Below are 60,948 nucleotides of genomic sequence, written 5' to 3' on the forward strand. Positions count from 1 at the left end.
TTTTTTCTTCAATTCTTTTCTTATGATGCAATCTTTTTAGTTAGCTAGATATATATTTCAACAGTTAGTTACATTTTCTATCTTTTACCCAGATAACAATTAATTAAGAAGTATGATCCTATATATTTAACGCATACTAGTCTATTGCAATAATTTTTTTATATTTCTATGATATCTGGCACATTTATATCTTTCATATATTACATATACATTTATATCTATTTAGTTATATCTTTATTTATTTTCAACTTTTAGCAATATCTTAAATTTTCTTATTATTGTATAACTTTTTCGAATTCTATTAAATAATTAAATATTGGTAACAGAATTGAAGTTCTATTTTTAGTAAAAGATGTTAATTTTTAAGGATGTTGCTTATTTTATGTCTTTTTTCTTGAAGATCGAATTTAATATATTCTATATTCAATTTGGTAATCCGAAATTTTAATACTATTTTAAGTTTCTTTGATTTTGGTTCTTATAATATAGTAGTTCATGTTTTAAAATAGTAATCTTTTCTAAGAGTTTTTATAACTATTCTATATGCACCTGAAGAAAATGTTTGTAATTTAGCCTGTTTATTTTTTTTTTTTTTTTTTTAATAGAAATTCTTTGGGATCTATTATTTGTTTAAATGTTTCTAATAATTTATATTTCCAGTTTTAATAAAAATAGAAGAAAGTTTAAATGTAAATTTGATTAAATGATTAAATTGATTTCAATTTCCATTTCGGTTTTTAATCCAATTTTAATCTATCTTTTAATCTAATTTCTGTAATAGTAGAAATTTGGTGATTTTTATCATCCAATTATCTCACCTTTTCTTGTTATTTTATAATTTTAATTTTTATTCTTGTTGTTTTTGAATTGAACATCTTTTTTTCATTTAGGTTTTTCCTTTATTTCTATTTGCTTTTTCCGTTTTTGTTTCCTCATATGAATTAGAAATGTATTCTGATCGATTTCCATATGTTGTTTCAATGTGTTATCAAATAATTATTTTTTTTTTTTATACACGAGAGCCCAATGGTCTTTACTTTTACTTGTATTTTTAATACACTGAATTCAGATACCAAGATATTAAAAGATTTTAATGCCAGTGTTATTTGAAATTATCACTTATTACCACATAACTTTACACGTTTACAACTTTAAACGTTATGGTTTTCGTTGTTTATTTTCTATAGAGTTAGCTCTGGTTGATCTTTAGAACGATTCTTAAATTTGAATTCGCAAATCAAGCTATTGTTGCATGATTTATATTATTGCAATATTTATTATTGCATGAGTATCCTCCAATTGCTTATAGTGTGACAAGTGCAGTTTACTTATTTCATTTTTAGCTTATTATATCTTCCTAATATTCTTATTGATTGTAACAATGATCCAATTTTTTTTTACGCAATTCATCTGGAAAAGAATAATATATATTTTTTGTCAAAATGTTCTTCCATGTATTATTATTCAAAATCATAGTATATTGAGCAACTATCGCTCTTACTAAATCTAAATAAAATTCATTTTTTTTTTTAACTTGTTGTTTATTTTAATTTTCAGATTATCTGCTTCATCACTTTTCTTTAACAGTTATTTCCATAATGAATTAATTGTGATTTTCGATCATATTTTATACTTTTATTGATTTAATAATAAACTTTCTTCATCAATGATGAAATTAAAGCTTTTCATTGATGAATGAAATTCTACTTTTCGAAACTTTCAGCATTTTAGAAATGTTAAAACACACTCTCACAAATTTCACTTTGTCACTTCAATAATAAAACTAAACTGTTCGAATTGAAAATATTAAGAGCAACATTTAATATACTATTATCAACTTAACTTATCAACTTAACTGTTTTGAAAACATAGTTTATTATGATGTATATAATATATTATTGCATTTTTAATCGTAAAAATGCAAAAACATGTGCAATAATAAAAAATAAACCAATAAAAAATATAAGATATAAATTTTAAAGATAATATTTTTAGAATTCTCTAATGACAAAATAAATTTACATATTCCATAGTTTTAACTATTTTCTATAAAAATATGCATTTGCATAAATATCTATCTTTAATTTTTAAAATTATATTTAAAAAAAATATGCGATTCTAAAATATTTTTGAATGTATAATGATAATTATTTTTATTATATTATTTTTATAATTTATTTTTTGTCTATTTTTATTTTAATATTAGTTTTTCGTTATACTTAAAATTTAAATATAATTTCTTAATTTATTTAAAAAAATATGCAATTCTCAGAATTTAAAAAAAAGATAGAGCTTTAATTTTTATTTCTCTTATACTAAGATTATTGTTAATAAAATATTATTATCTTTTTATATTATTTTAAACAACATCTTAATTTTATTTTAATTTTTATTTTGTACAATTTTTAAAATTTAAAGTTTCAAAATAAAAGAGTAATATATTACTTATCATTATGTAAAAAAAAATGATGTCATTTTGTTTTCAATTAATTTTATTTTTATTTAAATCTGAATATAATATATTATTTTTCTAAAATATATGTATCTGAATTTATTTTAACTTATATTATCTCGAAAAAAAATATCAAGAACGAGCAAGGGATTAGAAATTATATTATAATTAAAAAAAAAAATCAACAATGTTATTTTTTAGAAAAGAATAATGACATGTCATTTCACTTTATTATTCCAATATTATTCCAAAATGATTCCAAACAATTTAAAGATTTATCTTTGAAAAATCTTTCATTTGTTTTCAATCTTTTATTTTACGTGTGAAAAGATAAGGATAATGTTTTATTTATTTTAAAAAAACTTATTTTGAAACAATGAAACTTATGATATTCTTTATAAATATATCTAAAATATTATATAATGAAATAAAATATATGAAATATAATATTTTTTAAATAATTTTTTGATAAATAAAGCAATATTTTAAAGATAAAATTTTATATCTATTCAAAGTAGTCAACTTTAAGATGAAATAAAATAAAATATTTAAAAAATTGAACACTATATTAATGTATTAGAAAATGTCACTAATCGTTTTGAAAACAGCATTTGGCTATAACAACGATTTTTGTTCTAAAATCTATATTTTTTATCAAAATCGATTTTTCAGGACAGAATTCGACATAACTCGGCGAATATGTGCTAGAGAACACAATTATGATTGCGATCTTTTTTGTAGCTTAGCTATAATAGTAAGTTCAAATTCTGACCTAAAAATTTTATTTTAATAAATAATATACCTTTTAGACACAAAAATCTCTGTAACAGCTTTACTAGAAAACAATCAGAATGACATTTTTTAATATAATTTCTGTTCAAATACTATCGAACTTTATTTTGAATCAATTTTGTCAAAATGACAATGATCTTAATCCTCGAAAAACTCTATCAAATGTTACTTCGAAAATGATCAGCGTGCTGTTTTCTGGAGCAAACTTGATTTTTAGAGATAATATCAATTAGATAATATCATACAACAATTTACTTATGGATAAAATAGTCTATAGTGTCTAAATTTACTAAAACTTATTCTTTATATATATTATTATATATATTTATTAAACATAATATATGAGTTTTTCTATATATATATATATATATAGAGTATGCCAAAAATATTAGAGACTCCTGGATAATTTCAAGTAACATTTTTTTTTCAAAGCAAAAAGATTTATTAATTTTATTAATAAATTATTAACAAAAAATATTGGCCAATTATTCATGTGAATCGTGACAGTAGCTTTGGCTATATGCTATCGAACGAATAAGCAACTCAAAGAAAATGTGTTGAATAACAAATATTTTTTATCGATAAAAAATTATATCGAATTATATGAGACAAACAATAAATTAATTCATTGTTACTATAATAAAATTGTAATAAAATAAAAAATACAAAATAAAAAAATCAATGTAAAATTTTTTTAACAAATCAATACTACAAACAATCAATAGTACATATTTGGAATAAGAAAAAATTAATCGTGCAATCTATTATTATAGCTTATATTAAAAAACAATTCATCAATAAATAAATAAAATCAATCTTTCTAAAATTCAATTCAAGCTTTGAAATGTTGATCATCGTCTTCTGAACATCCTTCTTTAACATTGAAGTACTTAATTTTTGACAAATTAACACATAATATTAAATATATTATAAATAAAACATTATTAAAAAATAACGCATCCATTATACATTTATTCTTCGTTACATAAATGCTAATCAGTTGATCATGATTCAATAATTTCAAAATAAAATCTTAAATTATGCCTATGTTAAAAGTATTGATGGCTATGAAAAAAGACTTTCTTATGATAAATAAGATTTCATTATCCATTTTTTGTTGTAATTTTACTGCTTTTGTATTTTTTTTTTAGAATAAGATACATTATCATACTAAAACAAAATAACATTTATTATTAAACAAATATTTTTTTAATTAATTAATAATTAATTATATTATCTTATAATGAAATTTTTTTCAAACTAATTATGAATGCTAATATACTTTTAATATACTTTTATCGTCTTAATATCATTAATTGCCTACAATGATCGCACATCGCATGGATAATCCATTTTCGTTAAGCATTCGTGTTATAATAGTAGCTAATATTCAAAATTCTTTATTGTTAATGTGATTATGATATTCATAATTTGATTTTGTTGCAATTATCGCATTTGCATAACATGAGCTAATATCCAAAATGCGTAATATTTATTATAATTATTGCATAATATTATTATAATTATCCGCATATTAAACGCACATTACAAAATAAAGTTTTTGACTAACTAAATTCTATCTGATTTCTAACTATATTTATCTGGACTGAATTGTATTTATTGATCTGTTTCGATTTTATGATTTTAGAAACTTATCGTTTGATTCTGCTTTCAATAATTATCAGTGAAAAAATGCAAACTAAGAAAGAATTCTAAAAAGAATCAATAATCGCATTAAAAAAGAGTTTCCAAGTCTCACGAGAAGTTGCATTGTAGCACATGAGAGTCACTTTTGCAAGCACTTCTATAGTGATCCATCATAAGACATTTAGGCACATATATGATTTAAAATGGCCATTATTGTTATATATTTCAAATTCGATTGCTATTATTTAAAAAATATAAAAGAACTATCCATTCGTAGTTATTATTAAAACTCTTGAAAATGCTGGAGATATTAAAAATGAAATTCAAATTATCTAGTTGCTTCATAAGTTAATTTAACAATTTCAGAAGTTACAAAACTTACTAAATTTATTAAATATTCGATCAAATTTTTTTTCGAAATAATTCTACATACAGTATTTTTTTCCAATCTAATTCTAAGAATTTTCTTTAATTGAAATGTCGAAAACAACCAGGAGATTAATCCACGACCAGTTTTTGTATATCCCATCAAGAAACTTGATAATCTGCTAAGATGAACGTAAAGAAGAACATAAATTAAAATTCTTCCAAATCTAAAAATTTTAAAATTTCTTAATTTTCGAGTTATTTAAATTAATAAAATTCTTAAAAACTGAAAATTCAATGAATTTTATATATGAATTTCTATTTACATAGAATTTTAAATGTTTTAATATTAAAACTTCATAATAAATTAATTTTATTATTACATAAGATGAATTTTATCATAGTCCGCATGTATTGTACGGATAAATATGGAATATTTTAATATGTTTATAATTTGGATTAATAAATATTATTAATCCAATATGATAGAAATACAATAACTGCAACCCAACGATATCATAGTTTAGAATAAGGAATGAAGAATGTGCTATAGTTGAAAGTTCAACAAAGTTCTCTTTGGATGGAAATTAAAATATTTTTTTTATTGATATTTCAATGAATAAAAAAATATAATTCAAAATCATTTAAATTTGTTGTTTTAATCCATCATACTAAATTAATTTTAATATTTATCTGATCAAATATCAATTATAGCGAATTAGTGAATGATTATAGGATTTTAAAGATTTAATATTAAATTGTAATTTAATTTTATTGTACAAAAATGAAATGTAATACATTGTCATAGAATTATCATAGAATTATCATTCTTATATTTAATAATATTTTTTATTAAAGTTTTTATTTAAAAAAAATTAATTACATCAATATAAATATTAAAATAAAATTTTATGTGCGATTGTTTTTGCAAAAAAAAGAAAGAAAGAAAGTATTCATTTTTTTTTTTTTTTTTGCTTGAAATCATTTTCAAGTTTCTTTCATAATCTTGATTTACTTTATTTGAAATATCAAATTCGTTTCTCTGCATAATCTAAAATTTAATATAAAAAATAGATAAAATTAATAAGATATTACAAGTATTAAAGCCAATGCTATTACATTAATATTTAACTTAAATTGACATTGGATATTGATGACTATTAAAAAACAGTTGTATTACTATAGTTTTCAATTAGTAATATTGTATCTATATAGAAATAATATAATCTGATCTAATCTAACTCATTTTTTAATTAAATTTAAGATATTAAAATTTAATCTATCTTAGAGATAAACAATATTAAATTATATTATTTCAACATGAAATCTCAATATGAAAATAGTATGAAGCTTTAAAAATCTGAATTATAAATTGTATTTTGATTGATCTACTTTTATATCTAATTTACGATTTCTTTATGTGACAAAAAAACATCGATATCAAAAAGCTTATGTATCATATATATATATATGAAAATAATCGAATGTAAATATAATCTTTAGATCTTCTAATAAGAAAATCACTTCATCAAATATTTTTTTAAGTAAAATTAAATTTTTTCTTAAAATAGAAATATTATACAATATATATTTTAAAAAATTATTCTAGAATATATTTTGACAAGTACGTCTTTTTAGAAATTTTAAATCTTTATTTCTTTAAACTCTCTTATAAGAATACAATCTTCATTATAAAATATACAAATTAAAATATACAATTACAATAAAATCTAACTTAACTTAATCTACAACCCATTAATTTTGTTCTTTATTGTTTAAATTAAATTATAATTAAGGAATGGTCATTAAGAATATATTATCTATATGAGAATAATTACGTTATCTATAATCATCATAATTAATATTCATTAATATATATACAATATCATGTTGAATATATTCATAAGATAAATAGATTCATGAAAAGTTTTTTGCAGATATTTTGAGAATTAAAACTGAGTGATGATAATATTAATAAAGAAAAGTTATAAGTTAAATTAAAGTTATAATTTTGAATTTAATAATATATTTCAAGCTCAAAATTAAGAATAAAATTAAAAAAATGACATTTTTATAAATAATCTTTTTTATTATAATTATAATATATAATTAAACAAATATAATTTTTAATAATAATAATATAATAAAAATATAATATTTAAACAAATTTTTTAAAATAAATTTGAAATATCGATAATATTTTCATTATACCAATCAAAAAGAATGTATCAAAAAGAACATAAGTTTAATTTTTTTTTTAATTAGTAAATAAAATTTATATTCAAAAATTTGATTATTAATAAGAAGTAAAAATTCGTCAAATCTTCTAATAATGAAATATAGATAGCTGTCATACAGATAGCTCTCGTAGCATTTTAAAACACGGTTTCATTCTAACACGATAAGATAAATTGCGAGAACACTTGTACAATACAACACTGTACTTCTACAGCATTAGATAACATAATTTTTGTTTAATATATTTAAAAACTAAATTATTCTAAAATAATGACGGGAAAGAATAATGAATTATAATAGTTTTTCATGAAAATGTATAAACAAATTATAATTTATTCATTTATACTTTATTCCGATCTCATAATGGAATGCAATTTACACATCATCTATAAGATTCAGAGATACAGTGCAGAAAGTGTTGTCGTATCTAAAAGAACAAAGTGCATGCAGTATCGTCGTATCGTATCGATCTGTTATAAAATACAATCGCTATCGAGCGCTTGTGGATGGAAGGCCCTTTTTTATTTTTTATCTCTAAAGACAAAAGTGTTTTAAACGGCTAGTCGGCAGTCTGCGTCGAGTCACGATATATTAAAGAATAATTTTTTCGTCTTTAAAATTAATTTTTGGAAAATTAATTTTCAATCTCAGACCATATCTGTTAAAGATAAAAAAACAAAGTTTAACAAGAAATTTATTTCTTTAAAAAAAAAATCTAAAGATACAAATCTTGCATCGTCTTTTAAAAAAAGAAAAAGCATCTCACATTGGAAAAAATCTTAATTAATGAATCAACAGCTTAGACTTGATTAAAAAAAATGAAAAAAAATAAGAAGATTTTCGACATCCGTAAAATATGCAATTCGTCTCGCCGGACGCCAATAATTGAGAAAATGAAACAAATACTCAGCATTTGAATTGATAGCTATTAATAGCTAAGCTTAAAGAATATAGAGAATCTTCTGTCAACAGATTTTATGACACGAGATCGAAAAATTCAAAAAGCGTTTTATAATTTTTAGCATAAGAATTCAAGAAAAATCTGCATTGATTGATCATAAAGCTGCCTATCCAAAAAAAATTCAAAACATTATAGAAGAGTAAGGATATACAGCAGATCAAGTTTTCAATGCCGACGAAACTGAGCTTCGATGGAAAAAAATAGAACCTTTATATCGAAAAAAGAAAAAATTGCACTCGGATTTAAGATATCTAAAAATTGTATAATGCTATTTTTGTGCAATAATGCGTCGGCGGACTTTATAACAAAACCCTTATTAGTTCATAGATCTTTAAATCTATGTGCACTTAAAAGTATAAATAAAAGTATAAAAATATAAATAAAAACACTTTATCGGTATATTGGAAAACAAACCCAAGAGCTTGGATAACTGAAAATTTATTTAAAAATTGGTTTTTAAATTGTTTTATTGATGTTGAAAGTTATTTAAAGCAAAAAAATTTAAACTTCAAGGCGCTATTATTATACTATACTATACTATACTATACTATATAATGCTCTATATCAGACAAGATTTGAATCATTCCAACGTCCCAAAATAATGTTCCTATCAGTTAACAATACTTCATTCTTTCAACTATTGGATCAAGATATTATTTATATCTTTAAAACTTATTACATATGAAAAGCATTACATATGGATTTTAGATGTAACCGATTCGAAATCAATTAATGTAATGAAAGCTTGGAAATAATTTTCAATTAAGCATTGCATCGACATCATATGTTTGTCATTAGTTTGAAAAAAGACATCAACGTTAAATGCATGTTAAAAGAAGATATGGCTATTTTCAGTTGAAATAAAATATTTTCTATTTAAGCACATTTGCTTAAATCGTCACAAAATGAAATTAAATTTATTATTAAAATATATCATATTAAAAATACTAAATCATTCGGAGGCGAAGGTTTTGTGGATATAGCTATTGTTGAAAATGTTCAAAATTTATTAGTGGAATTAGGAAGAAAAAGTTGATGAAACGAATTTGATAGAAATGAAATCCAAAGCTGTAAATCAAATCGATTCTGAGGACAATAGCACTGAAGATTGCGAAGTTAATAATTTAACATTAAAAAAATTATAAGAAGATTTAAGCTTAGTTGAAAATCTTGAATCATTTTTCTTGAATTCAGATCTTCTGCTGAAAAAAAGAGTTGCAAAATTGTCTATCTCCATACCGTGAAATCTATAATGATCTTATAAGAACTAGCAAACAAATCAAAATTATAGATTTTTTAAAGAGAATAGAAGATACAAAAAATCTAAATGAAGAAAAAAATTCCGAAAGTAAAGGTAATATCATTCAACCGAAAAAACATTTTCGTTTAATTGTACTGAGCAGTAATAAGAAAGAAATTACATTAAAATTACATTAAATGAAAATAATATTTTTTGTTTTTTTTTGTTTTGTGTACATACATTTATATTTTTAATATTTTTAATAAATAATTTTTAATAAAATTGTTTATATAGAATTAAAAAAAAAATGTTTTTAATAAGTTTTCGAAACGTACCCCTCTTTTTGTATTGGCTCTGGGTCTTATATAATATGTTTCACACAACACAGTATTTTCTAGGAACCTATCTACCATGTTATAAAAGGGTTACTTGTAGTTATATGTATTAATATATCTAAATAGAATTAATATTTGTCATCTTTAAAAAATCGATTCTACAGATTAAAATGAACAAAAATATAAAATTGAAATTATATAAAATTTTATATAAAATAGATTTATTTATTAATTATTTATTATATTATAAACAATTTAAATTCATATTAAATAAAGCAAGTGATATAACAAAGATAATCTCTCTATTTGTATCTTATTTCGTCTTACTTTTTAAATTCTAATAATGTAAAATTTCAATTGCTTATAATGAATCTTAATAAATAAATTTATTAATAAATAAATTTCAACCATGTATTTGTTTTTAGATTTTTTAAAGATATTTCATGAATATAATAATTCTATACATATATAATAATTTAAAACAAAATGAATTCCGAATAATTTAAAACAAAATGAAAGTTTTTGCAAAAGAAAATTTTATTTAAAATTATCTCAAAAATTTTCTGAAATAATCGATGTTCTCACATTTTTGGGATATTTTGTATATATATTTTGTATATATATATTGATATATATATATATATATATATATATATATATATATATATATAAATATCCCAAAATATTCCAATCACAAAATACATAGTTTATTGTATATTGAATATATTGAATTACAATGAAGTATATTGAATATTATAGTTTATTCATTGTTGTAATATAATTTTTTATTTATAAAAAAATATTTGTTATATTTATATTTAACACATTTTTTTTATGTATGCTTGAATTTATTATAATATATATTACATATATTATAATTGTACTCGATCGGTAACACGCTATCATCTAGCGGTTTGATTAAGCTGCATTCCATGATTGGTCAATGCTTTTTGTTAATAACTCCTTGATAAAACGATAACAAGTTTTTGCAAAAGAAAATGTTATTTTTCTAATTAATTTTCTAATTAATGTTTTCATATTTTTGAAACATCCTATGTATAAGAATTACATATATGATAAAAATTATATGTATGATTATATTTTTATTTGTTTTATTTATTAATTAATTTAGTCGATAATTAGTTAGCAATTTTGATATTTCGAATTTAAAATTTCTGTATTTATTGTTTTAAATTTTAAAAAATAAATATGACTTTTATGATTTTTAGATATTTTTACATAATATTTTAGAACGTATATGTTTTCATGTATATGTTTAGAACGTAGGACAGAAAGTCTTATTCAATAAAAAATCTATTTTATACTTCGTTTGTGGTTATATTCTTCAAATTCCTGACACAAAAAAAAAGTTTATATCATTCTTAACGATTGGTAGATGTCATTACAATACAAAATTGTAATAAAATTTTGAATGGCAACGTGAAACATTTTATACATATTCTGAATTCTATTTGTAAAAAATAAAAATAATTCTATAACACTTCTTTATCATACTTCATGGGTAAGAAATATATAATTTATCATATATAATATATAAAGTACATAAAATTTATAAATATTTTTTTTAAGGTTTACCACGAAATCGTGGAAAAAATCAACAAAAGAACTTATCACAATCAATCGTTAAAAAAAAGAATAATGTTACCACTCTCTCTCAACCTATTCCAAGTACAAGTACAAATATATCATATATTAATGAAAAATCGCAAAACTTTTCAACTGATTCTATGATTTTTGAAGAAGATAATCGCTTTATTAATAATCTGATACGATACTTTTTTGCATTAGATAGAGAAAAACAAATTGTCAATAAAACTCGTATAATTAAAAATGTTTTTGACAATCAAGGAAAACATTTTTCTAGAATAATGAAAAAAGCAAAAGATCTTTTGTCAAAGGTATAAACAAAATTAAAATTTATTTAATATTTTAATTAATATCGTGCATATGCTTATATGTTCATAGATTTTTGGATATCAATTGATAGAACTTGAAGGTAATAAATATATGCTAGTAAACGAAATAAAAAATGAATTACCACATATTTATCCATGTGCAACAGAAAGTAGCCAACAAGTATTATTATTTATAGTACTCACTCATATCTTTATGCAAGAAGAATCCTGTACTGAAGGTAATAATGCTGTATATAACAATGAAATATATAGAATTATTTAAAAATGATCTTATCTTCAATGTAATGTAAAATTATTTCAGAATCATTATGGGATTTTCTTACTAATTTGGATATTTCCTGTTTAGACAATCATTATCATCCTTACTTTGGTAATGTTAAGTACTTAATAAATGAGGTAAAAAGAAAAAAATATAAGAAAATTATTTAAATAAATCAAATATAAAATTAATATTGAATTAAAATTTGTTATATAGCTCTTTGTTGCACAAAAATATCTTGATAAAACTATACTGGAACAAAATGATTCAATTAAAATAGAATTTAAATGGGGTCCCCGTGCTGAATATGAATTTTCTCGACGTGAGGCTTTAAATTTTGTATCAGAGGTAATTTTAAAATTTAAGTTAATTTTAAACATATGTAATCTTTTTAATAATAAAATAAGTATGATTCTATAATAGATATACAATAGACGTCCATTAAACAGTTGGCCATTACAATTTAAAATTTTACTTGCACGAGAAAAGTTAAACAAATCTCATTAATATGTATTTATTATTATGAATGCAATAAACAAAAATTAAAATATAAATTTCCTTCTTTCTAAATATAAAAATAATAATGAATTCCTTTTGTAATAATATTTTGATAATTGATTATGTTTCAATAATTTGAAATTGATATTATTAATTATTATTAAATCATATGCATAAAGAAATATTTTTATTAATTTAATATAATATTATACAACTATACAATTTTCATAAATATTTCATTTAAATTATTTTAAAAAATTATTTGTATTTTAGAAATTATGATTATGACAATGTGGTAACTACCAATAAGATATAAATAAAAAAAATATAGTAATATTTAATATAATATATAATATAACTAATAATAATATTAATAATATTAAGAATATAATTATTATAATATTATATTTTTTCATATAAATAAGTAGATAATAAAAAATATTTATAAATGGGAAACATAATTATTATTTATGTTGTTTATTTATTTATACATCAATACTTAATTTGCTTCAATAACTTAATTAATTACTTTTTAATTTAAAAATAAATAAAAAAATACAAAAATTATTTTCTAAGTAAATATAGAAAAATTAACAATTATTATGTGAATATATGATAATATGTTGATATTAGATGAATTTATTCAGATGAAATTTGTTCATTTCAATTTTCATTTTATATTATTTAAAAGAAGATAAACTTCTTTTTAAAAGAAGTTTAAATTTTTTTTTCTCTTTTTTTTTTTATTCATATTCTCTTGAATTTGATTTTAAAAAATATTACTCCATTTTTCTTTTCTATATTTTCTTTAATTTCATTTGATATAAGTTATATAAATTATAAAGTAAATCTACTATTATTAATTAAATTAAACTAAATAATAATAATAAAAAAAGTTATTTATTTATTCAGCTATTAATTATTCTTTGCAATTAATTTTTTTTTCATTTTTTTAAATTACATTATAAATTAAAATACATTATCAACTTTTTAAATATTTTTTTATATAATAATATTTTGTTACTAAAAATCATTTTTAATAAATCTAGATGCTAGAGAAGTATACTGGAATATTAAAATTCAAACATTGAGACAATCATTTTTTGTTAATTATTTATTGATATTATCTATTAATGCTTATATTAATTTTCATATAATAACTGCAAATATAATATATTAAAAATTTCTTTTAATGAAAAATTTAAAGTAAAATAATATATTTATTGTAAAAATTTAAAATAATACCAATTTTATGTTTATTATTAATATATTATCCTGATATTCTAAATTGATTTATTAGTATTTATTATTAAAAATTTTTTTAATGAAAAATAATAATAAAATCTATTTATTATAAAAATTATAAAATTATAAAAATAATATCAATTTTGTTTATTAATAATTTAGTGTAATTTTTAATATTATCCTGATATTCTGAATTGATTTGTTATTATAAGTATATTTATTTATTATTATACTTATTAATTTATAAATATTATTAATATTTATTAATAATAAATAATAATATTATAAAATAATAATATTATTATTAATTTCTAAAACTGAAATATTTTTAAATAGAATTGACAAAATTAAATTTTTTTTGGTTTTATCAAGCAATTATTTTTTGAATAATCAAACAATAATTAACAATTATTTTTTTAAATGTCCCTGAGAGCAGCCATAAAACTGCGATGTTTAAAACTCACGCATATATATATATATATATATATATATATATATATATATATAGTCTTTAAGTCAGTAGAAGAATCAAAAGAGATCTAAAAGTGCCTACTTTTAATTAAATTTAATCGGATTCATATTTACATTTCTAACTTTATTATTATGTCATAATAATACTATGAGAAATGCTTGTAAATTAAAAGTGTATATAAAAACAAAATAGAAGAATATAAAACTTTGAATCATTTTTATAAACTTTTTTTTATATATTTTATAGATAAAGAAGTTTCTCCCTCTTTTCAAGTTTCATTGTAAATATTATGCTTCATCATATTATCTTGGTATTTTAATAATAATAAAGAAAAAAATATAAAAAAATCCTATCGTAATAATCATAATTTAATAATTGTAACAATATCATGATACTAAATGTTTTAAGATAATATAAATTATTAATAAATGATAAATTGCAATAATTACATTATTTAAATATTAAAAAATAAAAAATGATTTAATTTACAATTTATCTATTAGTGTAGAAATGCAAACGCGCAGTTACAATCGAAGTAAAAATCAGCTGGGCGAGCGAATCTATGTCAAACTGGGGGATCTAAACTAGCACGAGGCTTTATAATATACTCGGTATTCAGTATTCGATCGTCTTTCTTAGTAGGTGATAGTGCGGTATATTCGGTTTATATTATCACGTATTATCGTATTATTGTTTTGTTTATTTTTATGAATCATTTACTTCATATTTTCATACAAATTATTCTTAATTAACCTAATTTTTATCAGTGATTTTGCAATCATTAAACATATATGAATTATAAATATACATACATATATATATACATACATATATATATACATACATATATATATATATATACATATACGTACACAATATATACCAAATAGAAATACAAATATGTTTTCATTTTTTAAGTTAATCAAGAAATAAATTCCACAATAATGAAATAGTTAATTGCCAAATATAAAAGTGGTAAAATTGTCAATATCTATTAATATCTATTAAACTGTAAATGCTTAATGAAATTATAAAACAGCAAAAAAATAATAATCAAATTATACTATATAACTATATTTATTATAACATTACTTACATAATCAATAAGATGTGGAGAAATTGCGAATATGATCGTTCGCTAATTATTCATACACAAAAACAAAAAAGTTTCATAGGAAGTCAATTTTTTTTTACTTCATGACATTTAAATTTTTTTATGCGCAAATAACTAAAAAGATTGTTTCGAATGTTATATATATTGTCACACAGAAATACGATTTTTTAATATACATTATTACATATAAAATAACATTTAGTGGATTATTTTGTGTACATAAATATGCTATAAATATATTCAATGCTTTTGTGATAAAAAAAAACAATGCAATAATATTATTACTAAATTATTACTAAAAAAGAAAGAAAGAGAAATTAAAAATTATTTAAAGTAACACATAATTCATGTTATTCATTTAAAAATATAAATACATAGAATTCAACAAAATGTTCAATTTATATCAGAATTTAAATAAAAGAGATGATGATCATAAAGAATCAGATGTCACAGGACATGATAGATTTTGGCAGGAACGTCCGAAAACGCGTCGAAAACGTCGTGCTATCAATCGAAGAACTCAAAGTGCCATTGAACTCGATTCTGAAGCTATAATCTCTGCTCGAAGTACTCTTAGGCGTAGAAGAAGCGCAAGCATCGAAGACGAAGATAGTGACGAAGAAAAGAGTTATCAATTGACCAATAAAATTGACAATCTAGCCAAAATATTATTTAATCGTGTATCTGCTGCTCGAAGTTATAAAGATTCTGATGTTAGGTATGTCCATTTTATAACTATTTTATCTCTTTTATGTATTATTTTTTATATATCATATATTATTGAAAAGATAAATAATTATAGCAATAATACAATTATCATACATAATATACATAATATAATAACCGCTTCTATGCATAGTTACACTATATTTCCAGTAATATTAGCTTCCTGCAAATTTCTTTGTTCTTATTTTTTGTTCTAAAATACTGATTTTTATCCATATATAGAATAATATTTATTTTGATTATGTTAACGTTTATGTATCGATCTCTATTTGGAAAATTAATGAATTATTTAATCAATAATTAACAAATGTTTATTTATCGAATGCAGGATCTCAAAATGTTTTTGTTATTGGACTCTTGAATTGGTCATTGTCTATCTATATTACAAAATAATATATCATTTAATCAACATGTAGAAATATTTACAATACCATAGAAATGATATCCCTGATATATATGATTTTTGGAAAGAATATAAAAAAATTTAATAATGTATAGAAATTTTCCGATTTTGTTGTATTATATAATTATAATCTACATGCACGAAATAATATTATTAAATTACAGTTTCTCATTCATAATCAACTTTTGTCACTAAGATATTACAATGTATTTGCTACTTACACATGATATAAAAAATGTTAATAAAAATATATATTAATAAAAAATTAATTTATTTTGAAAATCTATAAAATTCGCTTTTTCACAACAAGATTTCGTATAATCGTCTCATTTTATATATAGCAATCATACAGTTATACACTATTACAATTATATGTAAATAATGTAATAAGTTTTTATGTTTACAATATTTTTCTGAAAAATTTCGTTTCATGAAAAGTACTTCATAATATTATTCACTTGTTGTTACTTATACATTATATTATATATTTATACATATATTGTATATTTTCACTATTCACTTACGTTTTATTAAATCTAGTTATTATCTGATATAATAAAATCGTTATTATCTGATAGAAGAAAATAAAGAAGTTTGACAATTATATTAAAAATAAAAAAATCTTATAAAATAGTTATATATATATTTGTTTCTTTTTTGTTTCTATTCTCATCTGATATGTTCATCCAATGTTTAATAATAGAAAAAAATATATAATATAAATTTTTTTACTTTTGGAAATTCAACACAAAAAACTGTATTTATTAAAAAAAATATATATATTTATTTTTTTTTATATCATCGCATTATTTAAACTGTTAATTAAAATTTTATATTGTAAAATTTAAAAAAAATTATTAATTTTTTTATTTATAATTTTTTTTAATTGTATAAGTAATTAATATAGTAATTAATATTTTATCAAATGATAATCTTTACAAAAATTATAAATATCAAATATAACACTGATATTGTTATCATTATATTATTCTGGTATTGCAATTTCGGTTGTCTAAAGATTGTTTTATATTATATTTGCATAATATATTAGATTTTTATTTTTCTTAGAATCTGCCTAAAGATTTAGATTTAAAATATTTTAAATCCATCTATGAGAATTATTATATTTTATATATATATATATATATATATATATATATATATTATTATACATATATTATATATGTATATAAATTAATCTATGAGAAAATATTAAATCCATGATATATATTTTGAATGCCATTTGTTGCGATGTATTTATAAAAACAAGTATAAATAATTCATATGTCACGCAACAAATATATGCTTATAGGGAAAATTTTATATAATAGTAACAATCTTTTTTATAAATATTTCAAAAACTAAGGCCAATGATTAGATGTATATTAAAAAATTCAAAATGATAATTTCTAATATATTTAAAAATCATCAAAATTGATAAGAAATTTTTTTATTTCAAATAGTTATCAAATGTTAAAAATTATAAATGATTTTAATTTTGGATAAATGCAATATGTATTCCTTCCAAATAAACTAAAATTTTGAGAGATGGGAGAAAAAATTTTTGATATAACATCGAATTCTGTCTATGTGTCAATGTCTAACAATAACTAACGCATCGCATTAACTCGTCTAACGCATCGCATTAACTTGCGATCACTATCAATAATTATTATCACTCAATATCTATTATTTTTATAAATATTGCAGCATGTGACATCCAAACTGATTAAAAACCTATTTTATGAATAGATTTAAAATCTAGTCTCAAATCTAATATCGAGTTTTCATAAAATTCTAGGGAATATAAAAATAAAATATAAAATCTTTACGCGACCGAAATTATAATAACTGAAGTTACAATGAATATTACAATTATTCTTGATCTATTATTGTAATTATAATCTATAAAAAATTTTCATTTTAATAAATTCTAATAAATCTGTCTATCTGTCTAACTGTCCTATCTGTTAAATATTTCGAATATCGCTTGTTGCGATGTGTTTATAGAAATAATAAACGCATTATGCTGATACATATATTGCTTATGCATATATATATAAACAGAATTAAATATATTGTACCAAAAATTTTTTATTAATATCTCGAAAACTGATAATATACAATTAATTAATATTAATATTTGATTTATTAATATTCGAAACTAAAATTTTATATTTAAGATTCTTTTTCTTTTCATTATAACTCAAAATTTTAACACGTTTGGCTAAGAAATGTATACAATAGCGTTTTTTCTAATTTTTTAATCAGGGACATGAATGTATATAAATGTCGTATATATGAATATATGAATATATTACTAATATATTGAATTCTATCCAAATGTTATTAAATAATAATTGTTTATCATCATCAATTATTGAATATCTACTTATAATCAGCTATATATATATATATATATATATATATATATATATATGGAATGGAATATCCCATGTACAATCATTTTGTTAAGATAAAATCTGAGTTAGTTCTTCAAAAATTAAACATATTTGATTTATTAAATAATAATACGATATCAAGTACAAGTGAGAGTACAAAAAAACTAATTTACAGATAAAAATATTTGACATTAACATAATATTAACATATATCGATTGCTAGTATTTTGAACACATATTTTAAATAGAAACAATCTATTAGATCTGCAAAATATTAAAATAAAATAAAATAATTTTTAAACAATTTAAATTACAAAAATCATCAAAATTACAATGATAAACGAAGAATAATGTTAATATTCATTGTAATTTCGATAGCTCAAGAATTATTTTATATTTTATTTTTGCAATTTATGATTAGATATCAATAACAATTTTTAACAAAAATGATTATATAATAATCGCGAATTTAATATATAGTATTGAAAAATTTTCATTAATGTTTTAGAAACTAATAAATATTTAAATTAAAATTTTACTTGAAGTTTGTTTCTTTTCTGCTTATCCAAATTTATCGGTCAGCCACTTTTTCTAATTATATTTTTCAAATTATTACTATTAATATTAAAATTTATTTCAATATTAGAACTTTATAATTATTAAAAATGTATATTGATGAATTTCGATGTTATTCTTATCAATAGATATCTATTGATTAAATATTTCTGATACTTGTATATAAACTGATTATTTTTGATCATAATACATGTATGATACATAAATATATAAACACTTGATATAATAGTCAATAGATCAATAGTCAATCATATTTCGAGCGACAAACATAACAAAAGTGAAATTTTAAACTTTTCTTCAATGACAACAGAAATAAATGATCACAATTCACGATATATAATTGATCGTCATCACGACTATTTAAAGAATTTGCAATCTTCAAAAAAACGAATACCAATTGTACAACAACGCAGGTGACATTTTTTTTTATTTTTCTAGATTTTTTAAAATTCAGAAATAATTTAAAAATGAAATAAATAAGAGAAGTTAAAATGAAAAAAAACAATAAATAAATACATGAAAAATATAAAAAAAAGATGAATTAAAAATAGAAAGAATGAATTAATTAATTTATTCTTGAAATATCAACATAATTATATATTAATAATTATTATCTTATAAGATCAAATCTTTGTATTCGTAGAGAACGATGGTTGCTCGCTAAAAATGCTAATGCGACTAATACAATTTGTAATCGTTGGTGTGTGCATTTAGTTTGTTATTGCTATCATTTGAGGAATCGTTCATCAACGCAAGAAATAATTCATAAGCGCAATTATAATTTTTCAAACAAAGCTGAAAACAATATTGTTGATTGGTAATACCATTTAAATTCTTTTTCTTTTTTACTTTTTTTTTTTTTTTTTAATTAAGTATCATAATCTTAGTATTGTTAATTCTATTTATTTTGTATAAAAAAAATGGTTAAATACAATTAATTAAAATTCTAACAAAAACAATCTATCAATTAATGAAAATAATGTTTTCATTAACATAAAAAAAATAATATTTCATTTCATTTAATTCATTATTTATAATTTATTCCATAATTATTTTACGGAATATATTATAATATATTCCGTAAAATAAACAGAAAATTACATTGAAATTAAATGAATTTATTATGTTTGAAAATAGGAATGGAAAGCATAATTATACAGAATTGGGTCACGGATCATCTATTTGTGAAGTTGTTGGTGAATGTATGGAAATGGAGAAGAGGTCCAGGGATCGTGCCTTATCAATTTGTCAAACTTATGTTTGTAAAACATCACGTTATAATTTCATTAAACAGCTAAATAATCTCGGTAAATTCGATTTTCTACATTTATTAATTATGTATGAGATGTTTAAAAAATGTAAATAGAAAATTTAAAGAATAATTTTAAAAATTAAAATTAGAAAATTGATATGTAAAAATATTTGTTAAAACTCATTTTTTTATAAACAATTTAATTTTTAAATTTAATTAAATTTCAATTTAATTAAAACTCTATTTCATTTTGTTTTATCTAATAATGCTAAATTCTTTATGATTAAATTGTTTACTTTAAAAAGATGAAGCTTTGATCTTTAAAAATTTAGACAATAGTTTAGTACTTTTGCATATTAACTTTTTGATTATTTTAATTTTTAGAAATATTTTAATTTTGTATCACATCATTCGAATATTTTATATAAATTTTAAATACATTAATATAACAATATAATATAAAAACATTATTATTATCTTTAAAACAAAGGAATTGTTATTTAATAATTTATTTCAATTTATAGGTTCTAGAATGGACAAACATTGGTTCATAGTCAGAGATACTTTTTTAAAAACCGATCGATTGATTACGTTAGCTCCATTGACTAAAAACTGTTCATTGAATATAACTCCAATGACAAAAAATGTTTTGAATGATTTATTCTTAGCCCTACAACATCCGTACATATGCCCTATATTTGATATCGATTTTCTTGAATATGATAATAAAAATTATGTAATTGTAGTTCAACCAATAAGTCAAGGTAGTCTGAAAGATTTGATATATGGGGTAAGTAATCATGATAAATTGAATAATAAACAAATTGAGAAAATAAATAAAGTGCTTGAATATTATATTTTTATATTGAAATGATTTATAGATCGAAAGAACAGGTTGGAATGAAGATTGGAATCAAAAATATAGTTCTCGTGGTAAAGGACTTCCTTTACCTCAAGTTCAACAAATGGGACGTCAAATACTGGAAGCATTAATTTTTTTAAAAGAAAAAGGATTTCCGACTGTAATCCATTTGCATTCAGGAAATGTGCTCATTCAAAATGGTGTCGCACGTCTCGCTGGCCTTGAAAATACGCTTCTTGGTTTTACCAGTCGAATATATCCATTAATTATTTCTCGAATACGACAAACTATTTCAATTGACATGACATGTTTTGGTAAGATCAATTTCGATTATAGTTTAAATATATTAATTTGAATATTTGTCATTTGTTATTGAATATTTAAATATTTGAATATTGTATTCCAGGTCATATGCTATTTGAGATGTGCGCTGGTTATGAATTACCATCATTTAAGCCAAATTCTATTCATCTATCAGATGTTGAAATGTATCCTCAAGTATAAATCATATTCTTTTTCCTTCTTTTCTATCTATTCTTTATTTTTTATTCTTTATTCTTTATTTTCTCTCTATCTTTTTTCTTTTGCTTACTTACTTTATTATTAATAATATTAGATTATTGTTCAATTTATATATATTTAATAAACTTAAGAAATACTATTAGTGATTTAATTAGTATTAATAATATTTGATTACTAATATTTTTTATAACAATAATGCATATAAACAATTAAACATCTAATAAAAAGTTAGACTAGATAATCTTAACAAAATACATTAAAATATCAATTTTTATTTAACCAAAATTATTGATTAAAATGTTTACGTATGCAGGTCATCGAGTTATTCAAATTCATATTTGATGAATTATCTAATCGTCATAAGATTATCGAGGAAATTCTTGTTCATGATTTATTCAGAAATATTGATCTTCGTGAAATGCGAAGTGCTCCCGTTACGGTATGTGTGAATTCTTAATATTTTTCTATTTTAAATTACAATGTTAATTTTCTTTATAGTTATTTCGTCCAATCTTAACGCCGCCCATTGTAAACTTTCTCGACAATATTAAACGACAAAATGCTAATAAGAGGTAATTTGATGTATAATAGAACATTTAAATTATTTTTTCGTGTCTTTTTCCATATTTTGCTAAAAATTCATTTTGCATGCACAAACAGGCAAAGATCGCGTTCTATAAGCGACGTCTATTTGACACGCAGATTTTGGTAATGACACGAAGCATCTGATTAATTAATGTAAAATTCTGAAACTAATTTAATTTATTTTTTTCATATTACAGAATTATACATTTCGATAGTATCAACATTGATATGACGTCTTTACATAGACGATATTCCATTTGTAAAAATTCTTTACTTGACGAAATCTACAACGAACTTTCAAATACAACTGTATAATTATAAAAATATTTATTTTGTTGCTATTATTATATTTCTTTACAAAAATTGTTCTAATCTCTATTCTAGTAATTATTCAATTTAAAATTTAATATAATATATAAAAATAATATATAAAAATAAATAATAAATGAAAAAGAAAGACGCAAAAAAATATATATATAAAAGATAAAAAAAGATAAAAAACTGAAAAAAAAGACACAAATGTTACAAATGTAATATTTTTTATTAATTAAAATATTAAAAGACAGTTAAAATACCTATGTCTGCGAGAAAAAGTAGAAAATTGATAAAATATTATTTTATCATAAATATATATAAGAACCATAAATTCAATCTTTTTCGTCTTGAAATTTTTTTACGTAATTTCTATTGGATTATATTTATTCTTAACGAATTAACATATAAAATAAAAATAAATTAAAAAAAGAATCGTCGCGATGTTATTAAATATGTCAAAAATGATTGAACTTAATTTAAAAAAAAATTGATAAAATGTTTTATAATAATATTTTAATTTGTTTCATTTAATATAAATGTGTTTCTATTAATTCATAATAATACTTTAATATTTTTATTTTTCAAAACTAAAATATGTTTTAATGGTTTAAATTGAAAAAAAAACTACTTTTTTTTCAGTTGAAAATCATTTTACACTTCTATTGCATAATACACAAAATTTTATATATAAACATAAAAATTTACAACACATTACAGAATCTATAGAAAAAAATTTTTTGTATAAATTTATACATAATGTATATATCATATTAGAATCAATGAAGTATCAATTATTTCTATAAAATATCGAATATTTATATGCAACACTTATTATGGAAATATATATGAAATTAATATACATGTATGTATATAAGCAGACATAAGATTGATAATAAAAATAGATATTATTGCTTCTTGATGATCTTTTTCGTTTAAATGTATAAATTCAGTTTAATTAAAATACCGATTTCTTTTAAATCCTAAATGGGATTGATTTTATGTAAACACAAGTATATATGTGTATACGTTAGAAAATTTCAGTATGAAATAATTTAATCGGTTATTTTGTTATACATTTTATGATGCACCAGCTTCTAATTCACTCGCTGGTGTATCCGGTTCTTCATCATTATAAATATTTTCCGCCATTTGCCATACTTGCATTATATTGTCCTCTGATACAGAACATATAACCCATGGTTCATTAGGATTCCATGAAAAATCACTGATTTTGGCAGTATGACCACCATGAATAAACTATAACAAATATAATTAAATAAAATACTTTTTTCAACAAATTTGAACGACATTATTTGTCAAAAATATAACTATGTTATTATATACCAGTAATTCAGGTGGTCCATCTTCAGCATCTTCACTGGATTGTTCCTCGCCAATTTTACTGAGATCCCATACGTGCAAACGTCTATCTGTTCCACTGCTAGCTAATATTGTCTCATTATGTGGAGACCATTGAACTTGAAAAATTTCATCTTTATGAGATTCAAAAGAATGTAATTTCAATTTAAGATTCCTCAAATCCCAAAGTGCTACTGTTTTATCAGCACTGCCAGTTGCAAGAATAAATTCTGAATATGGATTAAAACTTAAGCAATTGACTTCAGCAGTATGAGCATCAACTGTATGACTTGGTTTACTGGTATTATTACATCTACAGAAATACAAAAATATATTTAGAATTTCCAATCAATAATTGGAACTTCATTATAATAATATTTATTTTTATTAATCATTGATATAAATATTTAATTACCTTGTGTCCCAAATCATTAATTTTTGATCATCTGCCACAGATCCAAATAAAGATTCATGCAACAGATGCCATGCTACATCTTCAACAACAGCAGTATGTCCAGTAAAAATTGTTTTTGCATCTATAACACGATTTTCTTTAGGAGGTGCATTAATATCCCATAAGCAAATTGTATGATCATCAGATGCACTGAGTAAATATCCATTTAAATTTGGATTCCATGACAAACCATAACCTTCCTTTTGATGTCCCCTTAATCTAGTATAGAAATATTAATATCACTATTATATATCAATTCTATCTTCTGATAAACATATTTAAATATATTTACCTTAGATCAGGTTGACATTCACCATTAGGATCTGGTTTACTTGGATGTTTTGTATAATCAAATACAAGAACATCACTGGATGGTGTTTTAGTTGCAATTACACATGGATTTTGTGGCATATACCGTGCTCTATTTACTTCTCCTTCATGATTTATTTTTATTTCAATTTCTATTTTTCCACTAACAGAACCAAATCCTCCAAATTCTCCTTTTTCATTATCATAATGAGATGCATCAAATTGAGCATCTTCATTTGGTAATTGTACACTAGCTATAAGCAAATGATTTTGTTCATCTGAAGTATGAGTTCCCAAAATAAGACGATGTACTGAATAATCTTTTCCTTCTGGTCTAGTTACATCTGGTAACCATTGGGCAGTTAAAGATGGCCATTCTAAAGCATGTGTCATTACAAGATCATATAAAAATGGAGTATTTTTTTTCCATATTTTATATTCTTCATTAATAACTCTTTCTTCTACAGCATCATCAAAAGTTTCTATAATAAAATAATTTATTCAATAAGATTAATAAACTTTTTAAGAAACATTAAGATTCAGATAAATATTACAAATATTTAAAATAAATAGTTAAAAAATTTTCATGCGATGTACAAAAAAAATATTCGAAATAAAAAAATTATCTAATTCAAATATCTTTTATTATAGTTTGATATAAAAATTACTGATTATAAATCAATCAGTAATTCAATCAATACATTTATAAAAAAAAGCACTATATAAAAAATAAAAAAATCAATATTTTAATTAATGAAACTAATGAAAATCATATTCTTTTTGTGATATAATATAACCTATCAGTATAATTCTATTATAGATTATAATATAAAAATATTTTATACTATACATAGACAGAAACTAAATATTGACAAATTAAACGATATTTTAAATACATTTTATTTCTTAGAAATTTATTTTAAAAAACTTTATCGTATCATAATACAAAAATATTCTTTAAAACAATAAACAATTATAATTACAGAAATAATTAGAAAACGTAATAAAGTAATTAATATTATTCTTACCACCATCTTTATCTCCCATTGTTATATTTTAATGAAAATTGAATACTAATAGTATACTTAACCCGCCAAAACCGCTAAATCTAACCAGATTTCATTAAAAACGTAAGTGTAAGTAAAAGTACATACTTGCTTAAAAATGTATGCCGCGTTTTCATTATATCATTCAAAATTTTATGCGATACATAGCTTAATTTATATTTAAATTAAACATTTTATATTATATATTATTATTTATATTTAAATATTAAATTATTAAAAAATTGCGTAAAAAACTTCAGTTATTTGATATAATCTTCTTTATTTATATCTAATTCGATATCATAAAATTAAATTAAGTATTAAAATTTAATTTTATTAATAATTATATTTTATTATTTTTTTTATTTTTTATATAAAATTTATATTATTATATAATAATAATATTATATATAATATATACAATACTTATTATTTATGATATGCAGATAATGATTTTCGATTTTATGTAAAAATTATGATATTTAGTAATGTTTAATAATTTAATTGAAATTCTAAATTAATAAATAATCTCTACTTAATATCTTCTGTATTATTGTAAATATTCAATTAAATAATTAATAGCAAAAAAGCAATTAGAAGCAATTATTGATATGGAAACGAATTTCACAAATATAATACAAATTAAAATATATTATTCAAACATAAAAATTTTGTAGATTTCAAAGGTTACTATTAACTTTTCTCAATTTGTTTGTTCTTATTTATTGAATTTGCATAAATTCAATGTAATAGCATAAATTTTCGTTTCTAACATTTAATTAAACAAAGTATAACAAAAATAACATGGAAGATGTCAATGCAAAACGAAATGCTAGAAGAAGACGAATTTTAGAAAATTCTGAAAAACGTTTATTAAAAATTACTGGCAAAGACGATAATAAATCAAAAGGTAAATATTAATCAAAATAATTATCAATTCCATATATTATAAAATTATTAAAATACTTTCATTTATTAAAAGAACCATTTTATTAATATTAATATCAAAATGACGAATTTCATACTTTTTGTTTTATAATTATTGAAAATATGAAAATATTTTTGATAAATTTATTGAAATAAAAATTATATATTTATTTTTTGTCAAGATATTATTTTAATTACAATTATTTGTATATAAAATAGATATTACAGACTGATCATTCAATTTATATTCATTAATTTTTTAATTATTAAAACTATTTTATTCTAGCTCAAATTATTGTCAAAGATATACAAAAAGAAATTTCATCTTTACATGTAAATAATGAAATATCAGGTAACACATATATATAAATTTTGAAATTATTTTCTGGATAAATTTAATAATTCTAATATTATACTTAAAGGTATTGACAATACTTTTAATTGGTCAAAAAATTCATCACCTTTATTGTTAACAAATCGTATAAATTATATATTATTAGCTGTTATTGTTAACATATTACTAATATTGCAATTGGATCATTTATTTGGAAAGGTAATTATATATATATATATATATATATATATATATATTGCCAAATGAAAATTATTACAATGTATTATATTAAATTCTAATTGAAATATTACAGACAATTACAATACCATATTTTCCAATTATGTTGGGACGTTTATATAATTATAAAAATACACGAGAAATGCAAGAAAATAATCTTCTATATACTGCTTTGATTTTATGCAATATCAACCCTGAATTAACTTATAGATTAAAAAAATTAGTAACAATAAGTCGTATGATACTTGGAGATTTAGCTTTATATATTTTTAGTTTTACATTAATACATTATGGATTCTGTTATTATCTACATAACACAGATATTCCTATTACTTTAACTGTGTAAGTTATATATGAACATATATAAACAAATTATTTCAATTTCCTTTAAATCTTTTTAAAATATAAGTACATCATATATTTAATTAAATTTTTATAGTATATAATTATAATAACAATAAACAAAATATAGAATATAATTCAATGATAAAATAAAATTTACTCTATCCTCTTATTACATTTATCTAATTATATATTTGTTTAATATTACATATTTTTAAAATTATTGTAATCATTTATGTTAATCATTTATATTTATAAATTACATATTTAAGAGAAGAAAGAAAAAAAAATCTTGCAATTGGATAACTAATGTATTTTGAAAGAAATTTAAGAATTTATTTGAAAAATAATATAAATTAAAACAGAATATAGATTTTATAAAATAAGATAATTATAAGATAATTTTGCAAAATTGATTCTAGAAATAAACAAAAATTAAAATATTGCATAAAAATTTATTGAATAAAATTTATTTATTAATTTTATTAATATTATTATAAATAAATTTGTATTAAAATAAAGCAAGACACAAAAGAATTCTCATTTTTTTTTAATCTTTGCTAACATTTAAATGCTAATAACTTAATAAACAAATTTCAATCGATATTTTGCATTGCAACTTTTATATTTATTTTAGCTTCTAGAATGTAAAAACATATCTCATAAATATATTAATATTCTCTAAAAAAAATAATTTGTTTGTGGATGAATGAAAGGTCAAGAATCAATGAAAAATAAACGAAAAATGATATTTATGAAAATTGATATTTAGGAGAAAAATGAATAATAATGAAAAAATTATTATAATTTAAAAAAATATTATGAATATTTCCATTGCAACTTGAATATTCAATAATTGCTTGCTGATTTCAAGCATGTAGAGATTTATTATATTCTCTAATCTAAATAAATAACTTCCTAAATATAAATTAATATGTTAAATTTAATATAAATTAAATATGAAAAAAATTTACATATCATCATATTAGTAATTGCCAATCATAATAACTATTCAGATAAAAGAATATTATAGTTAAAATGATATAACTCTTCGATATAAATATTTAAGAAATAGATTACAATAAAATAAAATAAAATAAAATAAAATAAATTTTATTTTATTTTTAATTTCTTTATTTTAAATTTAATTTTATTAAATTAAATTTAATTTTATTTAATAAATAAAACATATAAATTTATAAATTCATATAAAATATCACAAATATTTTATTAAATGTAAATATATTTTTAAATATAATGTATTTTTCTATAATTATATTTTAAATCGATGAATATTGTATATAAATTAATTTTTTATTATAAAAAAATTTATATTATTAATTTTTTAAATGAAAATAATTACTCAAATAAATATTTTAATTTTATTTATTTCCATGTTCATTTTTATGAAGATTATATTTCATTAAAGTTTGAAGTCTTACAACATCAGAATGACCTGAATGTATCATTTTCATTTCCCATTTCTCTAAATCTTCTTTGTATTGGGACAGTAATTTCATAGTTTTAATGACATATGGTTCCTTTTCCATATTTGACAATTTTTTCCAACTTATTGACATTGATTTTAACCAATCCTAATGAAAACCAATACAAAAAATAAATTTATTAAATAAGTAACAAAATAATCAGTATGTTATTCTTTTTATTAATCATTAATAAATAAAATATCTGAAATATAATTGGAAATTATTTTGTCAAACCTTGAAAGATATATTTGGATCTTTTTCATTTTTTTTAGATAATATATATAACAAATATGTATTTGGTGGTTTTTTTGGTTTACCAAGTATTTTATTTTTCTGTAATTAATGTTTAGATTAATTAATAAGAAGTAAAAATATTAATATATAATTTGATATATTCATTATTCATTATAATACCTGTTTATTATTAATTTCTTTATTAGATTTTTCATATTCTTTTTTTTTTTCTTCCCATAATTGCTTTTGTTCATTAGTAAGAGAATTATTATATTCTTTTAATTCCTTTGTATATATTTCATAGTTTTTTATGTATTGTTTTGTAAAATTTTCCTTTTCAATAGGATTTAATTCTGCCCATCCTTTGGATGCTTTTTTTAATATTTCTGAATATTTTGTACCAGGTTCTTCCTCTTTGATTTTGAAACTAATATCTTTTACATATAAAAGAAAAGGAGATATTGGTTTCTTTGGTTTTGATGGAAGAATTGTTTCTTTTATATACTTTAATACATTTTTTGATGCATTTTGAGAGAAATTTAATAAACAATTTCTAAAGCAATGAAAAATTCATTTATTAATAACATTATCCTTATATTAATAACAAAAAAAAATTCGCAAAAATTATAATTAAAATTAATTATATTATTATATAAAATAGAAATTGATAAAATTGTCAACAAAAATTTTCTCATAAATTTTCCATTTATAAGACAAATGATTCATTCATTAACTATTTTTAAATAATTGTATAAAATTTTTTTTTATTATAATATATATTTGAATCTAATTTATTTTACCTTGTGCACAATAAAGTTTCCGAGCGTGTAAAATATATAAATTTTCCATAACACATCATCTTATATGTATATATAATTATATACAATTATTATTTATTATTTTTATTGTTTCATATTTATTTTGAACAAAAATAAAACTATTGAATATATAAATATAACATACAAATATAAAAAAATTTATATAAATATAGCAAAAACAAAAAATGAAAATGCACACATACAAAACTTTCGAATCACAATGATCCAACTAAATTATCAAATTTAGACTATATTAAGATTATATTAAAATTATCAAATTATTATCTACAGATCTATAAAAAATAATTTGTCCACGAAAAATTGTTTTACATATAATATAAAAATAATTATATTTTTCAGATTAAATTAAAATAGAAATGTAATTAATTACTTATAACAAATATTGTAATAACTGGAAATCACCATGAATTTAAAAATATAAAAAGAGAGATAACTAATATAGAGTAGAGAAAAAACCATAGAATATGAGCACATTGATATACATATTGATAGTAAATTAGTTGCTCATTAAAATTGCATGATTCTATTACTAACTTACCATTATTTAACTAGTTACTTTTTCTTTAAAATATGTTTTCATACAACAATAAATTATAACTTTATGATCATAACATTAAATATTATAATTTTTTAACATATGAAAATTAAATTTTATATATTATTAAATATTATTTATTTATATTTTAATTATATTATTAAATATAATAAATTATATTGTTTATTATATCATAATATATGAAGTCATGTTTTTATTATACTAAATATGTAATTAAATCTTATAAATCATATTTTACTGTCAGATGAAAACATTCTTTAAGACAATGAAAAGTTTTTTTATTGTAATTTTAAATAACAGATTTATTTTTTTTTAAATTTTTAAACAAAAAAATTTTCAAATCAAATAATTTTCTTAAATTTATTTATAAAACTGAATTTAATCTATTTAATATAACATAAATTTATAATTTTATAAAATAATTTGAAATGAAAATTTATAATAACATATAATACAATAAAATAATAACAATTAAATTTATTGAATTTTTAATAAAATATATAATATTTATTTTATTTTGAAGAATTATATTCTTTAGTAATTATTGTAAGTAATTTTTATTGCTAGATTACTTCTTATCTTATTATTATTTATTATGAACACTTAATTATTATTAATATAAAAAGCAATATTTTATGAATGATTTTTTATTAAAATTTCATATTAAAAATATTAAATAAATTTTCAATTAATTCTCAATTTAAATAATTGTATTCATGCTATATTGAAATAGATATATAATAAAATAAAATAAAATTCTTTATAATTTCAATGACATTGATATCATCTTAATAATTGATATCATCTTAAATGTCATCAAATTTTAAATAGCAATGTTACAAATTTTCATATATAAACATATTACAATCTGAATTGTATTGATGTATATCATTATTGTTATTATCAAATTAAAAGCAATGCTATCATTTTTATATCGAAATTGACTTTAGTGGTTTTAGTGATCGATTATTCATTACAATTATATATTGCAAACTATTTATATAATTCGATACCGGTAAAAACAATTTTATATTGTTCAAGATAGAAAAATATTAATGTTTAATTAATAGTAGGTTTATAGATTATTAATATTTTTGTTTAAATAAAGAAAGTTATAAACAATGTTGATAAATCAAGATAGTACAGAATCTGAGATTCAACAAACATTTTCAGATTTTGAGGTTATGGGTGCGTAATATTTTAAAATATTAATGTTTATTGCAATATAAATGTTTACTGTATATACATTATAATATATAACATTATAATATTATATAATATTTCTATTACTAGTATAATATCGCAGTATAGCAATAATAAACATATCAAATCTAATATAAATTTAATATAGAATGTGTATATATATATATTATTAATTACATATAGTTCGATAAAATTTAATTAATAAACTTGTTATTTATAAAAAACTTTAATAACAAAAAAATATAAAAATTATATATATATATATTATTTAATCTTATTAATTATCAAATTATTTTTATTGAATAATTATTTATATTGAATAACAAATTTATTAAGACTCATTTCACTTGCAAATAAAATTATTTTTATGTAATTAAGTGTAATATGTAATTTAAGTGAAATATATTTTTCATTTATTATTACAATGTTTACATTTGAAAAAAAATTTTATATATTTTTAGATTAAATAATTTATTTTTATTATTATAACTTATTAATTAATTAAAAAAAATTTGACTTATTCAAAAATTATATGTTTGAAATTTATAATGTTATATATTTGAAAAAATTAATATTTGTAATAATAATAATATAAATTTATTATATTGAATTTATTTTTTTTTAATCATTTTTTTTTCTATATATTATATATATATATTTTCATCTATATTATATTATATTTTTATCTATATATTACAGTTTATATATTATTGGATATTTTTATAAACTATTTTTTATGATTGTTTTTTTTTAGATGATTTATTTCAAACTTTAAGTTCTGAATTAGGTATTCCTGTATTATTTGATGATGAAATACCTCAAAAAATAAATAATAATGTTGATAATCAAATTATAAAAGATAGATATATAGGAGAATCATCAAATAATTTTGAAGAATCAAATATTATTTCACAACAAAATTCAGGTATAATATTTTTTTATTGATTTTATTTGTAAACTATTTATTGGTTTTTTTGATTTTATTTGTTTAACTATAAATTTATAAAGTATATTTAACTATAAATTAATAAATTATGGTTATAGATTTACATATAGCTAATGATGTAAAAATGGAAATTAAATTGGAATCTGCAAATTCTTATGGACAATCTTTATCTCCTACACCAAATCAATATAAATTTAATAAATTAGAATCTCAAGTTGAAAAAAATTCTATTGCTTCTCCTTGTGATTTTAAGGTATAGTAAAAATATCAATATTTAATTGAATTGAAATAATTTATAATATCTATATATTATATCTATTAATTTGTTGTAGACTATTCTAGAAACACCACCCATTTCTCCTCCACAAAATATATCCCCACCTATATCACCACAATCAATTTCAAATGTAACTATTGCAAATCAAATAAAACTTATGCCTCTTAAATCACAAGATACAAAAGAAACAAAATTTATTCTTTCTGAAAAAAATTTTGCTAAACATGTTTGGGTTCAACCAAAAAATAATATTCAACTTATTACTGATGGTAAAACTTTCCTTTAAAAAAATTTTTTAATTAATTTTATTTTTGTAATGTTTATTTTGCTAAATCATATGTTATTCTTTTATATACTTCATATTTTCCAGCACAGCCTCGAAATGCTATATTTTTTAATACACAAAATTTTGTTGCACTCACTCAAAAAATTAAACAAAATTATATATCATATCCTTATATGACACATATAACACCAACTAATACAAATAATAAACGAACTTCAGTACAATTTCCATCAATGCAGATAAAAACGGAAACAAATAAAATTCAATTACCAGAAACACAAGAAAATCATGTAAAAATTATGGATAGTGTAAACAACATATATACATCAGAAACAAATCAAGGTATAAATATGATTGATACACCTTTGGTTCTTAACAATGAAGAAATTGGACACACTTCTATAATTATAAAAAAAGATTCAGCTGTATCTAGACCGGTAGTAATTAAAACAGAAAATTCAAATTATACTCCAATTGTTATAAAAAATGAAATACAAGATGTTAATTTTACTGGACGACAGGAATGTGAAATAAAAGCATTGAAAAGACAGCAAAGAATGATAAAAAATAGAGAATCAGCTTGTCTATCACGAAAAAAAAAGAAAGAATATGTCTCTTCATTAGAGAAACGAATTCATGAGTTACAACAAGAAAATAAACAATTAAAAATGGTAAAAATTATATAATAAAAATTATATTTAATATTTAATAAAATTGTTTAATTTTGTAAAAAATTATATTTATTATTAGGAAAATACAACTTTAAAACAAAAACTTTCATCATTGGAACATACAACTACTAATAATAAACTTAAAAATCTAAATCTCAATGCTAATAAAAAGAATGTTGCTATTCTCTTAGGAATGATCTTTATGGTATCTTTAAATATTAATGGTTTTAAGTAAGTTTATAATAAATTTCTTATTTATTTATTTATCAAAATATTATTAAGAATTATAAATATATAGATAATTAATGAATAATATGAACAAATTAATTTAGTTTAACATTAAATTTATGGATATTGACTATATACCTCTTTTTACTGAAATTCGTCTTTTTTATGAGTATATTAAAATGCAATTTTTTGTAAATTATATATTTAAAATCTATAGATTTTTATTTATTATTGTCTTCGATATATTTTTTATATGTATTCTATCTTGAATGTATATTTTCCGCATACTTGTTAGATTAATGCAAATAGTTAGATCCCAAAGTATTCATCTGTATTCATTTTATTCGTCGTGATGATCACTGCTCAATTTTTCAGCTAATTGAAAGAGAAAATTCTTTCGAATTTTATTCAAGTGGTCTCTTTATATAATAATCCAGGCATTAATGGCTGCCTAATCTAAAAATAATTATAAAACACATGAAAACCATCTATGAGATCCTGCTTTCACAGTATTTTCTTCATTATCTTTTATTTCACTTTCGCTTTTAATATTTAAAATAATACACATTCTTTTTCTTTTATGGTATATATATTGTGATAATTTTCATTCCAGCTGTCATCAAAATCTTTAATTTCGTTTATATTATCAAATTCTTCTTTGCTTTTGCATAATTCGTTTATATCAGAATCCAATCCAGATTGGTTTTCATTTATGTTGATTATTCTTTTTATTTTTTTTATTATTCTTTTTATTATTCCTTTTTATTAATTCTATGTCTTTTGAAGATTTTTTTTAATATAGATGTAAAAAAATATATTTCTTTGAAGGTTTTGAAAATATTTTGAAAAATTCAAATCTTCACTTAAAACAAAAATAAATTTTGCTTTCAAATAGCATTTTTTTTTTTACAAAATACACTGTTAAAATTATGTAAATTTATGTAAATCTCATGTAAATTTATTTATTTTGTAAAGTAATAAGACAGATTCATTTACAAAAATCACTTCTTTTCTCTGCAAAATTCACCGTTGAAGGAATTATTTATTATCATATCATAATTATAAACAACTTATTTGATTATATATTTATTGTTAAACAATCATCATTTACTTGGTGTTGTTTTTTCTTATTCATTATTATTTCATTTTTGTTATTTCGCAATAATTGATTTATATAAATTATATAAATTAATTATATAATTAATAAATCCGTCAAATTGACGGATTTTCGTAAAAATAGGTATACAACATCTAGAAATAATAAAATATAAATATTCCAGAAAAAACGAATAAAAATATATATTATATTATTAAAAATATATATATTTAACTATAAAAACCAATATATAATGTTTAAAGAATAATATTTGCATATTCAGAATTTTTAAATATAAAATTGAAAACCTATCAAATTTAAATCTAGTGTTAAGAGAAAAATATATAAAGTAAAAATTATTTTTTAGAGATATATTTTTACAAAATAATCAGTTGGATATATTACCTACTGACATTCCAATCAGTACACATTATGCAAAACATGGAAGAACATTACTTTGGTCATCTAAAGATCAAACTCAGGAAGAAGATGAAGATAATTTTCGTAAAAATATATCAATTCCACAACCAATGTGTCTGATGCATATTAATCAAAGTGAATCAATTCGTTTAGATTATGAATTAAGACGATGGATTGGTGGAAAATCTTATCAATATAATTGGACTACATTAAAAAAAGCAACATTGAATACAAAATTTATAGGAAAATTTTTATCATTTTCTCATGCAATGAAAACTAAAATTAAACAAAAACATAACATATCAGAAGAAAATAAACATGAAATATTTCGAAAGACAACTGACTCATCAATATTAAATGCAGTAGAAATATTTTCTCCAATAATAAAAGAACATGCTTCTTTATTCGAAGTCTTAGGAAGGAGAGATGATACCTTTTATGTAGTTTGGTTTAGTGGAGAACATTTGCTTTTACCAGCTTCAAATAATAGTTCAGGCAGACCAAGAATGTCACTAGTTCTTCCTACACTTTCTATGAATGGTAATAATTTTTTGCTTAGATTATAGGTATTATGAAATAAAAAAAATTCATTCAATATTTGTTTTAGAAACATTTTCAACGCCTGCAAAACATATAACTATGATGCAAATTGATTGTGAAGTTACTAATACTCAATTATTACATTTACAACAATCAATCATACCTGATCATTTAAAAAATATTAATAAAACTGAAAATCATACACATCAACCAGATGATGAAGTAACAGCGAATGTAATTAAAAATTACAAACCATATTTTATCAAAGAAACTAATCACAAAATGTTTCATAAAAAAAATTTAAAAGATATATATGTTAATAAAGATAGTAAAAATTATAATAAGTCAATTGCTTATATCTTAAAGCAGAAATTTATTTCTGAATTCGATTTAGAAGAAGTAAAAACTGAACTGCTCAAAGATTTAAAAAAAACAGATTCTAGTACAAAATTTATGTCTTCGAAAAAAAATGGAAGTGAATAATAATTATAGTATTTAAAAAAGAAGTTTGTGTTTTTAACAATAAAAAATATATACATATATAATATTATATACACACACACACATAATATATATATTATATATATATATATATATACATATATATAATATTACATATCTACTAAAACAGTAAATATACATATTCTTAAAACTTAAAAAGAATTCATGTATTTTATATATTTCTTATATTTTATATTTTAAGAATCATATATAGGATATTTTTGAAAATATGAGATATTATTAGGTCGATTTTATGCATCAAATGATTATAAAAATAATTAATATAAAATTGAAATTGTTGATATGAAGTTATTTTTCAAGTTATAAATGATTTAATTTTAACTTATTGGCAATATCATATCACATATAGTATCACATCTAGTCAAATCTTTTAATCAAGATTAATATTTTCATTTTAAATACAAAATAGAATAATATTAAAAAATTTTTTATTTATAAAAATATATTTATCTCTATGCAATACTAATTATATACTTATTTATTATATATTATATATTTATATACTATTATATATTTCTAAAATAAAATTAAATTTTTCATAATTTATAATTTGAAAAATAAATTTTTAATCAACATTTTTTTTAATTCTGAATTTTTCTATATATATATATATATATATATATATATATATATAAAACTACTTTAATTTTGATCTTTTTGAATTAAATAACCGTAAATTTATCTTTGAAAAATATATGTGATTTGTTAATATGTGAATTAAGATTAAATTTTGAATTAAAGTTTAATTCATATCGAATTTAAATATTGCAAAGGATTATTGGAAAATAAAATGTAAACTCTCGACGATCAAAATTATAACTGAATTATAATGATACATATTAAATCGATTATCATTTCCTTCAAATTTTGTATTAATTGGCTATTTATATCTTTCGAAAACGCTATTTTTGAAGAATTTAAATTAGATTTAAATTAAAATATTATTCGGCCATCTTCATATTATTCAGTAATCCATAGTGATCCATGGTGGTCATACAGACAATAAATAATAGTATATACATATTATATGTATGTATAAATTTGAATCAAATCAAAAATTCTATCATGTCATAATTTTTATGTATATTTAAAAATTTATATTTATTTATTAAAAATTTTTGAATTATAATATTTCTCGATTATAGAAAATATTTTTATGGATATCTAAAATAGTGATATATATAAAAAAAAATTTTTTTTAAAAAAAGAAAAATATAAAATGTAATATAATATAAAAACGAATCATAATTATAATATAATATAAAAATAAATTATATATATTTTTTAAAAGATTATTAATTAATGAGAAGCATTTTATTCTTAATAATTTCATTTAATATTTGAGTATATTTTTAAAATCTATATCAAATATTATCAAATTTATATCAAATCTTATAATCTTTCATATATATCTTAATATTTTATATATTATAATATATATATATATATATGTTTCAAATGATAACAATTAAATATCTTGAAAAATATGAAAGAAAAAAAAATAATTGATATGAAAATTGTAATATATTAAGGAATATATTATATTATAATATTTATTTAATCTTGAGATAACCTGAAAAAAATCTATAAAGATCACTTTTTTGTTTTTAAAAGTATTTCGTATTTTTTTTATTATATTTTTATAACTGATATCAAAATACTATCAATATATATATATATATTTTGTATAAATTAATTTCAAAATCATATATTAATAGTATATTATATTATATTATGTTATTTATAATATATAATATGATGAAGTTGTTTGATCATATTATAATGCTCTTAAAAATGAATATCATTTAAAAATGATTTGAATGATTTTTTTTAATTTTTCCCAAAAAAATCAAACAATCAGCAAATAATATCGATTATAGCAAATATTATCTTTGAAGTAACAATTTGAAAAAATTTTCATTGTTGAGATTTTTAATTTTATGATACCATGTTATAATAATTATAATTATTTTTTTAGAAAAACATTTATGACATATTTGTTAACAATATTAATAATCTTTATTGATTTGTTAATTAAAGAAAAGAAATTATAGAAATAATAAACTCAAATTTATTTCTTATAAAGATATTTATTATAAATATTATAAATATAAGAAATTTATTTAATTAATTTAATAAATTTAGTTTATAGTAAAATAATATTAAAAATTATAAGTATTATATTTATATTTTTTATTTTTTTATCACAAAAATATTCAAATATTAAATATTTAAATATTCAAATATTAATATATTAAAAATTTATAAAAATAATTAAAATAAAAATTTTTTTCTAAAAATTAACTTCAATATTTTTTTAATTTTATAGCACATAATCTTAAATAATCTAAAATATAATAGAAAATATAGAAATAATAGAAATAATATAGAAAATTATTTTTTAATTTATTTTTATTAATAATATGCTATATATATTTTATTCCTATTTTGAACAAATTTATCATTTTTTTTCTTTATTGTTTAATTGTTTAAAGATATTTTATAAAGATATTTGCATAAAGGTATTTTATAAAGATTTATTAATTTAATTTGTATATATATATGATAACTTAAATATATTTGATTATATTTGTAAATTAAAAATGAGTTTCTTTTGGTTTATTTTGTATTGCTCAGTACAATATTAGGATTTTTTATTTTTTTAGATATATATAATATTATAAGAAATATTGCAAGAGTATAATATATAAAAAAATACAAAAGTGTAATAAGTAAAAATAAAAAATTTCTTGATTTGATATGTGCTAAATAAGTGTTTATAATTAACAAAGATTTATTGTTAAAGTTAAATATAATATATAATATTAATATCCGAATATTTTTATGAAATATACAAATATAATACAATTATTTTTATGAATAATTGAATAATTGTATTCATAAAGTTTGATTGAATACTATTTTGCACATTATTTTGTATTTCATTTTGTACGTCAAATAATACTAAAAACATTTTATATTTAGAAATTAATTTGAGCAAAATATAATATAAATAATAAAAAATGGAGTGTCTCATTAAAAACTGAAAATCTTTATAAGAATTTTAATATTATCTCAAATAATGCTATAATATACTTTGATATTAATTATTTCTTCATATTCTTCATATATTTTAATACAGATAAAAATTTTATTTAAAATTCTTATTTAAACTTTACATGACAGGCATACTCAATGCATATAAATATATATATAAATTAATGATAATAAATATTAACATACAATATATAAATTAATATCTTATTTTATATGAAATGACTGAAAATATTTATAAATTAAAAATATATGTTTTCTTATTTTGTATTATTCAGAATTTTTCATTTTTTGGATATATATTGCAAGAGATATGATTTACATGTGATTTTATAATAGAGTATATAGAATATTCTTATTCATTCAAGTTTTATTAAAATTAAAATTTAATAATTTTAATTTAAAAGTGCTTATATTAAGATTTAAAATTTTATTCAATTATAATATAAAATGAAAATTTTATGTATGTTAAAATTTTATACATAGTATATATAGTTTAAACAAACTTAAATATTTAAAAAAAATATGAATAATATTAAGATATGTTTTAAACAAAAATTGTTTGATATAAAGAAATTAATAGTTTAATATATTAATAGTAATATTAATAGTTTAAAATATTAATAGCTTTTTATAGATTGAGAGTTATGTGAAGATCAATTTTAATTTTTTAAAATGGAACTATATAATTTTTATTAATCAATATTAATTAATGAAGTTTATCATTTCTTAAAAAATATTAAGCTATTTTTGTCAAAAATCTTTAGTTTAGAAGATATTTTAATTTGAAATTTGTAATATTTATTATAGACAAGACAAAAAAAAGTAATAAAATATCATTTTGCATATTTTTTTGACTTTCATATGATAAGTTTTATTAATTAAATTTCAATTTTACAATTTTTTAAATTATTTCATATATTCAACATACTAACAAATATATTAATATTAATAAATAAATGCTTTATTATAAGAAATAATTGCATCAATTAATAAAATAAAAATACAATTCCATTTAAAATTGACTTTTATATAAGTTTTATGTATTAATCTATATAATTATAAAAATATTAATACTGCATAATGTATTTAATGTATTTATGTAAATCAACTTTTGTTTGAAATATTTTTTTGCATCATTCATATTTTTTTCAGATATAAATCCAGTTCCAATTAAACTGAGCATAAATAAATAATGTATATATATTACTTACAATATAAAAAAATAAAAGGACTTTTAAAGATTAATATGAAAATAAAATTTTATTGCATTAAAAATTAATAAATAGATGTATTTTATTTTACGTACATTTATTTATATAAAATTTAAAGATATATTGATTATTTTAAATTTGGCATAGAACCTCCTAGATAAGTTTTTAAATCCGTTATAGTAGATTGTATTAATTTGGCTTTTATAAATGATTTTCCAAGTCTTTGATGAGCTGTGTATCTGTGACATCCGCCAAAAGAATAATAATAATTACCGCCTAAAATAGTGAAAAATATAATTATATTATACAAAATTAAAATTTCTAGAAAAGTAATATGGTTTTATGATAGAAATAAATCAATTTATAATAATACAGAATGTTAATATATTTGTGAGATAACTTTAACGATTTTAAGAAATTGAAAAATATTGCTATATAAAAATATCGATAAATTTATTTAGATTATATTAATTAAATATAATAAAACAAATGAATGAAATTTCTTTATCTCCATTAACCTATATCATACTATATTTTGTCTCGTTCATTTAATATGAATTTAAATTGTTTATAATAAATGTTGTTTATTAATAATAAATATATATTTAATAAATGAGATTCAATTGACATTTTTATATATATTTTGTTTGTTTTTAACTTTAAAATCGATTTTTTAAAACTGTTGACTATCTTACAAATATTATTAACATCTTCTATATGTTTAAATCTTTAAATCATCTAAATTTTTTTATAATTTATTATATAATATTTTATAATATAATATTATATAATATCTTAAAATTTAAAGTATAATATTATGTAATATCTTAAAACAATATAATATTATTTAATGTTATATTATAAAATTATAAATATATATTATAAAATATTGTATAGTTCATCAGTAAATGTTTTTTATATTTTTTGAGAATTTATTATATTTTTATATTATTAATATATATATATTAATATATTTATATATTATTGATAATTTTATAAATCATTTTAAAAATATAAAAAATATTTTTATTAAAATGGTTTCATTTAAATCTTTTCTAAATTTATATAATTTGGAAAACATATTTTAATTGTTAAAAGTGCTTAATTTATCGCGAGTAAACCAAAATCGTATAAAAAACATAAAAATATGTTTCATGTGATAAAAAAATTTAGAGATAATTTAAAAAAAATAAATATGATTATATACATATTTATATTTATTGTGTAATAATGGCAAAAAAATGAATTTTTCTAAATACAAAAAAATCGTACATGTATAGAAATTTGTTTTAAATTTTATTTAAAATAAAAATTTAATATATTGTTGAGTAGTCTTAACTATATTAAATGGTAGACAATTATTTTGATAGTGATTTTGCCAATTTTTTTGTAAAATCAAATTTGATCTTTTCTATTAATAGTTTTTTTTAAAATCGTTTTATTTAAAATTATATATATTTTAATGAAAAAGATTAAATTTATATTTATATTTTAATTTTTAATTAATTCTGAATATTTTCTGACATTTAAGTCGTATAACTGAAAAATATATTTACTTTTAAACTATTGTATAACAACTATTTTAATAACATATGATGGTATGTTATATAAGATTTTTACTATAAAATTTAAAATTATTTAAAATTCTTAATTTTTCGTTATTACTTTTCATTTTTTTTTTTTTAAATATTTAAACAATATTTATTTTTCATTCTCCAAATTATCTATTTTAGTATATCTACAGATATACAATTTCAAGTTATCAGATGTACCACATTAATTAAGCTCCGTATTTAATTATTTAATAATTTTTAATTATTATATTTTTTCAAAAAATATATGAAGTAAATATATGTTGTAAAATTTTAGGATTATGAGATTTTTCCCAATAATAATTTTTTTTTTATACTTAAAAAAATATTTTTTTTAATATTAGAATTAACATTATAGAATATAGATATATATATAATATATAAATTCATTAAATTCATTATATATATAAATTCATTATATTTTTTTTCCAAATCATTTCTAATTTTTTTTATCATATGAAATATATTTTTATGTATGATATATTATATATTGATTTCTAAAGCAAAATTCATTATTTCATTTAAGCAGAATCGAAGAATTTTTTATCACTTCTTATTGTATTTATTATATTTTTCCAAATATTTATAACAAACATCTATTTATAAAAATATTTTGTCCAAACTAAAATAATAATAGAAATATTTAGATTTTGTTTCGATTTCAAGTCTTATTAATTTTCTTTATTAATTTTTCATAGATTGTCATATCGAAATTAATTCATTCCAAACTATTAATGATGATTGATAAAAATTTGTCATGTGCTTCGTATTTATTAGTTACTCTTATTTATTATTATTTATTCTTATTTATTAATTAATAAATAATAATAAAAGAAATTATATAATAATAATAAATAAAATAAAAAAATATAAAAAATAATAAAATTAAAATTAAATAATAAATAAATAAAAAAGAAACAAAAAATGCGAATTGAATAACAAAATGTACATGTTAAAGGAACATTTATTTTCATTGTCATAAGTTACTGTAAATTTCATGATCTTTACTGCTTTGAATGGAAACGGATAACATTTGTTGCTGATAAGAAATGTGAAAAAACCAATAAAATATTTGACAATTTTTTTAAAAAACATAAAATATTAACAAAATGTTTCTCATTGTTGCTGTATTAAAAATACAGTTTAATACAATTTATTATTATTATATTTATATATATTTATATATATTTATTTTTCTATTATTTCTACTATTTCATTAATATATGTTATAAATAAAAAAAAAATAAAATTCATATTACCTTCGTTTCCTTTAATCCATAAAACATCGATTGGTGGTACAAATGTTTCTGTTTCAGGATTACTTAATGTATTTATTAAACTTTGAACCTTTTCTTCATTAATAATTGGAGGAATAGGTCGAATAAGTACATTCATTGGGATATCATAAATTTCTGCATTTATGTCAGAATGAATGCTAATAGAACTTTCTATATTCATTTTAGATTCTAAAATTATAAAATAAAATAAAAAATGTATTTAATCATAAATAAGATGTAATATGTAAATAAGATGAAAGATGTAATATGTTATACATTTAACATATTTTTACACAAATACTTTTATATAATACAAGTTGATTTAATGTAAACATTAATAAAACAATTGCAAAAACTAAACTAAAATATATATATATTTAGGTTAGTTTAATATGTTTGTCGATTTAAACATGCGTTTTTATTTTTAATATGACAAGATTAATTTTTTATTTATTAATTTTACAGTATAATTAATAAATAAAAAATATATGATATAATATAAATAAATATAGAATATATTAAAATAAATTAAGATTACCTATTTTCAAAATACATAAATTAACTATGAAATCGTCTATAAAATGAATCAGAAATGTTTAGAGAGGGGATAAAATATAAAGAAAGATAGAAATGATAATGATAATAATAATAATTACAATAAATAAATCAAAATATTCTGATTTGAATATCTTTTGTATAATTATTTCAACATTTTAAATAAATAATAGAATATTTGTTTAATATTTGAAATTAACTTGGAATAAATAATTAAAATAAAATATAAAATTATTATTTTATATTTAATGGTTGTTTAGTTAAAAAGAAAATTACACGTTCTGCCAAATGTTTATACATATCAGTTTGTATACTTTTTGGTGCAGATAATATAATTGGTTTTCCACTATTACAACTATTCATAATAGCTTCTGATAAAGGAAAAGTTTGTAAAATTTGTACACCTAAAAAAAAAAAAGAAAAATTAATATATATATTAATATAACATTAATATGTATATTAATGTGTTCATAACTTTAATACCAAGTTCTTCTGCAATCATTCGAGTTCCATCATTATAAAGAATTATTTCATTATTGCATTGTGGGCATATAACACTGCTCATATTTTCCACAATTCCAATAATTGGAATATTTAGATGTTTGAATATGTTAGCTCCTCTTCTAGTCACTTCTAAAGCTGTTGTTTGAGGTGTAGTTATTAATAATACACCAGCAACTGGAAGATTTTGTACAATTGAAAGATGTGTGTCTCCTGTTCCGGGTGGAGTATCAACGACAAGATAATCCAACGGACCCCATGCTACTTGATGTAATAACTTATCAATAGCATTCATTACCATTAATCCTCTCCAAACTACAGAAGACTTATTATCAATTAAAAAGCCCATAGACATGCTATATATATATATATGAAAAAAAAATTTTAATTTTAAAGATATTAATAAAAATATAAATAAAATAAATAATATATTATTTTATTACCATTTTATTCCATAATTTACAAGAGGTTCTATAAGATTTGCATTATTAATCATGGGACTCTGTCGTATATTCATCATTAACGGCACAGATGGACCAAATACATCAGCATCGAGTAAACCAACAGATTTTTGTGGTTCGACAGTTTTTAAAGCGATTGATAAATTTACAGCAATTGTTGATTTGCCGACTCCACCTTTTCCAGATGCTACAATAACGATTTGTTTAACACCTTTTAAAGGTTTCACTTTTGGAAGACCACGTGCCATTAATTCTTTTTGTTTTATTTTTATTTCTTTCTTTTTTTGTTCGTTTAAAAAAATAAAACGACTCTACAGCAAAACAAATAAATAATCATTATAAAATTACGGAACAAAAAAAAAAGAAATATTTGAAATGCTTTGTTATAAACACTGTCACTCACATAAAATTATATTATTAACATTATATGTATAACAATTTTTATATATAATTGATAAAATAAAATAATAGCGAATTATTAAACAATATGAAAAATATTGTATATTATAAAAAAAATGTACGTACTAATGAAAACGATCGATATATATTTGTTTCATTACGATTTCGTTGAAGACGAATACAAATTTTGGTAAATGCCAATGCTAACATTTTTAATAAGTATATTTATTTCACAAAACTAACAATATCTTTCTTCTACTTGACATTACGAATCTCATCATTGAGAAATCTTTTTTTTATGTATCAAGAATATAGTATATGAATATTAACAATTTTTTCTTATTACAAAATTTATGTTAACAATTTGCTGATATATGGTTTGATCGTATATTTTTACAAATTTTGTTTACATTCATAGCAAATTTTAATGTTTCTGATTGAAACATAAATATTTAATGCGGGGGCAGTGCAGTTTTTCATTAAAACGAAATACATATCAGTAATGCGATATAATTTGAGTTTAACATAAATATGTGAAAGTAAGTCTTATTTTTTATTTTTCAAAAACATTTTAATTAATCTTCATCTTATATAGTTTTTCGTTTTAGAATTAAAAATGAATATTATGAATATTATTTATAACTTTTTTGCTATTCACATTATCATTGGCTTATAATTAACCTAACTGTTGAGTCGTAATATATATACATATACATAAATATATTGTTCTTAATATAATAAGTAAATTATATCATATACAAGATTTGATAATATTTTATTTTATTTTGAAAATTCAATATCTTAAATATTATATTGTAAGTATATATCTATTTATTTAATTAACAATTTTGTCTATATAATTTGAAATAAATGTCATATGTGAAAGTTTATATGTAATTATTTGTATACTTTAACATAATTATGAATTTAACCTTTATAAATTATTCTTTAATATATTTTTATTCATAATATATAATAATAATAATATACATAATAATATATACAATATATTAAATATTAAATATGTAATAATATAAAACATATAATATATAACATATATATAATATAATACATATAATAATAATAATAATATAATATTATTACAATAATGATTATAATATGATATTTAATATATTACATATTGAATATTTTCACAAATTGAATAATAGTATGTGTATTTAGTTTTTTCTTTTTCATAGATAAAACATTTTATATCAGAAATTTAACATATATAGACTATGGGCCTAAACGCAGCTGTACAAGCTTTAAAGTAAGTTAAAAACAAAAATATTATTTTTAAATACTTAATTTATTTGTTTTTAAATATTATAAAAAGTACTTATCTAAAGTTTGTTAAAAGTTTATTTAAATATTATTTTTATTAGGAAAGCAGAGCCTTTAAAGGATAAAGTACAACGTTGTAAAGATCTTTTAAATGATAGCGATGCATGGGTGTGCCAACAACAATTACAGAAAATATATCAACAAGTTCTGATATTAGATTTGGAGTATGCCCTTGATAGAAAAGTTGAACAGGAACTTTGGAATCTTGGATTTAAAAATTATATAGCAACTTTACAATCTCAAGCAAAAGACAGGAAAAATCCTAAACGTGGAGAATCTCAAGCTTTACTTAGTTGGTGCTTAGAAGCAGCTAGTGGTTTTTATTTAACATTACTACAAGAAATTTGTACTGCATTTGATTTAGATTTACCATTCAGAAGGTAGATAAAATAGATTATGTTACATATTGCTTATGTTTTTAATTTCTTTAAAAAATATAAATTAATGATTGAAAAGTTATGATAGTAATTCTAAAAATAATATTATAACAAATAGATTAAAAAGATTCTAGTCAATTATGATTTCAATTCACATAGAACTATTATTATATCAGTTCTAAAATGATTTTAATATATATTTGTATTGATATATATTTGCTTGAATATCAATATTAAATCAGAATTGTTTATTCATTTATAAATAAACTTTGTTACTATTAGATATTTTATTATTACAATAATTTTCGATAGTTTTTATTATAATAATATAATAATAAATAATATTATTGACTACTTCTGAAATCAATTTGGATTTATGTATTTGATTTGTGCAAAGAAAATAAATTTCAATTATTAGTATATTATTTATTCAATGCATTAATTATAATTATACATATATAATATATGACATTTTAGAACTGAAATCAATATAATAATATAGTTTTGTAAAATTAGAATCATATGTAAACTGAAATTTTTTTATATAATTATTATTATAACATTATTCTAGTGATTCAAAACTAATATATAACAATTTTGAAGAATTATTTTCAAAACGTTATAATCTTTTAAATTTATATTATTTATCTTTTTTTTAAAAATCATGAAGAAACAAATTTTATAATCATCATGTTTTTTTAGGAAGGGTTATATTTATGGATGTACATCACCATGGAAAGCTACTGAAAAGTTATCAGTGCCTCATAAATCTTCATGTTTTTATGCATGCCAGTACTGTCTTGTGCATTTAGGAGACATTGCTCGTTATAGAAATGAGAGTAAACAAGCTGAATTATTCTATAGGCATGCAGTATCATTATCACCTTCTAGTGGTCAACCATATAATCAGTTAGCCCTTCTTGAAGCATCGCGTGGTAATAAATTGGCAACTGTATTTCATTATACACGATCTGTTGCTGTAAAACATCCTTTTCCTGTTGCCACAACAAATTTGGCAAAAACATTATCTTCTGCTTTAAATGATACATCAGTTAATATAGATGGAAAAACAAAATTAACTTCTCAAGAATATATAGCAGTTTTTTTAAAGCTTCATGGTGTTATTCATAATCTTGGAGATCTAAAAATTGCTTCTGCATATGCGAAATTATTAACTGAAACATTAACAGCTTTAGTTGCAACAGAAAGTTTTAGCTCTTGGATGCTTGTTCAAATGTTTGTAATTAATTTGTATGCTTTAGAACATACAAATATCGTTGTTAGCAATACTGAACCATTAAAACAGGAATTAACATCTGATGAAAAAATTGCTCGTGATTGTATTTTGGATCTTATAGCTGGAAGTTTGTCTGCCTTATTGTTACCTGTCTATACAATAAAAAATTCTATTATTGAATATTTTGCTTTGCCTTCTATAAAACTGTGCCTTGATTGGATTCATACAAAACCCACAGTTTTGGAAGAATTAGCTTTTACATCAAGACTTCAAATTTGGCCCAGTCTATGCGTATTGTTAAATGCCTTGCAGAATTGCGTAATCGATTTCACATATGATCAATATATTAAAGTACCACTGCCAGAGGATCGTGATCTTCAAGGATTTTTACCACTAGAAAAAAGTTTTGAGTGTTTAAAATTTACAAGTACTGATTTAGAAGATAATATTGAAGCTTCCAATAAATTGCGAGCAATTCGTATTCTTCATTTAGGCCATTGTTTAGCACAATATAGAATTAATGGTACTGCATTAATTGCTATTACATTAGGAGAAGAAAAAGGTGAGAACAGATTTAGTTCTATAAGTGAAGGAAATGGATTAAGCAATGAATTGATGAAAGAATTAGAAGAACTCAGTTTAAATAAAGGAAGACAGTCTGTTATATCTACTAGTCCAGTTCTTTCAGAATCTGCTAGTAGTAAAGGTTCTACAGATGTTGATATCTTGGAACATGCTCTAGATAAAAGAATAGGTATCTTAAAACCTCAAGGTTCATTAGAGCGAAGTAAAGATACAACTTTAATCACTGCTATGGAATCTAATACTTTTGAAAACACTAATGTGCAGCCCAGGAAACCAAGACAGAACATAGCAATGCAAACTATAATGCGACGGGCTGAAAATGAACAAAAACAAGTTACCTTCAAAAATGTGTCTCCATTAAACATAGAAGAGGAGACTGAGAAAAAGCCTAAAGTAACTGGAATATCGATAAGTCCAACAAAAGGTGTTATTCCTAGTGGAAATAAAAATATATCAGTTGTTGGAGAAATATCAAAGCTGAATAATATTTCAAATATAACTACTCCAATCACAGTTCAAAATCGATTACCATTGATGCCTTCTGTTACAACAGCTATGCAAAATCAAATCATGTCTTCTCAAAATTTAACAAAAACTACAAAATTACAGCATACTATGTCACAATCTACTCAAATTAATCATCTCTCTATAAAAGAACAGCAAACATCCGGAATTTTAACTTCAATATCTGGAATATCTCAATGTGCAGGAAATATTTGTTATCAAAGTCCAACTTTTAATGTACAAAATCCACAATTTACAAAAAATTACATTACAAATCAAGTTGGAAATCTATCAAATTATCCAATTCAAGGACATTTTACTGGCTCAGCATCACAATCGCAAAATATAAATTTACATACATCCAATCAAAATAGAACTATACATCAGAGAACTCATATTGTATCTCAGAATACATTGTTACATCAAAATCTTGGAATTTTATCTTCAACACAGTCGATAAATGCTTCCCAGAATATTAATCCTCAACAGACAGGAAATATTGGTTTGCAGCAAAATCATAATTTGAATATTCAACAAAATCATAACTTGGCTGTACAACAACAAAATATTATGAAAAATAACCTTAGACCAAACACAATATCTTTACATAATCAGGCTACTTTAACTAGTTCAACTATTGCTAATGTTTCTACTTTGTCAACATTAAATACATATCAAAAGAAACTTCATCAAGCTGCGCTTATGATACCAAATGTATCAAATATACCAAATAATTCATTAAATCCGAATTTTCAGTTTAATTTTAAGCAAAATGACTTTAATCAAGATGCCTTTAATCAAATACCACAAAAACAATTATCATCATCAATATATAATAAAAATTCAGATGTTTTGGAATTTTCATTATCCAATCATTTGAATAAGAATCAATCTCAATCTACAACAAACTATCCAGTTTTTCAAAATTACGAAACTACAAATTTCAATTTATGGAAAGATACTCACCATTCACAGCTTTCTGTGCCTTGTTGGGGTTCAGCAAATAGAGGTATACAGTTGCATGATGAAGATACATCTATTATGGAAAACTCATATCATAAATGGGAAGATTCTTCCAATTCTGGAAATATGATATCACAAATTTCATTGAAAACCTCAAACAATTATTCATCAGATTCTAAACATACAAAGCATTTTAATACTGGAAACAATTTTGATAGTTCTAAATCTTTAGAGGTATGTGTTATATAGTTAAAATAAAATCTCATTATTTTTATATATCGCATACTATATGTGTATTTTATATTACATATATTTAAATACTATTATAGAAATCTTTATACATATGATTGTAGGTAGATAACAAATCAAATCAATCAATCAGTATAGGAAATACTTATTCACTATTTAGCAGTAATAATGCATGGGGATCTAATGCACAAAATTGTAATGTATCGAATCAAGATCAAACAAAGACTAGGCTTAATCAACAATCTTTATGGTTTGGACCTGGACCCTCTCCCTTGGAACGGCTTTTAGAACAACAAAAATCATTACGCGAAGGAGGTACCTGAAGGAAAGCAATATAAAATTATATCGAAATATATTGAAAAAAGATATATCCAAATTATGGATGCAAATAACCAAGGGGATAAACAAAACGTATTATAATAAATTCCGCCGATCGTTTGATGAAATTATTAAATTTGTTACAAAACAATATCTAGTGAGAGGTTTTGTAGGTGTTTAGATGTTCGTTATGTAAAACGAACAATATACACGTCCAAAGCGTTATGAAACGCACTGTATAGAAATATATAAATGTTAATTACTTATGTTAATTGTTGCGCGCATGATAGAAATCGAAGTTATTCCGGTAGTTGACATTACGCGATGAAGTTAAAAAAAGAGGAAAAGGGTGAAAAAATAAAAAAAAAAGAAAGAAGAAAGAAAAATGTTTTTTTTTTAATCTATTTAGATATATGTTTAATTTGTGCTGCTTTAAAAAATGACAAAATGATTCATCATCAATAAATGAGTAATTATAAAAATACTATACATAAATCATTTAATTGCTAACAATTATGAATTTAAAGATACATATTTTATATAGAATGAAAAAGATTTCAAATGCAATTAATTTTATAATTTAGCATTATATACAACTTATTTTTGCAAATAATTCTAACTTTGTAAATAAAAGAAAAAATGGAAAAGAAGAAAAACAATATAATAATATAAAAATTATTCTTATTTACATTTTTATTGATAAAATTAATATAAAATATAATTTTGGAGATTCATTCTAATAACATGAAACAGCATTTATAATTTTAAAAATGAGTAAAAATTCAATGCAATGAACATAAAAATAATTTTGTCAAAATGATTGAAGTTAAATTTTCTAATTATCTTTAAATACATTATACATAAACTATTATGAAATTAATTTGGCAGTTTAATAATATAATTTTATATTAAATATTGTTACTAACATATATATAAACATAATAGAGCAATATAAAAGCAAAAAAGTATGTATTTTATAAAATATTTATGTATTTATGTAGTTATTTAAAAAAGAGAAGGAAAAAGGTAAATAATTTTTGGGAATATATTAATGTGTTTTTTTTGCAAACATATTTTTGCAACGTATTGAAAAATTAATAATTTTGAGATTTTCTTAGATTTATGACATTATTATTAATATACATTCAAATAATTTGACTTCAGTTGAGATATTTCATTTTTGTGCAAAGAGAAATTTTTCCTTTATTTTCTTACAGTAACGTATTATCTGTTTTAAATAAAAGAATCATTGAATATTAAAAAATTATAATTAATTTTATTTTATTATAAATTTTGATTTTACATTTATTAATAAACATTTATTAATAATTTAATATTATATAACTTAATATTACCGTTTTACTATACTATAACAAATAATTTTTATGTTCAAGTATGATCTCACATATTTTTTTGTTGATAAATTAATATATATAGAAGCTGTATGTTTATAATTAATTCTTTATTGTTATAAATTATAATTAACAAACTTATATTGATATAAAATGCAAAATCATAATTTTTTAGCAATATATCAATATTTATTATACATTTTTTAGAAAATATTATCTTAATTGAACCTAATAATCAATATTTTACATCTAAATGTTAAATGTGCGTGTGAAAGTGCAAGAATACAAAAAAAAAAAAAAAAAAAAGATATTAAAGATTTTAATACCTCATAAAATGTATGTTTGTGGTACCTTCTTAAATGCTCTATAAATCATCTATTTGATATTTTAAATAGACATAAACTAATACAACATGGATATAAAATAATAGAATGGATTGTTTGCTATTCTTTTATATTTCTATTCTCTTAAATGTAATTGTTACAAATTTTTACATCTGTTTATATCAAAAAACATTACTTAATTATTCCAAAATCAGTTTATGTAAAAATTTTTTCAATGTTTTTTTTTTTCATATATAAAATATATTATAAATATTTCTTTTTCATATTATTTAATTGATTTTTCATAGATAGTTATTACATAAATGATATAAGTGAAAATATATATAATAAAATAATCTGAGAATTTATTATACAATTTTAAAAATATTTTATGTATAAATAAAAAATTATATATAATTATTATGTATCATATATTAATAATGCATCAGGTCAAAATTATTATTAATGACATATCAATCTTATCTTCTATGGAAAAAAAAATATATGTAACTCTCATATAACATGTATTAAATTACATGTAATTATAAAAATAACATTATATTAGAATTATAATTGAGATTACATGTTGCTTTATATTTTAAAATTATTCTTTTAAATTTTAATTATTTAATAAAAAAAAAAGTTTCATATAATTCAAAAAATTTTTCTTAAAATATCAATTACAAAATCAAGCACAAATTTATTAAAATTAGTGAAATAAAAAATCATTATACAAAAGAAATGTTATAAAGACTTATATAAATTACAATGGAAATGATTTTGTATTTGTTTTTATTCTAAAACAAAAAGTACATTTTTTTATCAAAGCAATAGGATAATAATACTTTTAAAAATGTAATTAAAAAGATAAATAAATAATATGCAGGTTATATAAAAAATATGAAAAGATAATTTTTAATGTGATAAATTATATTGTAGTATCTGAAAAGAAATTTATTAAAATAAACACTAAAATTTTATTTATTGGAACAAAATTTTCATTAATATTTAATTAAATGAATTCTAGCCAAGTTTCTATTATTTAAAATAATGCTGATCATTATTATAATTATCAATATTAGCTATAAACAAAAACATAAATATAATCTAAAATATAAGTTAGATATTGATCTATGATTGAATCTAAATTAACTAAATTTGAAAATTGAAAGTTATTTGAAGATCAAGTAATTAAAAAAATTAAGAAATTATTTGAACTATAAATTGCTTATTTTGGTAAACATATATAAATAGAATTTTACTATAAATAATTTAAATTTTATATAAATTTTATATAAAATTTTATATAAATATATTTAAAGTATATAAATATAAATTATATAAATATTATTATGTTATATAAAGATTATTATATATGAAATGCATTGTACTAAAATTATATTCTCTCCATGGTTATATAAGAGTTACCTATATTAAATTATGATGGATTTTAGAATTATTTATCACTTATTTTTATTGAAAAGAAAAATTGAATTGTTAAATCTTATGCTTTTAAGATTATGAGTCAAATTTTCTATAAGAAAATTTCTAATTATAAAATTTTTTTTGCATATTTTTTTACTTTTATGCTATAAGAATAGCAAATAACATATTTAATGGATATATTGAAAAGAACTTATTAAGAACTTTAGTTGAAAAATTAAATGTATTCAAATATATCGAATATTAAATTTATTTTTTTAATTCTATATTTCTAATTCTAGATATTTCAATTGAATTCTATAGATAGATATAAAGGAATTTAAATATAATTGTAATATATTATAATTCATAAAATAATTTATGAAAATTATCAATAATATATATAGTATCAATATATCTCAACAAAAATATTTTTATACAATTACAATATACAATTTAATAATTTAAGAAAAATTATAATTAAACTATATAAATAAAAAAAATAATATCAATATTTTATAATATATAAAAAATGTATAAAATATATTTTGTTTTTATCTATTATTTTAAATTATTTAAATAAATATTATTTTAAATATAATTTAAACTGTTAATAGACGATTAAAAATAATTTTCTTTATAGATTTATTTCATTATATATTTAGAAATTATTTTATAAATATAAATCTTGCATTAAACTTTATGTTTTTAAAAGATATTATTATTCATTGAGTCGATTCATCAAATAAACATAATCAAAATCAAACTTTTTTTTAATATAATAATATAAAAAAATATATTATATATATTTAGTGGTCAAAGAATTATTCAGTATAAGTTGGTGTTTATAGAATGTTATTTCCCATTATATTGGATAAAATATACAAAAATCAAATTTTTTGATTGCAAAAATTATTTATTATTATAAAATATTTCGTGATATGTTAATTGTTCGAGATACAAAAATATTCTATTTAAAAATTTTTTTTTTCTTGAAGTTTCTATTTTATCTTTTCTAAATCTATGATCTTTTTCTTTCAATTCCATGACTCCATGAGAAATAGTAAATCAGATTTTGCTCTATTAACAGATGTATTCCATTAATTTTTTTTTAATTTTGAGCTATTAGTGAAAACTAAATTTCTTGTTATTATTACAATAGATTGCGCATGCGCAACATTACCACAAAAATTTCTTGAACAAATCGTATCATGTATTTTTACTCTTACTCAATATCCACGTTGCGTTATATTATGACGTTATATGTAATCTACGATTGTCGGACAAATAATAAAATGCTATATTTCAATAAAAATAGCTCAATTCTGCAGCAAATTTCTGCAAAATATATTACATTATTACTATTGGTGGATTAAATAACTGTACATCACGTGATCAGATTTCAGTCAAAGCCAAGTCGCATTATATTTTTTTCCGTGAAAATTCGTTATAGAAAAATTAAGTTATTTCGGTAAAAGGGATATTATATTATACTACTGACAATCATAAACAGCATAATTCTCACTTCTAGAAAGCTAGATAGAGAAGAGATATTATTTTTTCTATTATTAAAAGTAGCTTAATTCTTTTTCAGTGAATTTTTGTAAGAGCAAAATACGTCATTATCTTTATTGCTATTGTTACATTAATTAAAGATATGTTATAATATATTTCTGCAATGTTCGGAAAATCAAATAATTTTGAATAGCCAAAATCACTTTCATTATTACTTATAAGCTAAAATATTTAACTCATGAAAATTTTTTCTTTTTAAAGTTATTGGATTCCAAAAATCATTTTTTTTTTTAAATTAACATTAACAATAAATTTATTCATGCGAAGTTATATGTAATGAATCATTCAGATAATAATTTTAGTTTATATATATATTGAATATTCGGCAACATGTGAATGAAACATTGATATAAACTCAAAATAAAAAACAAAAAAAGGATCATATGATGCCATCTATTATACAAATAAGAGAATTGAACTTTATAAAATTGAATTAAATAGCGGAAAATCAGCGGAATATATAAATTATCAATTACGGATTGTAATTCTCAATTATATTATTTATTATATATTATGAATTATTAAATTACAAATTGTAATCAAAAAAATTATTCCTATGTTACGCTATATTGATTCATTCCAATAAATATTAACATAGACATAACTCATAGATAAGCGGAATAATGGTATGAATAAATAAATGGAGGATCAATAGAAATGTGAGAGAATGTATATAATATACGAAATAAAAATGAGAATATACAGTATTTTATTACAGCGTTTCTGAAAAAGAATTAGACGAATTTATTATTTTCATTTAGAATGTTATTTTCTATAATAATTCTAAATACAAGGAATAATAAAAAAAAGAAAAAAAATATATAAAAAATAATAGCAATTAATCATCGAAGAAATCAGTAACATATTAAACAAATAAATTCTGGAAATATTTAAATACATCTTTGTATTCTGTGATTTGATCCTGCATTTTTTCATAAAAAAAAAACTTCAAGAATATTAAATTAATTTATATTTTGAACCTCATTTCATTTATTATTAATTTTTTGAAAGATTTGTCACATTGGTTTATTGGGAAAAACAAAAATTTTTTAACAATCCTAAAGTTAAATTTATTTTGTATAATAATATGAGAGTAAATAAAATGAAGTTTTTAATTGTGAGTAAAAACGAATTGATTTCCTTTTTTTTATAATTTTAGAAGATTTTGTAAAATAAAATAAACAAAAAAAATAATAGATTGTCTAATTATGTATAAAAAAAGATATTAAAGTTTATTTTATTATTGTTTTTTAAAAAAATTTTTTATACTCTCTTGTAACAAAGAATTTTATATTATTTATATCTTTAAATTTATATCTGAAATATTATTTCTATATATAATATTATTTTTATAAGATTGGACATTCTTGTTCTAAGTTTCATTCATGTAATGATAGATACATGAATTAGATGAAAAATCTGGTATTTCATAAATTATGACAGAAAAGTAAATAGAATTTAAAAACAAAGGCAACACTTGTGTCTAAATAATAAAATAATTTTTTTTCCATTCACATTATTTTGTTTTTATTTCGTCATGTCTATTTGTTCAATCAATCAATTATCAGCAATATATTTAAAAAAATATTTTTAAAATAGATAAATCATTATTTTATATATAGTACAAATAGAAAAATGTCTTTATTAATGAAAAATCGGATGATTATATGTTTATATGATTTTCTTTCTTCTTATTTTAATATGAATTAATCTTCATTTTATTTCAACTGACTATATATATATATATATACAGTTGCTACAACAATATAGCACATCACAGTATAGTTAGAATCATTAGTTAGTCGTCAATCAGCTCACAAACAGTTAAAATAAACTATCATTTATTCACTTTTATAAGACAAATGATTGTACAATAAGTCGATAATACTATCAATTCAGATATTCTATTCGCAATATTCAAAATCATTTAGTTTAGATTTTAATATTTATCCTTTATCCTTTGAGCCGGATACAGCTGAATACAATCATAAAATAAATATTCAAAAATGAATTCAGTTCAGTATCCAGTGGACATCAATCAAGAATCATCATTATTAGAATTAGAAAAAGATTCGTTTTAACATTAAAGATCCGCCAATGTGTTCCTGATTCAATCTGAAAGAAAGATCAGCAATTATTAACATGTGAAGTTGCATCAAATTCCTGATCCAGCGGTATTCAGCATAACAACAGCATCAGATGGCTCTGTAACAACCAGCATTCTAAATACTATTAATTTTAATCGTTGATATATTCTTCCATCTAATTCCGATAAACAAATTTTTGTCCTTACATTAGCACAGATGAAAGCTCAATTAAAAGTATTAGTCAGCGAGCATATATTCGATTTCATTAATAAAGTTTAAGAAATTTTTCGAAGAATTCGAGCTATCAGTAATGCTTACGGTACGGTAACAAAAAATGAATATGAAGCGTAGATCTGTTATATGACAGATATACATGTGCAAGAAAGCATAAATTGTCACAGGTATAGTTGGAAATATCACACGCAGTTCGAGAGTTTAAAAATTTCATCATAACAGTCGCGGTAGAAGATTTCATAGAAAATGCATGCGCATGTCAAAAGAAAAAAGAATCTTCCTTCATTATTACGACCGATCGCGTTCCCCGCCATTATCCAGCAGTAACATCTGATAATTTTGTTGCAAATAAAATTGCCAATTTTTGAACTTCTAAAGAATTCCTAAGGATTATATTAAATCAGAAATACATTTATTTCATTGGTTCAGAATAATAAATCTTTATCGGATTATTGCAAGATTTCATTATCATGCATTCACGCAATCCAATTTTTGGGTGTATTCGAAATAAATTACAGGCTAGCTTGGGAGAGTTTACATGATATAAAAAAACCGCGAATCTTCGCTATTATCATGTGGGCGCGTTTTTAAATCTGATGCATCGATCAGAAACAGATTTTCCATTGTATTAAAAAAATTCATGACACAAAAAATCATCTTCTCGTGCTGAAAAAATTACATGAAGCCATAGAAATATGGGACCATTATATTAGTATATAATAATAAAATTCGAATATTTCGAATATCAGAAATTCCACCTTATTAAAAAAAATTATCAATATTTTTTTGGATATGATAAATTTAGCGCCAATATCTCTGGTTATAGATAAAATCATAAATTTGCTTTTCATTAGCAAAAGAAAAATTAAAAATACTGTCACACATTAATCTATCCTCAATTTAATCGGTATAAAAAAATAGACATATTTTCATTGGAATAAACACATTTTGAGCATTGTTGTGTATAGGTCAATATAGGGTAAATTTTGAATTATGTTAGAAGACTCAGTTCAATAGAATGCTCGGCCCTCAGTTCATGATAGAATCCGACAGCATTATTTTAGCTAAAAACAATGATTTGAATAAATAATTGATTTGTCAAATTATAAGTAATAGAGGGTATATCTGCGAAATCCGATCGAAGAATAAAATTATTATGAAACCTATTTCTGAGAAAACAACAAACGACAAACATTATATAATTAATATATAATTAATATTTAATATATATATATATATAATATTTAATATAATATAATTAATATACTGTTTTGAGATAATTGGATTCATTTGGATGATTCATGCGAATAAAAATGAACTAGCTTGAAAGAAAATTATTATAAATTAGCTAGATAACTGAAGTTGTAAACACAATATCAGGATTTTATGGCAGAAGTATGAAAGATTAGAACATATGATTAGGATAAATGATATAACTGTTTTTTAACATAAAGAAGATTATTCATACTATCTTTCCTCCACCATCTTCAAGACTAGCAGCACGATTACGAAAATTCGGATGGCAAGATGAATTAACAAGAACTTCATTGGACCTATAATTAAGTAATATTCAGATATTCATAATAGAAACAACTATTTAAGATTATTTATTTTCTATTTTACTTCGGTTTTGTCAACATGATATATATTATGTCAGCAGATATAGAAAGAATATATCGCTAAGTATTAGAGTTGAAGATATGTATCAAATATTTTATCTGAATAATAATTATTCATTATTCATGAAAAATTATTTTATGTTTATTTATAAATAATATATCATTAATAATAATTTAGATGAAGATAATTGTAA

The 60,948-nt window shown here is 19.9% G+C and overlaps 9 protein-coding genes and 1 long non-coding RNA gene across 29 annotated transcripts; 5 read left to right on the plus strand and 5 right to left on the minus strand.

The window, feature by feature from the left end:
- The first annotated feature begins 10,940 nt into the window (after nt 1-10,940).
- On the plus strand, nt 10,941-12,781 carry LOC108004077 (non-structural maintenance of chromosomes element 3 homolog). The gene is made up of 6 exons (XM_017066738.3): nt 10,941-11,553; nt 11,622-11,950; nt 12,018-12,186; nt 12,270-12,364; nt 12,444-12,575; nt 12,651-12,781. The coding sequence occupies exons 1-6, from the start codon at nt 11,550-11,552 to the stop codon at nt 12,732-12,734; spliced, it is 813 nt and encodes a 270-aa protein (XP_016922227.1). The 5' UTR covers nt 10,941-11,549; the 3' UTR covers nt 12,735-12,781.
- A 2,222-nt stretch (nt 12,782-15,003) lies between these two features.
- Nucleotides 15,004-23,210, plus strand: LOC108004111 (slowpoke-binding protein). 13 transcript variants are annotated; one of them, XM_062073219.1, is made up of 10 exons: nt 19,890-20,076; nt 20,307-20,480; nt 20,801-20,970; nt 21,440-21,705; nt 21,797-22,091; nt 22,184-22,275; nt 22,613-22,738; nt 22,798-22,871; nt 22,960-23,007; nt 23,082-23,210. In XM_062073219.1, coding segments are annotated over exons 1-10 (1,359 nt in total). In that variant the 5' UTR covers nt 19,890-19,963; the 3' UTR covers nt 23,083-23,210. The 13 variants fall into 13 exon arrangements, 10 of the variants coding, with proteins under 10 accessions (XP_061929200.1, XP_061929206.1, XP_061929199.1 ...); XM_062073216.1 differs by lacking the exons at nt 19,890-20,076; nt 20,307-20,480 and adding an exon at nt 15,004-16,274; XM_062073222.1 differs by lacking the exons at nt 19,890-20,076; nt 20,307-20,480; nt 22,960-23,007 and adding exons at nt 15,004-15,095; nt 15,964-16,274.
- Nucleotides 22,183-26,509, minus strand: LOC108004112 (chromatin assembly factor 1 p55 subunit). Its single transcript, XM_017066788.3, has 5 exons — nt 26,350-26,509; nt 25,305-25,803; nt 24,974-25,231; nt 24,544-24,871; nt 22,183-24,456 (listed from the first exon to the last, which is right to left on the minus strand). Exons 1-5 carry the CDS (start codon nt 26,366-26,368, stop codon nt 24,277-24,279), a joined length of 1,284 nt encoding a protein of 427 aa, XP_016922277.1. The 5' UTR covers nt 26,369-26,509; the 3' UTR covers nt 22,183-24,276.
- A 69-nt stretch (nt 26,510-26,578) lies between these two features.
- On the plus strand, nt 26,579-28,362 carry LOC108004081 (uncharacterized). The gene is made up of 4 exons (XM_017066742.3): nt 26,579-27,277; nt 27,581-27,646; nt 27,717-27,847; nt 27,942-28,362. Exons 1-4 carry the CDS (start codon nt 27,172-27,174, stop codon nt 28,209-28,211), a joined length of 573 nt encoding a protein of 190 aa, XP_016922231.1. The 5' UTR covers nt 26,579-27,171; the 3' UTR covers nt 28,212-28,362.
- Nucleotides 28,363-29,577: 1,215 nt separating this feature from the next.
- Nucleotides 29,578-31,237, minus strand: LOC108004078 (transcription factor A, mitochondrial). The gene is made up of 4 exons (XM_017066739.2): nt 30,729-31,237; nt 30,109-30,481; nt 29,929-30,027; nt 29,578-29,802 (listed from the first exon to the last, which is right to left on the minus strand). Exons 1-4 carry the CDS (start codon nt 30,785-30,787, stop codon nt 29,590-29,592), a joined length of 744 nt encoding a protein of 247 aa, XP_016922228.1. The 5' UTR covers nt 30,788-31,237; the 3' UTR covers nt 29,578-29,589.
- Nucleotides 31,238-32,092: 855 nt separating this feature from the next.
- Nucleotides 32,093-37,496, plus strand: LOC108004095 (cyclic AMP-dependent transcription factor ATF-6 alpha). 4 transcript variants are annotated; one of them, XM_028669880.2, is made up of 9 exons: nt 32,158-32,511; nt 33,281-33,451; nt 33,571-33,725; nt 33,805-34,018; nt 34,120-34,472; nt 34,557-34,706; nt 34,786-34,937; nt 36,398-36,990; nt 37,058-37,496. In XM_028669880.2, exons 1-9 carry the CDS (start codon nt 32,445-32,447, stop codon nt 37,471-37,473), a joined length of 2,271 nt encoding a protein of 756 aa, XP_028525681.1. In that variant the 5' UTR covers nt 32,158-32,444; the 3' UTR covers nt 37,474-37,496. The 4 variants fall into 4 exon arrangements, with proteins under 4 accessions (XP_028525680.1, XP_016922245.1, XP_028525681.1 ...); XM_028669879.2 differs by having other exon boundaries at nt 32,093-32,511; nt 34,120-34,706; XM_062073225.1 differs by lacking the exon at nt 33,805-34,018 and having other exon boundaries at nt 32,245-32,511; nt 34,275-34,472.
- A 4,314-nt stretch (nt 37,497-41,810) lies between these two features.
- LOC108004092 (sulfiredoxin-1) lies at nt 41,811-45,303 on the minus strand. Its single transcript, XM_062073227.1, has 3 exons — nt 45,188-45,303; nt 44,632-44,838; nt 41,811-42,056 (listed from the first exon to the last, which is right to left on the minus strand). Exons 2-3 carry the CDS (start codon nt 44,828-44,830, stop codon nt 41,908-41,910), a joined length of 348 nt encoding a protein of 115 aa, XP_061929211.1. The 5' UTR covers nt 44,831-44,838; nt 45,188-45,303; the 3' UTR covers nt 41,811-41,907.
- A 127-nt stretch (nt 45,304-45,430) lies between these two features.
- LOC108004096 (iron-sulfur protein NUBPL) lies at nt 45,431-46,834 on the minus strand. 2 transcript variants are annotated; one of them, XM_017066759.2, is made up of 4 exons: nt 46,692-46,834; nt 46,149-46,477; nt 45,688-46,061; nt 45,431-45,608 (listed from the first exon to the last, which is right to left on the minus strand). In XM_017066759.2, the coding sequence occupies exons 1-4, from the start codon at nt 46,773-46,775 to the stop codon at nt 45,439-45,441; spliced, it is 957 nt and encodes a 318-aa protein (XP_016922248.1). In that variant the 5' UTR covers nt 46,776-46,834; the 3' UTR covers nt 45,431-45,438. The 2 variants fall into 2 exon arrangements, with proteins under 2 accessions (XP_016922248.1, XP_061929210.1); XM_062073226.1 differs by having other exon boundaries at nt 46,570-46,711.
- On the plus strand, nt 46,722-52,820 carry LOC108004093 (nonsense-mediated mRNA decay factor SMG7). 4 transcript variants are annotated; one of them, XM_017066754.3, is made up of 5 exons: nt 46,722-47,104; nt 47,765-47,835; nt 47,951-48,289; nt 48,989-51,809; nt 51,929-52,820. In XM_017066754.3, exons 2-5 carry the CDS (start codon nt 47,804-47,806, stop codon nt 52,145-52,147), a joined length of 3,411 nt encoding a protein of 1,136 aa, XP_016922243.1. In that variant the 5' UTR covers nt 46,722-47,104; nt 47,765-47,803; the 3' UTR covers nt 52,148-52,820. The 4 variants fall into 4 exon arrangements, with proteins under 4 accessions (XP_016922243.1, XP_028525661.1, XP_061929207.1 ...); XM_028669860.2 differs by having other exon boundaries at nt 46,970-47,104; nt 47,748-47,835; XM_062073223.1 differs by lacking the exon at nt 46,722-47,104 and adding an exon at nt 47,240-47,380.
- Nucleotides 52,821-58,638: 5,818 nt separating this feature from the next.
- Nucleotides 58,639-60,318, minus strand: LOC108004073 (uncharacterized). Its single transcript, XR_001767162.3, has 2 exons — nt 59,108-60,318; nt 58,639-59,019 (listed from the first exon to the last, which is right to left on the minus strand). It is a non-coding gene; the product is annotated as an uncharacterized LOC108004073 (long non-coding RNA).
- Between the last annotated feature and the right edge of the window lie 630 nt (nt 60,319-60,948).

This window comes from Apis cerana, linkage group LG3 (genome assembly GCF_029169275.1).
Source record: "Apis cerana isolate GH-2021 linkage group LG3, AcerK_1.0, whole genome shotgun sequence".
In the NCBI taxonomy this organism is placed as follows: Eukaryota; Metazoa; Arthropoda; class Insecta; order Hymenoptera; family Apidae; genus Apis; species Apis cerana.

Excerpts from the sequence above, each read along its gene's own strand:
- LOC108004095 (XM_028669879.2), top strand. The coding sequence starts at position 32,445 with ATGTTGATAAATCAAGATAGTACAGAATCTGAGATTCAACAAACATTT. Across the intron at positions 32,512-33,280 it reads TTCAGATTTTGAGGTTATGG|ATGATTTATTTCAAACTTTA; the intron begins GTGCGTAATATT and ends GTTTTTTTTTAG. Across the intron at positions 36,991-37,057 it reads TCCTACACTTTCTATGAATG|AAACATTTTCAACGCCTGCA; the intron begins GTAATAATTTTT and ends TATTTGTTTTAG.
- LOC108004096 (XM_017066759.2), bottom strand. The coding sequence starts at position 46,775 with ATGTTAGCATTGGCATTTACCAAAATTTGTATTCGTCTTCAACGAAAT. Across the intron at positions 46,062-46,148 it reads GTAAATTATGGAATAAAATG|CATGTCTATGGGCTTTTTAA; the intron begins GTAATAAAATAA and ends ATATATATATAG. Across the intron at positions 45,609-45,687 it reads AATGATTGCAGAAGAACTTG|GTGTACAAATTTTACAAACT; the intron begins GTATTAAAGTTA and ends TTTTTTTTTTAG.
- LOC108004078 (XM_017066739.2), bottom strand. The coding sequence starts at position 30,787 with ATGATGTGTTATGGAAAATTTATATATTTTACACGCTCGGAAACTTTA. Across the intron at positions 30,482-30,728 it reads GAAACTTTATTGTGCACAAG|AAATTGTTTATTAAATTTCT; the intron begins GTAAAATAAATT and ends TCATTGCTTTAG. Across the intron at positions 29,803-29,928 it reads ATCCAAATATATCTTTCAAG|GATTGGTTAAAATCAATGTC; the intron begins GTTTGACAAAAT and ends GGTTTTCATTAG.
- LOC108004081 (XM_017066742.3), top strand. The coding sequence starts at position 27,172 with ATGGAAGATGTCAATGCAAAACGAAATGCTAGAAGAAGACGAATTTTA. Across the intron at positions 27,278-27,580 it reads AGACGATAATAAATCAAAAG|CTCAAATTATTGTCAAAGAT; the intron begins GTAAATATTAAT and ends ATTTTATTCTAG. Across the intron at positions 27,848-27,941 it reads TGGATCATTTATTTGGAAAG|ACAATTACAATACCATATTT; the intron begins GTAATTATATAT and ends GAAATATTACAG.
- LOC108004092 (XM_062073227.1), bottom strand. The coding sequence starts at position 44,830 with ATGAATATAGAAAGTTCTATTAGCATTCATTCTGACATAAATGCAGAA. Across the intron at positions 42,057-44,631 it reads ATGGATTAAAGGAAACGAAG|GCGGTAATTATTATTATTCT; the intron begins GTAATATGAATT and ends TCACTATTTTAG.
- LOC108004112 (XM_017066788.3), bottom strand. Across the intron at positions 24,872-24,973 it reads TTAATGATTTGGGACACAAG|ATGTAATAATACCAGTAAAC; the intron begins GTAATTAAATAT and ends GTATTTCTGTAG. Across the intron at positions 24,457-24,543 it reads ATGGACCACCTGAATTACTG|TTTATTCATGGTGGTCATAC; the intron begins GTATATAATAAC and ends TATTTGTTATAG.
- LOC108004093 (XM_017066754.3), top strand. The coding sequence starts at position 47,804 with ATGGGCCTAAACGCAGCTGTACAAGCTTTAAA. Across the intron at positions 48,290-48,988 it reads TTAGATTTACCATTCAGAAG|GAAGGGTTATATTTATGGAT; the intron begins GTAGATAAAATA and ends ATGTTTTTTTAG. Across the intron at positions 51,810-51,928 it reads ATAGTTCTAAATCTTTAGAG|GTAGATAACAAATCAAATCA; the intron begins GTATGTGTTATA and ends ATATGATTGTAG.
- LOC108004111 (XM_062073214.1), top strand. The coding sequence starts at position 15,946 with ATGTTCAATTTATATCAGAATTTAAATAAAAGAGATGATGATCATAAA. Across the intron at positions 20,971-21,439 it reads TAAACAGCTAAATAATCTCG|GTTCTAGAATGGACAAACAT; the intron begins GTAAATTCGATT and ends TTCAATTTATAG. Across the intron at positions 22,276-22,612 it reads ATGTTGAAATGTATCCTCAA|GTCATCGAGTTATTCAAATT; the intron begins GTATAAATCATA and ends TTACGTATGCAG.
- LOC108004077 (XM_017066738.3), top strand. Across the intron at positions 11,951-12,017 it reads CAAAAGATCTTTTGTCAAAG|ATTTTTGGATATCAATTGAT; the intron begins GTATAAACAAAA and ends ATATGTTCATAG. Across the intron at positions 12,187-12,269 it reads AGAAGAATCCTGTACTGAAG|AATCATTATGGGATTTTCTT; the intron begins GTAATAATGCTG and ends AAATTATTTCAG.